Here is a 56,634-nt window from a genome sequence, read left to right as displayed (position 1 = left end):
TTGCACAGAGCTCTAGTCTTTTTCCAACACCACAGAGTTCACACTAGATAAAAGCCTTATGAGTGAAGTGAATGTGGGAGCCATTTTGGATAATTTTTTTTGATTGATCCTCACCCAAGGGTATTTTTCCATTCCTTTTCAGGGAGGGTAGGAGGGTGGGAGGGAGGGGAGGGAGGGGGAGAGAGAGAAACATCGACTGGTTGCCTCCTGCACATACTCCCACTGGATTGGTGGTGGGGATGAAACCCCTGGCTCTTTAGTGCGCAGATCGATGCTCTAATCACTGAGCAACACTGTACGAGACCGGACAATTTTTTAAATATATATTTTATTGATATTTTACAGAGAGGAAGGGAGAGGGATAGAGAGTTAGAAACATGGATGAGAGAGAAACATCGATCAGCTGCCTCCTGCACACCCCCTACTGGGGATGTGCCCGCAACCAAGGTACATGCCCTTGACCGGAATCGAACCCGGGACCCTTCAGTCCGCAGGCCGACGCTCTGTCCACTGAGCCAAACCGGTTTTGGCAAGGACAATTTTTTAAATTACGGTTTTACAAAGGAAGTACAGAGAGACATTGACTTATTGTTACCCTTATTTTCTCATTCATTATTTGACCCTTTTATGTGCCCAGATTGAAGATCAAAATCACAACTTTGGTGGATCGAAATAACATTTTAATCAACTGAACTACGCAGCCAGGGCTGGACAGATCTTTTTTTTTTTTTTTTCCTTTTAATCCTCACCTAAGCATATTTTTCCATTAATTAAAATTTAAAAATTAAAGTAAAAATATATGTTATTGATTTCGGAGAGGGAGGGAGAGAGAGGTGTAAACATCATCATAATAAAGAGCTAATATGCTGGTGGTCGGGACGCCGTAACGTGTAAGGACCGATCGCAGGAGGCTGCCTGCTTGTGTGCAGAGGGGCATTGCTCCAGAGACGGGGCGGAAGCGGGGAGGCACCCAGAGAAGGTGGGATCAGCCCCAGGCGACTCGAGGGACTGAGGGCGGGTCTTGGAGTGGCCAGAGAAGGCTAGAGGTGTCGGAGGCTGGGCCAGGCGCAGGGCGGCGGGTGGGTGGGCGGGGCCGCGTGATTTTGCACCTGGTCAATAATGAGAGAGAATCATTGATGGGCTGTCTCCTGCACGCCCCACACGGGATGGGACGGCCTCTTTCAGGCACATGGTGGTTCTCCCGGTGCCCCGGTGAGTCTCCGTAACTTCTTCGTCGCCATCCTGGAGTCCGCTCGCTGCCCGCTGCTGCGATTTGTAATCTTTCTGTGAAGGTCGTCTGCTTTCGTACCTTAACGTTGGTGCTTCTGTTCACCGCCCGGGATGCTTTCACAGCGGGATTATGACCTGTCAGCATGTAGAGGTGAACAGGTTTTGTTGGGGACCCCAACTTTCTGTGCTTTGAGAGGGATGATAGGATGTCAGAAGACTGGTTTTTGTTGAATGTTGCCCTTTTTTTTTTTTTTTTTTTTTAATATATTTTATTGATTTTTTAAAAAATATTTTTATTGATTTCAGAGAGGAAAGGAGAGGGAGAGAGAGATAGAAACATCAATGATGAGAGAGATTCATTGACTGGCTGCCTCCTGCACGCCCCCCACTGGGGATTGAGCCCGCAACCTGGGCATGTGCCCTAACCGTGAATCGAACCAGTGACCTCTTGGTTCCTGGGTCGACGCTCAACCACTGAACTACACCCAGCTGGCATATTTTATTGATTTTTTACAGAGAGGAAGAGAGAGTTAGAAACATTGATGAGAGAGAAACATCGATCAGCTGCCTCATGCACACCTCCTACTGCGGATGTGCCCGCAACCAAGGTACATGCCCTTGACTGGAATCGAACCCAGGACCCTTCAGTCCGCAGGCCGACGCTCTATCCACTGAGCCACACCGGTCGGGGCTGAATGTTGTCTTCTTATTGCATCGCTGCCCTAAGCCTTCCACGTACGACTGCGTGACAGTGTGCCCTTAAGTAGCAACCCGGTGCCACGAGTTTTGGTGAGGTGAATGGCCATCCTGAAGAAGGGGCCTTTGTCTTGCTTCTGTGAACAATATGAGTGTAATTGCCTTGTTCACTGGACATCTATCTACATAAAAGCCTAACTGACTTGACGACCGGCCGGTCGCTATGACATGCACTGACCACCAGGGGGTACATGCTCAATGTAGGAGCTGCCCCCTGGTGGTCAGTACGCTCCCACAGCAAACCTCCCGCACCCGGCCAACCTCCCACAGTCCCTCTCCCTGGCCGGCTGGCCCGACCTGCCCGAATCGGGACTGGGCGAGATGGCCCCGATCGGCCAGGAGGGACCCCAGCCGTGCAGGAATTTGTGCACCGGGCCTCTAGTATTATATACTCCCCATCGACGCTGAGGGGACATCCTTCTCAGGTTCTGCAAAGGAGCCACGTGCCATGATGTACAAAATTTCATATGCGGTGTCATTTGTTGTCAACTCTGAGTGTTACGTGGAACCACATTGGGGCAGGATCACTGTTAATAGTGAGTGGAAAAGACTACCATAAGTTAAATAAATGGTGCCTCTCCTGAAAGTTCATCCACAAATGTCCCAGGGATCTGTGTCTCGTGTGATCTGCGGTTACAGATATTCTCGTGACCTGCACAGCTGTTTCCTGCGGCCGAAGCCATTGGCTGGAAAAAATGAAGGAACGGCTTTGTGGATTCCCCTGGTATCTCTGGCGTGTTCACCTCAAGGTTGTTGCTCTAGAGCAGCCTTGGGCAAACTACGGCCCGCGGGCCGGATCCAGCTGTTCTATCCGGTTCTCTTGCTCTCCCCTCCGCTCCTTTACTTTGAATTTATATGAGTTCACACACACACTCCATCCATGCTTTTGTTCCGGCCCTCCGGTCCAGTTTAAGAACCCATTGTGGCCCTCGAGTCACAAAGTTTGCCCACCCCTGGCCTCGAGGCAGGAAAACAAAGCCGGAGAGAAGGAGGATCCTGCAGGCATTCCCGGGATGTGTCTGGTGACCCATTCGTCATCCCTGTTGACTCCGATGACAGTCTTCCCTGTGTGCCAACATTCGCTGCCACTGAGGCAAGGCTGGCCCTCAGGGCATGAGGAGAGAGGTGGTCGAGCCCACATGGGCCTGCCAGCCTTAATTTCAGAAAAAGACGGATGTGTAGGCCTTTATTTGGAGCCAGGCTTCAAAGCTTTATTCACGTATGTGTGAGATGGACCTGCAAGAAAGTGCACTTAGCCGAAACCGGTTTGGCTCAGTGGGTAGAGCATCGGCCTGCAGACTGAAGGGTCCCAGGTTCGATTCCGGTCAAGGGCATGTGCCTTGGTTGCGGGCACATCCCCAGTGGGAGGTGTGCAGGAGGCAGCTGATCGCTGTTTCTCTCTCATCGATGTTTCTAGCTCTCTATCCCTCTCCCTTCCTCTCTGTAAAATATCAATAAAATATTAAAAAAAAAAAAAAAGTGCACTTAGATCTGACGCGTATTGTTTGTTGAGCTTGGACATACATGATAGGAACTTGTCTGCCACATATACAAGGTGGGGTAAAAATAGGCGTACAGCCCTAGCTGGTTTGGCTCAGTGGGTAGAGCATCAGCCTGGACTGAAGGGGCCCAGATTCGATTCCAGTCGGAGGCACATGCAGGTTGCGGGTTCGATCCCCAGTGGGGAGCATGCAGGAGTCAGCTGATCAGTATTTCTCATCATTGATGTTTCTGTCCCTCTCTCCCTCTTCCTCTCTGAAATCAATAAAAAAAAAGCAATGAAAAAAATAGGCTTACAGTTGTGAGTTTGCAAAACAGTACTCTTGTTTTTTTTAAAAAATATATATATTTCATTGATTTTTTACAGAGCAGAAGGGAGAGGGGTAGAGAGTTAGCAGCTGCCTGCTGCAGATGTGCCCACAATCAAGGTACATGCCCTTGACCAGAATCGAACCTGGGACCCTTCAGTCCGCAGGCCGACGCTCTATCCACTGGGCCAAGCCGGTTAGGGCATTGTATTGTTTTTTATTAATTATTATTTTCTATACAAACAACTATAAACCTACTTTGTCTTACCCTGTATTTACTTCCTGCCTTTTTATTATCTCCCTTCTCTGGCCCTCCATGCAGTCTTTGATTCAACTTCCTTTGTAATAGATTAGTTCATATTTTATATGCATCAAAAAGTATATATACTTTAAAAAATAACTTTTATTTCATGGTGCAGTTATTTTGAAAGTCGATAATAATACTTTCGTGAGTAATTCTTATTGCTAAGTAGTATTCTGGTTTTTGGATAACCACTCTGTTTAACTATTGATCTATGTATGATCTGAGTTATTTCCAGGTTTGGGATATTACAAATAAACCTGAATATTGACTTTAGTTTTTTTATATACTGTTTTATATATCAGTTTTCTAAAACTGTTCCAGTGTCTTTGAATGTTTTACATTTTAATAAATGAACTATGATCTAAATGACCCTCCTTTTTACTTTACATCCACCCACAGTAATGAAAATTCCAGTTCTTCTGCCACCCTGCCAGCACATGGAATATCTCATCTTTATTTGTTTATTTGCTTTTAAATCACTTTTATTGATTTGAGAGAGAAAGGGGGAGAGAGAGAGAAACATCAGTGCTGAGAGAGAATCATTGATCAGCTGCCTCCTGCACACACCCTACTGGGAATCCTCCAATTTGGCATGTGCCCTGACTCTGACTGGGAATCACACCTTGACCTCCTGGTTCATAGGTCGACACTGACCCACACTGCCAGGCTATTTATTTTTAATTGACTTTTAGAGAGAGAAAAAGAAACAATGTGAGAGAGAAACAGATCAGCTGTTTCCTATACATGCCCGGAACGGAACGATCACATAACCTTTGGTGTACCAGACAATGCTCCAAGCAACGCAGCCCCCGGGGCAATGCTTAATCTTTATTTATTTAATATATTTTTATTGATTTCAGAGGAAGGGAAAGGGAGAAAGAGATAGAAACATCTATGATGAGAGAATTATTGATCGGCTGCCTCTTGCACGCCCCCCCACTGGGGATTGAACACCCAACCTGGGCATGTGCCCTTGACTGGGATCGAACCCGGGACCCTTCAGTCCACAGGCCGTGACCTCCTGGTTCATAGGTCCATGCTCAACCACTGAGCCAAGCCGGCCGGGCTTTTGGTTTTTTTTAATTATTGTTTTGCCCTAGCTGGTTTGGCTCAGTGGCTAGAGCGTCAGCCTGTGAACTGAAAGGTCCCAGGTTCGATTCCAGCCAAGGGCACATGCCTGGGTTGCGGGCTAGATTCCCAGTAGGGGGCGTGCAGGAGGCAGCCAATCAATGATTCTCATCATTGATGTTTCTATCTCTCTATCCCTCTCCCTTCCTCTCTGAAATCAATAAAAATAAATATTAAAAAAAAAAAGGTAGCCGAAACCGGTTTTGCTCAGTGGATAGAGCGTCGGCCTGCGGACTGAAGGGTCCCAGGTTCGATTCCGGTCAAGGGCATGTACCTTGGTGGCAGGCTCATCCCCAGTAGGAGGTGTGCAGGAGGCGGCTGATCGATGTTTCTCTCTCATCGATGTTTCTGACTCTCTGTCCCTCTCCCTTCCTCTCTGTGAAATATCAATAAAATATATTTTTTTAAAAAAGGTAGCTCTTGACCTTTTAAAAAAAATAAAAATAAAAAATAAATTATTAATTATTTTGAGAGCGAGAGGAAGAGAGTAAGGGAGGGAAACATCAATGTGTTGTTCCATTTAATTATGCGTTCATTGGTTGATTCTCGCATGTGCCCTGACGGAGGCTCGAACCCATAACCTTACTGTTTCCGGAGGACACTGGCTGCTACGTGACCGGGACACTCAGTCTCCTATTCGGCCGAGGAAACTACATTACCCAGCGGGCAATGCGCCCAAAGATGGCGGGTTTAGCCAATGAGAGGCTGGGGTCAGGGCGGGACTTCCGGCATCGACTCTCTCTCGCGGTCATTTTGACTTCCCCACGTGGCTCCCGGAGGCTGAACCCCGAGCTGCCGAGCGCCAGGTCGTCCGGAGGGGCGTCCCCGCTGCGCGGCGGGTCCAGGCGCCGCCGTCCCGGTTCGGGGCCTCCCTCCCAGGCCCGTTCCCTCCCGCCCGCTCCGCCGCCGAGGCGCCCGGCTGAGGTGAGCGCGTCCCCCGGCCTCCCCGCCCTCCTGCCGCCCAGGCCCCGGTCAGGACCGCGAGGCGCTGCGGGTGACCCCAGGTGGGAGGGGGTGGGAGGCAGCGTGGCCGGCCCCAGGAAGGCCCGGAGGGGAAGGAACAAAGAAAAAAGGGGAGAAAAGACCTGGAGGAGCGTCACCTTTGACCCAGGAGGTCCCGGGTTCGAGTCCCGGTCAGGGCAGGTGCCCCGCGTGGGGCGTGCAGGAGGCAGCCGGCCCGTGGTTCTCGCTCATCACTGATGTTTCTCCCTCCCTCTCCCTTCCTCCCCGGAATCAATAACAACATTAAAAACCATGTGGAGGTTGCCCTGACCGGTGTGGCTCAGTGGACAGAGCGTCGGCCTGCGGACTAAGGGTCCCGGGTTCGATTCCGGTCAAGGGCACGTACCTTGGTTGCGGGCACATCCCCAGTGGGGGGTGTGCAGGAGGCAGCTGATCGATGTTTCTCTCTCATCGATGTTTCTGACTATCTATCCCTCTCCCTTCCTCTCTATAAAAAATCAATAAAAAATATATTTAAAAACCATGTGGAGGGGCCACCGAGGGGGGGGGGGTGCGGCAGTTTCCTGTCTAAGGAAGAAGGCCAGGCAAAGTCGTGCGTGAATTTTACTTTTTAAAAAAAATATATTTTATTGATTTTTTACAGAGAGGAAGGGAGAGGGAGAGAGAGAAACATCGATGAGAGAGCTGATGAAAGAAGACCTTAAGCCCTCACCGCTGCGGCTCAGTGGATACGAGAAGGAAAACCCCTATTTTGTAAAAACCGCTGTTTCGAATTCTCTGCTGTTTTTCTTAGACGGCCTCTTATTCTAAAAATATAACTTTGCTTTCTAGCCTGCTTTAGCCTGCTTGAATCATGAGGAAGATAAACTTAGCTGTCTGACCTTGTAGGCCAGAGACTAGATATGCCCATACTCCCAAAGCCATGCCAGGTGCATTTTTTTATTTTATTTTTTTTTTAAATATATTTTATTGATATTTTACAGAGAGGAAGGGAGAGGGATAGAGAGCTAGAAACATCGATGAGAGAGAAACATCCATCAGCTGCCTCCTGCACACCTCCCACTGGGGATGTGCCCGCAACCAAGGTACATGCCCTTGACCGGAATCGAACCCGGGACCCTTCAGTCCGCAGGCCGACGCTCTATCCACTGAGCCAAACCGGTTTTGGCCAGGTGCATTTTTTTTAATTGGATAGAACTGTGTTGTTTTCAAGGCCAGCAGCGAGAGAACCACTAATTGCACGTAGGACTGGCTCCTTCATAAAAAGGGAAGTCCTGCTTGTAGCTGAAAGAATGCACTCTCAGAGCGGGCGCCCCGGAGGCTGTTCTGGGAGACAGGAATAGATAAGAGTAAGCAGGCACAGCTCTGTTCCCAGAGAAGAGCATGCTGACCTCCCCTCAGCGCTTATCGGTAAACATCCTAGCTTCTGGTTTCTGTTAAAGTTCCTGTTCTCACAAAGTTTTCTGTTGAGATAAAACATACCATTCCCGTGAGAATAAGTCAACAACCTATCTTGCCTCCCACCTGCGTGTGGTTTTTGCCTTTAAAAGTCTGTAGCCCACCCTGGCTCGGGGCTCCAGTCAGCAGCCTCTTGTGAGAGTTGTTGCCTGTGAGTCCCTGCGCCGCGCTTGAATAAAGAAACCTCTTGCTTTTGCATCGAGACTCGAGTTCGGCATTTGATTTGGGGTCGTCGCTCTGCCAAAGGACCCACCGGGGGTCTTCACGGCCCTATATTTGGTGCATTGGCCGGGAAAGAGCGACCACCCCTCAAACGTCAGAACCGACCTTGGAGGTAAGGGGGCCCCCCCGAGAAGATTTCGTCTTGTTGTCTGTTGTCTGGTTCATCTGTTAACTGTTTCAGGATTTCTGGTTCTGGTTCTGGTAAAGACAGGTTGTTCCCTCCGTGAGGAGAGGGCTCCTCTGGCCGATTAGGGTTCGGTCAGAAAAACTGTCAAACTGGGGGACGCCCCAGATTCAGGAGACGACCGAGTAAACTTGGTCGTCGTCGGGTGTCCGGCGACGGGCGAGTCAAAGTCCGGCCGGGCAACCTGGAGGACGGGTGTCCGTCCGTCTGGTTATATCAGGTTATTGTTTCAGTCTCGTTGGGCCCGTTGTCTAAGTGTCTTGTTCATTATCGTCTCCTTTTGTTTGCTTCTCTCTTTTCATCCTGACACGGACGGAATGGGACAGGGAAAGAGTACACCTCTGTCTCTGACTCTCACTAACTGGAAGGACGTGCGGGGACGGGGTTTTGATCTTTCTGTGAATGTTAAAAAAGGACCTTGGCAGACTTTCTGGTCCTCTGAATGGCCTCGGCTCAACGTCGGGTGGCCACCAGAGGGCACTTTTGATCTTTCTGTCATTTTTGCAATAAAAGACACTGTTTTTCAGCCCGGACCCGGGTCGCACCCCGACCAGCAGCCCTACATCGTCGTCTGGCAGGATCTCGTGCAAAATCCTCCCCCGTGGGTCCGACCCTGGTTGCCCCGGAACGCCTCACGGGTTCTAACTGTCCAGTCTCCCCCACAGGAGCCGACCAAGAGGCCACTGGTCGACCCTCAGGCCGACCTCCTCCTTCTCGATTCTCCGCCGCCCTATCCTCCCTCCCTCCAGCCGTCTCTGCGAAGGGACCCAGGGCCGGCGGTCCCCTCTGCTCCCGCTCCTCCCCCTGCTGAGGGACCGGCTCAGGGCACCCGAAGCCGAAGGGGACTGCCCCCTTCCCCGGATTCCACCGTCGCGTGTCCCCTCCGAGCATACGGACCTCCGCCTCCCCCGTCGGACGATGGGGGACCGGCACCGCTTCAGCCCCTTCAGTATTGGCCTTTCTCCTCTGCTGACCTCTATAACTGGAAAACTAACCATCCTCCTTTTTCAGAGGATCCCCAGAAGTTGACGGGGCTGGTGGAGTCCCTTATGTTCTCTCACCAGCCCACCTGGGACGATTGTCAACAGCTGCTCCAGACCCTCTTCACTACTGAGGAGAGGGAAAGAATTCTTCTAGAAGCCCGGAAGAACGCACCTGGTCCCGACGGGCGACCTACCCAACTCCCCCACCTGATGGATGCTGCCTTTCCCCTTACCCGACCAGACTGGGATTTCAACACGGCAGAAGGTAGGGAGCGACTGACAGTCTACCGCCAGACTCTAGTGGCTGGCCTCCGGGGGCAGCGCGCCGGCCCACCAATTTGGCTAAGGTAAGAGAGGTCCTTCAGGGACCAGCTGAACCCCCCTCTGTCTTCCTCGAGCGGTTAATGGAGGCGTTCAGGAGATATACCCCGTTTGACCCCGCATCGGAAGGACAGAGGGCTTCAGTGGCTATGGCTTTTATAGGTCAGTCCGCTCTAGACATAAAAAGGAAACTTCAGCGGATTGAAGGGTTACAGGATTACACCCTCCAGGATCTAGTTAAAGAGGCAGAAAAGGTTTATCATAAGAGGGAAACAGAAGAGGAGAAAGAACAAAGGAAAGAGAGAGAGAGGATAAAAGGGAAAAGAGACAGGAGAAGAACTTAACACGTATCCTGGCCGCAGTGGTAGGAGAAAGCAGACCACTGACGAGAGAAAAGAGGAGGCAGTCAGGAAACCTGGGCAACAGACCGCCGTTGGACAAGGATCAGTGTGCCCACTGCAAGGAGAAGGGGCACTGGAAGCGGGAATGCCCTAAGAAACCAGATAAGGCAGCAAAGCAAGTGCTGGCACTTCATGAGGACAGTGACTGAAGGGGACGGGGCTCGGAACCCCTCCCTGAGCCCAGGGTAACTATTCGAGTGGAGGGGAAACCAGTAGACTTCCTGGTAGATACTGGAGCTCAATATTCAGTTTTAAAGGGGCCGCTGGGGCCGATTTCTAAGAAGACATCCTGGGTAATCGGGGCCACCGGTAATAAGCAGTACCCTTGGACTACTGCCCGGACCTTAGACTTAGGATCCGGGAAAGTCACCCACTCTTTCCTCGTGATACCTGAGTGCCCTGCTCCTCTGTTGGGAAGAGACTTATTGACCAAAATGGGGGCCCAAATCACCTTCACTCCCCGAGGCCCTGTTGTAACCCAGGGCGAGACAGAAGCTGCCACCCTCTTAACCCTCCGCCTAGAGGATGAACATCGGCTCTTTGAAACAGGGTTACAAACGGGGGGGGGGGGGGGGGGGTGGCAACCGAATGGCTTCATCAGTATCCAGGAGCATGGGCAGAGACAGCTGGGATGGGCCTAGCTGATAGGCAGCCTCCAGTGGTAGTAGAGCTCAAGTCCTCCGCTACCCCGATAGCAGTAAGGCAATACCCCATGGCAAGGACAGCCTGGGAAGGGATTAAGCCCCATATCCAGCGCCTCTTAAAACTGGGAATCCTGGTCAAGTGCCGTTCGCCATGGAACACTCCACTCCTCCCGGTGAAGAAACCAGGTACTAATGACTATCGACCAGTTCAGGATCTGAGGGAGGTCAATAAGAGGGTACAGGACATTCACCCTACAGTCCCCAACCCCTACAACCTCCTGAGTTCAATACCACCGTCCCATACCTGGTACACAGTCCTGGATTTGAAAGACGCTTGCTTCTGCCTCCGGTTACACCCTGCTAGCCAGGGTATCTTCGCGTTCGAGTGGAGGGACCCAGACACGGGGACCACAGGACAGTTAACTTGGACTCGCCTCCCACAGGGGTTCAAAAATTCTCCCACCATTTTTTTTTTTTTTTTTTTTTAAATATATTTTATTGGTTTTTTACAGAGAGGAAGGAAGAGGGATAGAGAGTTAGAAACATCGATGAGAGAGAAACATCGATCAGCTGCCTCCTGCACACCTCCCACTGGGGATGTGCCCGCAACCAAGGCACATGCCCTTGACCGGAATCGAACCCGGGACCCTTCAGTCCGCAGGCCGACGCTCTATCCACTGAGCCAAACCGGTTAGGGCGATCTCCCACCATTTTTGATGAGGCTCTTCACCAGGACTTGGCGCCCTTCCGTGCCAAGCACCCTCAGATCACCCTCCTCCAGTACGTGGATGACCTCCTCCTGGCCGGAGCCACGGAAGAAGACTGCCAAACAGGTACCGGGGCCCTACTCTCAGAACTCTCTCGCTTGGGGTACCGGGCATCGGCAAAGAAAGCTCAGATCTGTGAGCGCAGGGTGACTTATCTAGGGTACGCCCTAGAAGGAGGACAGAGGTGGCTCACAGAGGCACGCAAGAGTACGGTCACCCAGATCCCAAGGCCTCAGACCCCCCGGCAAGTGCGCGAGTTCCTAGGGACCGCTGGGTTTTGCCACCTCTGGATTCCTGGTTTCGCAACAATGGCCGAACCACTCTACCCCCTAACCAAACAGGGGAGCCCCTTTGAATGGGGAGAGGCCCAACAGAAGGCCTTTGACAGTATTAAAAGAGCCCTCCTCTCAGCCCCAGCCCTGGCCCTGCCGGACGTTTCCAAACCCTTCACCCTCTACATAGACGAGAGGAAAGGGATTGCCCGGGGGGTCCTGACTCAGGCTTTAGGGCCATGGAAGAGACCGGTAGCTTACCTATCAAAAAGACTAGACGCGGTGGCAAGGGGATGGCCAGCCTGCCTGAGGGCCATAGCGGCCACAGCTCTACTAGTGAAGGATGCAGACAAGCTCACCTTGGGGCAGAAGCTGACTATAGTGCCGCCTCACACCCTGGAGAGCATCATCCGACAACCACCAGACCGGTGGATGTCCAACGCAAGGATGGCCCACTACCAGAGCCTCCTCCTGAATGAAGATCGGGTCCTCTTTGGGGCACCAGTGACTCTAAACCCAGCGACTCTACTGCCTGAGATGAGCCCTGACGGGGAGGAAGTGCTCCACTCGTGTCACGAGGTACTGGCAGAGGAAACTGGGCCCCGGAGGGACCTCCGGGACTCACCTTTACCCAGTGCCCAGCTCACCTGGTTCACGGACGGCAGCAGCTACATCCTCGAAGGTAAAAGGGTGGCGGGAGCAGCCGTGGTCAGTAAAGATCAGATAGTATGGGCTAGGAGCTTACCGGAAGGGACCTCGGCCCAAAGGCTGAATTGATAGCTCTAACTCAGGCCCTCAGACTGGCAGAAGGAAAAAGAATCAACATTTACACTGACAGCAGGTATGCCTTTGCCACTGCCCATGTTCATGGGGCCATCTACCGCCAGAGAGGCCTCCTTACCTCAGCAGGCAAGGAAATTAAGAATAAGCAAGAAATCCTTTCCCTTCTGGAGGCCATACACGCCCCCCAGGAAGTAGCTATTATCCACTGCCCTGGCCACCAAAGAGGGACCTCAGATGTAGCAGAAGGAAACCGGAGGGCGGATACGGAGGCTAAACGAGCGGCTCTAGGACTGAATATTCTAGCTCTAGCTGAGGCCCCAATGAGCCTGCCGGAACTTCCCAAATATTCCCAGAAAGAGGAGGAAGAACTGGTCAAAAGGCCAGAGAAATATATAAGGGACGAGCAAGGAATTTGGAGGACGGTAGAAGGGAAGATAGTAATACCTGAGGAAGCCGCCAGAGCCTATCTTAAGCAGCTACACCGGCTCACACATCTGGGAGCAAAGCACCTCCGCACTACCTGTCAGGCCTCCGGGTACTTCGTCAAAGGACTCACTCGTCTCGCGGAAAGGGTGGTCAGCCGGTGCAAAGCGTGCCAACTGGTGAACTCACACCCTTCCCGACTCCCACCTGGGCAGAGACTCAGGGGCGACCGCCCAGGAAGCTACTGGGAAGTGGACTTCACGGAGGTAAAGGTGGCCCGATATGGCTATAAATACCTCCTAGTCTTTGTAGATACCTTTTCAGGCTGGGTAGAGGCCTTCCCCACTAAGAAGGAGACCGCAACCCTGGTGGCCAAGAAGATCCTAGAGGACATCTTCCCCCGGTTTGGAGTACCAAAGGTAATTGGGTCAGACAACGGACCAGCCTTCGTTGCCCAGGTAAGTCAGGGAATGGCCAGGATACTGGGGGCGGATTGGAAATTACATTGTTCGTACAGGCCCCAGAGCTCAGGTCAGGTAGAAAGGATAAATAGAACATTAAAAGAGGCCATGACAAAATTATCCATGGAGACTGGCGTGGCAGACTGGACAGTCCTCCTTCCCTTTGCCCTTTTTCGCGGGCGGAATACTCCTGGCCCCCTAGGAGTAACTCCGAGATCTTGTTTGGGGCCCCTCCGCCCCTGGCTGCAGACCCCTGGTCGGTTAAAACTGGTACTCATACCCCCCAATCCCTACTTGCCAGGTTGAAGGCGCTAGAGACTGTCCAGAAGGAAGTGTGGACCCCCTTGGCCTGCCCTCTATCAACCAGGGGAGCTTCAGGTGCCACACCAGTTCCAGGTTGGGGACTTTGTCTACGCCCGACGCCACCGCGCTGCCAATCTCGAGCCAAGGTGGAAGGGACCCTACCTGGTACCACTGACGACTCCAACGGCTGTTAAAGTAGATGGCATCGCCGCCTGGATCCACGCTTCGCACGCTAAACGAGCGCCCCCGCAGGACCATGAGTGGACAGTGGAAAGGACTGACAACCCCCTCAAGCTCCGTGTTCGCCGTCGTTCTCCTTCTCCTGCTGGACCTGCCGATAAGTAGTAGTAGCAACCCCCATGCCCCGAAGAGACTAACCTGGCGAGTTATCTCCTCCCAAACGCATCAGATAGTTTGGGAGACGACCAAGATAGCACCTCTCTGGACCTGGTGGCCGCAGCTAACCCCTGACATCTGTGCCCTGGCCGCCGGAGTCCGGGAATGGGATCTTCCCGACACCTCAGTAGAAGCCTCCAAAACGGGGTTGGAAATTAGAGAAAACACAGGAAAACCCCATTTGCCTATACATTGCAGTTATCGGGGGGCACGAGAAAGGCTAAGAGGGACTCCTTTCTATGTTTGCCCTAAAGATAGGAGGGGACATAAAGGAAATTGTGGAAGTAGACGGGAATATTTCTGTGCCGAATGGGGATGCGAAACTACTGGAACCGGGGAATGGTTAGGCAATGGCCCCCCCGTGTGGGACTACATCCAGGTACAAAGAAATGCCACTCAGCAGTCAGGTCACCGGGGATGGACCAACCCTTTGAACATCTCTTTCACGCAAGCCGGGAGAAGGTACAAAGGTTGGCGAGCGGGACAAGAGTGGGGGCTCCGGTTGTACAAGGAGCAACATGATGATGGCCTTATTTTTAAATTAAGGTTAGACGCAGAGGAAATAGAGCGCCCGGTCCCCCTAGGGCCTAATTCTGTCCTATCCGAACAGCGCGCTCCTGGGGTGAATTCTCCCCCGCAGGAGCACAAGCGCACCACCCCAAAGCCGTCAGAAGTGGGGTCGGCGCGCCCCACACTCCCAACACTGAGTACTAGCCAAAGGCTCCTGGGGCTAGTACAAGGGGCCTTCAGTATCCTGAACTCCTCCAGTCCCGATTTAACTGACTCTTGTTGGCTGTGCCTGGTCTCTGGACCCCCTTACTATGAGGGAATTGCTTTCTCAGGTACCACCAACAACATTACCTCCCATACTACTTGCAGCTGGGGGGCCCATGGCAAACTGACCCTGACGGAAGTCTCCGGGCAAGGTATATGCCTAGGAAAGATCCCGGAAGACCGAAAGCAGCTCTGCAACCAGACCCTAGAGAGCCCTCAGACTACTACTAACTTCTTCTTAATTCCCCCTCCAGGGGGATGGTGGGCCTGTAACACAGGGCTGACTCCCTGTATATCTACTTTGGTCTTCAACAGCTCTCAGGATTATTGTATACTAGTCCAACTGATTCCCAGAGTCCTGTACCACCAGGCTGCCTCCTTCGAGGATGAGTTTGACTTACAGCCTCGCCGGTATAGGAGAGAACCGATCTCACTTACTCTGGCAGTAATGTTAGGCTTAAGGGTGGCCGCGGGGGTCGGGACAGGGGCAACAGCCCTCGTCCAAGCTCCCCTCTACACTGAGGAACTACGTATGGCCATAGATGAGGATCTCAGGGCTATAGAACAGTCCATCACCAAGCTCGAAGAATCCCTGACTTCTCTATCTGAGGTAATTTTACAAAATAGGAGGGGACTAGACCTCCTGTTCCTGAAGGAGGGGGGACTCTGTGCCGCCTTGAGGGAACAGTGTTGTTTCTATGCAGACCATTCTGGGATTGTAAAAGACTCAATGTCCAAACTTAGAGAGAGACTTGAGACCCGGCGGCGAGAACGGGAGGCTAGCCAGGGATGGTTTGAAGGCTGGTATAATCGTTCCCCCTGGCTCACCACCCTGATTTCCACCCTAGTGGGGCCCCTAGTAATTCTTTTGATGCTCCTGACTTTTGGCCCCTGCATTCTTAACAGATTGGTGGCTTTTATCCGGGACAGAATAAGTGCAGTCCAGGTAATGGTACTCCAACAGAGATACCAACCGCTTTCCCAAAGTGAGGGTCTGTAGTCCCAGGATTGGAACTCCCCAAAACAAAAAGGGGGGAATGAAAGAATGCACTCTCAGAGCGGGCGCCCCGGAGGCTGTTCTGGGAGACAGGAATAGATAAGAGTAAGCAGGCACAGCTCTGTTCCCAGAGAAGAGCATGCTGACCTCCCCCTCAGCGCTTATCGGTAAACGTCCTAGCTTCTGGTTTCTGTTAAAGTTCCTGTTCTCACAAAGTTTTCTGTTGAGATAAAACATACCATTCCCGTGAGAATGAGTCAACAACCTATCTTGCCTCCCACCTGCGTGTGGTTTTTGCCTTTAAAAGTCTGTAGCCCACCCTGGCTCGGGGCTCCAGTCAGCAGCCTCTTGTGAGAGTTGTTGCCTGTGAGTCCCTGCGCCGCGCTTGAATAAAGAAACCTCTTGCTTTTGCATCGAGACTCGAGTTCGGCGTTTGATTTGGGGTCGTCGCTCTGCCAAAGGACCCACCGGGGGTCTTCACGACCTTACACATCGATCAGCTGCCTCCTGCACACCTCCCACTGGGGATGTGCCTGCCACCAAGGCACATGCCCTTGACCGGAATCGAACCCGGGACCCTTCAGTCCGCAGGCTGACGCTCTATCCACTGAGCCACAGTGGTCAGGGCACGGCGTTTTAGTTACATAGTTGATTACTCGGTAATGCATGCCTGAGGATTTGAGTGTGTCCCTGGACCTGCCCTGACTTCATGAGACCCTCACGGAATTCTCCCATAGGCCCCTGGAGAGCTGCAAGCCACCAAGAGGGTGTCTGTGGGCAGAAAGCCCTGAGCCACTGTCCCCCAGGGAGAGACCGCCCACCGCCCAGGACACAGGGACAGAAGCACTCGGTCAGCAGGTGGGAGGACGGGAAGGACGCTGGGAAAACCACTGGACTCAGCTTTCATCTCCTCAGCCTTTCCCCCTGAGTTCCAGTCCTCTTACCTACTTCCTCCTGAGTTCCAAACCCTCTACCTGTTCTCCTCTCCTAAAAAAGGTCAGTTTGAGATGAGCTGTAAGACGGTCCGCAGGGCACGCACCCGCCGTTGGCTCAGATTGCCAGCCATCCGAATAAAGCGCCCATAAAGATTTCATCCTGTCTCTACCCACTGACTTAGAAACTGACTGGTGCCCTAGCCCCGTGGTCGGCAAACTGCGGCTCGCGAGCCACGTGTGGCTCTTTGGCCCCTTGAGTGTGGCTCTTCCACAAAATACCACGGCCTGGGCGAGTCTCTTTGGAAGAAGTGGCGTTAGAAGAAGTTTAAGTTTAAACAATTTGGCTCTCAAAAGAAATGTCCATCGTTGTACTGTTGATATTTGGCTCTGCTGACTAATGAGTTTGCCAACCACTACTCTAGCTGGTTTGGCTCAGTGGATAGAGCCTTGGCCTGCGGACTGAAGGGTCCCAGGTTTGAGTCCAGTCAAGGGCATGTACCTTGGTTGCGGGTACATCCCCAGTAGGAGGTGTGCAGGAGGCAGCTGATTGATGTTTCTCTCTCATCGATGTTTCTAACTCTCTATCCCTCTCCCTTCTTCTCTGTAAAAAATCAATAAAATAAATTAAAAATAAAAAGAAAGTGGTAACACAAATGCTATAATATTTGTGCATCCAGGATAATATGCCTTTGGAAAATCAGGGTAACTTCCCTTTTCCCAGGCCCCTCAGTGCTCAATCGATGCACTAGGGTGGAGACCACAAATTCTCCTTTATTATTATTATTTTTAAATACGTTTTATTGATTTGTTACAGAGAGGAAGGGAGAGGGACATAGAGTTAGAAACATCGGTGAGAGAGAAACATCGATCAGCTGCCTCCTGCACACCTCCTACTGGGGATGTGCCCGCAACCAAGGTACATGCCCTTGACCAGAATCGAACCCGGGACCCTTCGGTCCCCAGGCCAACGTTCTATCCACTGAGCCACACCGGTTAGGGCACCTTTTTGTTATTAAATTAGTTGTTTACTGTTCATTATCCTGGCCCGCCTATGTGAAAGAACTATGTGTCTATCATTTTACTTTTTATTCAATCCTCGAGGGTCCTGCACGTTGCTTTTCCTCACCTCCCTAGTCAGTCACCAATGTATTTAATGTAATTCCCTTATGTCTTCTTTTATGTAATCCTCACCCAGGGACATTTAATGTAATTCCCTTATGTCTTCTTTTATTTAATCCTCACCCAGGGACATTTTTTTTTAAATATATTTTATTGGTTTTTTACAGAGAGGAAGGGAGAGGGATAGAGAGTTAGAAACATCGATGAAAGAGAAACATCGATCAGCTGCCTCCTGCACACCTCCTACTGGGGATGTGCCCGAAACCAAGGTACATGCCCTTGACCGGAATCGAACCCGGGACCCTTCAGTCCGCAGGCCGACGCTCTATCCACCGAGCCAAACCGGTTAGGGCGCACCCAGGGACATTTAATGTAATTCCCTTATGTCTTCTTTTATGTAATCCTCACCCAGGGACATTTAATGTAATTCCCTTATGTCTTCTTTTATGTAATCCTCACCCAGGGACATTTAATGTAATTCCCTTATGTCTTCTTTTATGTAATCCTCACCCAGGGACATTTAATGTAATTCCCTTATGTCTTCTTTTATGTAATCCTCACCCAGGGACATTTAATGTAATTCCCTTATGTCTTATTTAATCCTCACCCAGGGACATTTTTCCCATTGATTTTTCAGAGAGAGCAGAATGTACAGGGAGAGAGAAACATCAGTGGCAGAGGAACTCATGGATTGATTGCCTTCCCCACGCACCGAGATGGGGCAGGGTGTGAACCCACAACCCAGTTACATGCCCCTGGCCGGGAATCGAACCCGTGGCCCTGGGGAGCAAAGGCCAACGCCTTAACCGCTGACCCACACCAGCCAGGGCGGCCGCTCCCTGTGGATTTACCTGGATTGAGAACCTGAAATAATGCTGTTATACATGGGCCCCCACGCTAAGCTTGCGTCTCAGCGTCTCTAAGCATTGGGTGGCGTGTGGCCCTTTTGGACGGAGAGAATTCCCTCCCTCCCTCCCTCCCAGGTGGGACACTCGGCTCCCCAGCATCTCTGGGGGTTCAGGTGAGGGTCAGCCTTGGTCCTGGGCCTTTGCAGCCGGGAGAACTACATTCCCCAGAAGACACTGCGCCAGTCGCACCCCCAGGGAGCCAATGAAGGCTCAGCATGGGTCGATGACGCAGGACGTCGGGGCGGGGGTTTGGCGTCCTCCGCTTCCTGGTTTCGGCTGCCGCTGGGTTCCTCCGTCTCCCCGTTCTGGGGACACTGCGTCCGGCCTGTGAGGACGGGGGTGCGGGACGGGGTGTCCCCGGGGCCCGGCCCGGCCTGAGGCGCTGGGCTCGGCCGCTGGGCGTTCAGGCCCGCGCTGCTCAGCCCGCGGATGCGATGGCGGCGGCCGCGGGGCGCCCGGCTGAGGTGGTGGGGTGGGCGGTGCCGGGCCTCCCCGCCTCCCCGCCTCCCCGCCTCCCCCACCCAACCCTGCAGCCCAGGCCCCGCGTCAGGACCCCGAGGCGCTCGGGGGAGACCAGGGGGTGACGGGAGGGGGAGGGGGAGGAGGAAGGGGAGGGGGAGCAGCAGGGGCGGCTGAGCCGGGCGGACGCGGGAATCTGCGAATGGGAATGGGAATCGCGTGTTCGGGACGCTCGGATCCACAGAATTGTGAACGGAGCTGCATTAGGCTTTTACCGTTATTTTTTAAAAATATATTTTATTTATTTATTTATTTATTTTTTAAAAATATATTTTATTGATTTTTTATAGACAGGAAGGGACAGGGATAGAGAGAAACATCCATCAGCTGCCTCCTGCACACTCTCCACTGGGGATGTGCCCGCAACCAAGGTCCATGCCCTTGACCGGAATCGAACCCGGGACCCTTCAGTCCGCAGGCTGACGCTCTATTCACTGAGCCACACCGGTCAGGGCTGTCTATTTTTTCTAATATATATTTTTATTAATTTTCAGAGGAAAGAGAAGGAGAGAGGGAGAGAAACATCAAGGACGATAAGGAATCGTGGATCGGCTGCCTCCGGCGCGCGCCCCACACTGGGCATGGAGCCCGAAGCCCCGGCACGTGCCCTGACGGGGAATCGAACCCACGGCCGCCTGGTTCATGGGTGACGCTCAGCCACTGGAGCCAGGCGGGCGGGGCCGTGTTGTGTTTTGAGGCGGGAGATGGAGGGCCCCAAGGCAGTGCCTGGCAGGAGTGCGTGGGGCCCTGCAGGCCAGTCCTGACCTCAGGTGACCTCTATTGGCCGACCAACCCCACGGCTGGACTCCTGAGGGGCCGTGAGGAGAGAGGGCTCCAGTTGCTTCAGGCCGTGGGTCTAAGGTGGGGAGCTGGGGAGGAGGATGGGCCTGGGGCAGGGAGGTGGAGGGTGGGGGGTGTGTCCCCACTGTGACCGGGCAATGGGACTTGGGAGGACGTGGCTTGGTACTTCTCCCTGGAGGAACGGGGTCTCCTCCATGAGGCTCAGAGACCTCGTACCAGCGCTGTGAAGCCAGAGCACTTGGCACTTCTGTCCTCGCCTTTCTGCTTTTTCTTTCTTTCTTAAAAATATGTTTTATTGATTTTTTTTACAGAGAGGAAGGGAGAGGGACAGAGAGCTAGAAACATCGATGAGAGAGAAACATCCATCAGCTGCCTCCTGCACACCTCCCACTGGGGATGTGCCCGCCACCAAGGTACATGCCCTTGACCGGAATCGAACCGGGGACCCTTCAGTCCGCAGGCCGACGCTCTATCCACTGAGCCACACGGGTGAGGGCTCTGCTTTTTCTGAGGGGCTGCTCTGCCTTCTTACCCCCAGACCACGGACACTACCTCCTTGCCTGGTCCCCTGGGGAGCAGAGGGCAGTGCAGGAACCCCGGGTGGGTGCTGTCCCTGCGAGGGCTGGGTTGTTCCCCACCGTCTCCTCTCTGCTTTCCGCCCCAGTCCTGCTGCCCCGGAGCCTGGCAGGAGGGGATTCTGGTAACTACGCTTGGAATCAGCCCCGTGGGTCCTTCCTTGCTTTCCCTCTCCCTGGCTGGGTGACTTTTCCGACCCGTGGGACCTGTGTAGCCCAGGCTGGTTTGTTTTTATTTATTGATCTTTATTATTGTTGAAAGTTTACAGATGTTCCTTTTGGGGTTTTTGTGGGGATTTTGTGTGTGTGTGTGTGTGTGTGTGTTTTAAATATATATTTTTATTGATTTCAGAGGGGAAGGGAGAGGGAGAGAGAGATAGAAATATCAATGAAGCCCTAACCGGTTTGGCTCAGTGGCTAGAGCATCGGCCTGGGGACTGAGGGGTCCCGGGTTCGATTCCGGTCAAGGGCATGGACCTTGGTTGCGGGCACATCCCCAGTGGGAGGTGTGCAGGAGGCAGCTGATCGATGTTTCTCTCTCATCGATGTTTCTAGCTCTCTATCCCTCTCCCTTCCTCACTGTAAAATATCAATAAAATATATTTTAAAAAAAAAAAAAGAAACATCAATGATGAGAGAGAATTATTGATCGGCTGTCTCCTGCACGCCCCCCACCCGGGATCGAGCCCGCAACCCAGGCACGTGCCCTTGACTGGAATTGAACCTGGGACCCTTCAGTCCATAGGCCAATGCTCTATCCACTGAGCCACACCAGCCAGGGCCCCCTTTGGTCTTTTTTTCCCCCATTGAACCCCCTCCACCCTGCATCGCCCCTCCCAGGCCTTCACTACCCTATTGTCTGTGTCCATGGGCTTATTTATTTTTAAAATACTTTTTATTGATTTCAGAGAGGAAGGGAGAGAAAGAGAGAAACATCAATGCTGAGAGAGAATCATTGATGGGCCGCCTCCTGCACGCCCCCTACGGGGGGTCCAGCCTGAAACCTGGGGCATGTGCCCTGACCTCCCGGTTCAGAGGTTAGCACTCAACCACTGAGCCACACTGGCCGGGCTACAATATTTTTTATTAAAAAAAAAAAAAAGCGCCCTAACCGGTTTGGCTCAGTGGATAGAGCGTCGGCCTGCAGACTGAGGGGTCCCGGGTTCGATTCCGGTCAAGGGCATGTACCTTGGTGGCGGGCACATCCCCAGTGGGAGGTGTGCAGGAGGCAGCTGATCGATGTTTCTCTCTCCTCGATGTTTCTAACTCTCTATCCCTCTCCCTTCCTCTCTGTAAAAACATCAATAAAATATATTTTAAATAAAAAGAAAATTAGTAAAATGTATATGAAAACCTTCCTCCTGTCAGAGTCTGGGGCGCACCACAGGACCCAGAGTCAAGTCCCCGTCCACCCACATGCACCTCAAAATCCTGTGAGACCCAGACCCGGCCGGTCCCACCCTTGTCAAGCCCTGCCGGGCAGTGGGCGTAGCCTCAGATCCCCTGGCCTGGCACCAGGATGGGGGGCATGGCCTGAGGTCCCCCAGCCCAGACCAGGGCGGGGGGTGTGCCTTGAGGTCCCCCGTCAAGCTCTGCCAGGTGCGGGGGCGGGCGCAGCCTCAGGTCTCCCATCAAGCCCCACTGGGCGGGGAGCGCAGCCTGAGTTCCCACGACCCAGCACTGGGGGTGCACCTTGAGGTCCCCCATCAAGCCCTGCTGGGGTGGGGGGAGCAGCCTGAGGTCCTCCGTCAAGCCCCACAGGGGCGGGGGAGGGCGTAGCCTCAGGTCCCTGCTGATTGCTCCTTAAGGCTCCTGATGGGAACTTGGCCTCAGCTGTGGGTGCAGCCATCTTTGTGACGGAGTGATGGCCAATTAGCATATTCCCTCTTTATTAGATAGGATATTTTTATTTTTAATGTTTTTATTGACTTCAGAGAAGAAGGGAGAGAGAGAGATAGAAACATCAGTGATGAGGGAGAATCATCGATTGGCTGCCTCCCGCACCCCCTACACTGGGGATTAAGCCTGCCCCCCCCACAAGGTAAGCTCCTGGACCAGGAATCGAATTGTAACCTCCTGGTTCATAGGTCGACGCTCAACCACTGAACAACACTGGCCAGGCTATTTCCCATCTGTACTAATAATAGCCTAGGTGGTCATCACGCCCTCACACATCATGCCCTATGCATCATGCCCTCATGTCGTCACAAGATGGCCACATGCACAGCGGAGGCGGGAGCCGGCAGAGGTGGTGGGTCGCTGCAGGGGAGTGCAGTTTGGGGCCATCAGGCCGGCAGGGGAGTGCAGTTGGGGGCCATCAGGGGAGGGCAGTTGGGGACAATCAGGCCAGAAGGGGAGGGCAGTTGGGGCCATCAGGCCAGCAGGGGAGGGCAGTTGGGGGCCATCAGGCCAGAAGGGGAGGGCAGTTGGGGCCATCAGGCCGGCAGGGGAGCAGTTAGGTGTTGATCAGGCCGGCAGGGGAGTGGTTAGGGGGCAATCAGGCTGGCAGGCAGAAGCAGTTAGGGACTGATCAAGCAGGCAGGCAGGCGAGTGGTTAGGTGCCAGTGGTCCTGGATTGTGAGAGGGATGTCCCAGATTGGAGAGGGTGCAGGCCGGGCTGAGGGAAACCCCCCCCCCATCGTGCACTGGGCCTATAGTCTTTAAATAATCATTTGACTTTATTACCTCCAATTTCATAAACAATACTTGGTCATTATAAATTAGTAATCTTATAAGTTATTAAATGTACAACTCTGCATTTCTATGATGGATGCTTAAAATTATATTTAAAAATTAATTGTATTGGTTATATTTTTAAGTGACTTGTGTAAAATAGTTTAATATATCCTGTATTACAAAGATGTAATATGCAAATTAACCCTCATGCCCTCACAAGATGGCTGCCTACGACTAGGCCGGCAGGGGGGTTAGTAAGGGGTGACCAAATGACTGAACAGCAGGCTACGTGGGGCGACCAGGCTGGCGGGTGGGGGGCTTGTGAGGGGCAACCAAGCCGGCGGGGGGGGGGGGGCAGTTGGGGGCGACCAGGCCAGCAGGGGGTCCAGTTGGGGGCAACCAGGCTGGTGGGGGGGGCAGTAAGGGGTGACCAGGCCGGCGGTGGGGGAGCAGTATGGGGTGACCAGGCCGGCAGGGAGGGTGCAGTTGGGGATGACCTGGCCACCAGGGGGGGCAGTAAGGGGCGAACAGGCCAGCAGGGGGGCAGTTGGGGGCGACCAGGCAGGCAGGCAGATGAGCAATTAGGGGCCAGCAGTCCAGGATTGTGAGAGGGATGTCTGACTGCTGGTTTAGGCCCGATCCCCAGCAGTTGGACATGCTCCAAAGGGTCCCGGATTGGAGAGGGTGCAGGCCGGGCTGAGGGGCCCCCCCCGCCCCGTGCATGAATTTTGTGCACCAGGTCTCTAGTATCAATATAAAACCTATACCTAAAGTGTCTAAATATTTCGAAATCCAATATATCTAGGTAATATGGTTCTGAATGACCAATCATGATGAAATAGATTTCTCACCTCTAATAAACTCAAGGGCACAATTGTGTCTTATAGAAAGAGACGTCTCTTCGTTAGCCTACTGCCCTCTAATCAATGAAAAATCTACACATTTTCTCTCTCTGTTTTAAATATGGAAGGCTTCACAGATTTGCATGTCATCCCTGTGCAGCGGCCACGCTGATCTTCTCTGTATCATTCCAGTTTTAGTGTACGTGCTGCGAAGCTCGCACAAAGTTTACACCAGGGGTCCTCAAACTACGGCCCATGGGCCACATGCGGCCCGCCGAGGACATTGATCCGGCCTGCCAGGTGCCGCTGCCTGTCCTGCTTAGCAGCCGACGCGTCCCGGGCCCGCAGTGCGCATAGGAATTTGTTCATAGTTTTTTTTTTAATCTATAGTCTGGCCCTCCAACGGTCTGAGGGACAGTGAACTGGCCCCTTGTTTAAAAGTTTGAGGACCCCTGGTCTACACATTTTCCTTAAGGACTTTACGTTAGTACTGGAGGTCCGGTGCACGGAATCTGTGCATGGCTAGGGACCCTAGGCCTGGCCGGCAAGCAGGGCCAATCTGTGGGGCAACTGGTGGGGCGATCAGGGCCCCCCCCCCCCCCCCCGTTGGCACCTGCCTTGGCTGGTGGTCTGGCCGCAGGCCCTGCCTGCCGCCCGCCACCACCAGTTGGAGCCTGCAGGCTTGGGGCAGATCCCACATTGAGCATCTGCCCCTGGTGGTCAGTGCGCATCATAGCGGACGGTCGTTCGCCGTTCAGTGGATTTGCATATTGGGGTTTTATTGTATAGGATTTTCATGGCTTGTGGTTTTATTTTATTTATTTTTAAAATATATTTTATTGATTATTTTACAGAGAGGAAGGGAGAAGGAGAGGGATAGAGAGTTAGAAACATCGATGAGAGAGAAACATCGATCAGTTGCTTCCTGCACAGCCCCCACTGGGGATGTGTCCGCAACCAAGGTACATGCCCTTGACCGGAATCGAACCCGGGACCCTTGAGTCCGCAGGCCGACGCTCTATCCACTGAGCCAAACTGGTCAGGGCGGCTTGTGGTTTTACATAAGCACTCAGTGGCCTACCTCTGTACCCTAAGTCCTCCGCGGGCCAGGTACCGGGCAAGGAGACACGACGCCTACAGCCTCAATCCACTGGAATTGTTCGCTGTAGCCAGTCCTCAGCTGTGGACTCTGCCCTGCCCTGCCTTTCCCTCAGAAGACACAGTAAAGGCTCTGGCCTGGGTTTTCACCGGCTCCTGCTTCTGCCCGACTAACCAGCACCTACCTGGCTGCTTCTGTGCCTCTCATTCCCCGGGGAACTGTGAGTCACAGGCAACGTCCCTTTCCATGGTGTTGACCTCTCTGTGTTGTCTCACACTCACCTTTATCCATGAAGACCTGGGGACAAACCAGCCTCCTTTGCCTGGATCACATTACATTTCATGCCCCCTCCCCCTTTTTCACCTTCTCTCTCTTTTTTTTTTAAAATATATTTTATTGATTTTTACAGAGAGGAAGGGAGAGGGAGAGAGAGTTAGAAACATCGATGAGAGAGAAACATCGATCAGCTGCCTCCTGCACGCCCCCTACTGGGGATGTGCCTGCAACCAAGGTACATGCCCTTGACCGGAATCGAACCTGGGACCCTTCAGTCCACAGGCCGACGCTCTATCCACTGAGCACACCGGTTAGGGCCCAAATAATTTATTTTTACTACTTTTTGTTAATCCTCACCCGAGGATCTTTTTTCCATTGACTTTCCCCACCCCCCCCTTGGAGAGAGAACGGATGGGAGGGAGAGAGACACAGAGAGAAGCATCAATGTGAGTCTCACATCAACTGGTTAGCCTCCCCCACATGCCCTGACCCTGGCCTGGGACTGAGCCCGCAACTGAGGTATGAGCCCTTGAGCACAATCAAACCCTTGACCCTTCCGTCAACAGGCCGATGCTTTAACCGCTGAGCCAATTGTTATTTTTCAAAATGTATTGGTTTTAGAGAGAGGGAGGGAGGGAGAAAAACATCGATTTGTGGTTCCACTTACCTATGCATGCATCGGTTGCTCCTTTTCTCTTTCTTTTTTTTAAATATATTTTATTGGTTTTTTACAGAGAGGAAGGGAGAGGGATAGAGAGTTAGAAACATCGATGAGAGAGAAACAGCCATCAGCTGCCTTCTGCAAACCTACTGGGGATGTGCCCGCAACCAAGGTACATGCCCTTGACCGGAATTGAACCTGGGACCCTTCAGTCCGCAGGCCGTTGCTCTATCCACTGAACCACACCGGCCAGGGCTAAATGGAGTCACTTTAAAATGGACCTGGAGGAAGTCTGGCCGGCGTGGCTCCGTGGTTGAGTGTACACCTATGAACCAGGAGGTCATGGTTCGATCCCTGGCCAGGGCCCACGCCCTAGTTGCAGGCTCGATCCCCAGTGTGGGGCACACAGGAGGCATCTGATCAAAGATCCTGTCATCACTGAAGTTTCTCTCTCTCCTTCTCTGAAATCGATACAAATATATTTTTAAAAATAAGAATAGCCCTAGCCGGTTTGGCTCAGTGGATACAGCGTTGGCCTGCGGACTGAAGGGTCCCAGGTTCGATTCCAGCCAAGGGCATATGCCCAGGTTGCAGGCACATCCCCAATAGGCGGCGTGCAGGAAGCAGCCAATCTGATTCTCTCATCATTCATGTTTCTATCTCTCTCTTCTCCCTTCCTTTCTGAAATCAATAAAAATATACATTAAAAAAAATAAGAATAAAAAAATAAAATAGATGCCCTGACCGGTGTGGCTCCGTGGATAGAGCATCGGCCTGCGGACTGAAGGGTCCCGGGTTCGAGTCCGGTCAAGGGCATGTACCTTGGTTGCGGGCACATCCCCAGGTGGAGGTGTGCAGGAGGCGGCTGATCGATGTTTCTCTCTCATCGATGTTTCTGACTCTCCCTCTCCCTTCCTCTGTAAAAAATCAATATAAAATAAATAAAAATAAATAAAAAACAAAGAAATCAGCCTGGCCCGAGTGGCTCAGTGGTTGAGCCCAAACTATGAACCAGGAGGTCACGGTTTGATTCCGGGTCAGGGCATATGCCCGGGTTGCAGGCTGGATCGAACCCCAGCGTAGGGCGTGCAGGAGACGACAGCCAATCCATGAATCTCTCTCATCATTGATGTTTCTATCTCTCTCTCTGTCTTTCCTCTCTGAAATCAATAAAAAAGTATATTAAAAAAAAATAAAAATCTCAGTTTCTAAAATAGTGGCCTCATAAACAAACAAACAAAAAAAAACAAAGAAATCGGAGAGGACTCTGGCATTTCCCGTGGCTCTGTTTCGTTCTGCAGCTTTGGGGAAGAGCTGAGAGAACAGATCTCCAAATGTTTCTTCCATCCCCGGAGGTCACCCCTGGAAGACCCGCCGCCCCGCCGCCGCCTCTGGGCCTCCAGGATCCACGTCCCAGAGCCCCTGTGGTGCCACAGTGTCTGCTCCCAGCTAGAGCCCCGGGCGGACTACATTACCCAGAGGCCTCCGCGCCGCGCGGTGGTGGCGCGGGAGGTGCCTGGGCGGGACTTCCGGCGCCTTCCTCGCGGCGGACATCTTGTCGCCTTTTGGCAGGGCCGTGTGGGCAGAGGTTGGCGAGCCCTGGTCGGGCTCTGAGGTGGCAGGAGCGGGAAGGCGCGCGGGAGGGGACCCCCCCCCCCCTCTGGGAAGAGCCTGGGCGGCGGAAGCGCCCGCGAAGACCTGGGTCCGGGCCGGGACCCTCACGGCTCCGCGCAGTCCAGAGCGGGATGGCAAGGGCCGCAGGGACGAGCCCGGGCGAGGTAGGTGCTGCGTCCCCCGCACCTGGAGGCGGCCGGACCCTCCCCTTCCCTCCCGTCCCCTCCCGTCCCCTCCCGTCCGCATCCTAAGGCCCGCGAAGCGCGGCGGCTCCCGGTCACTGCAGCCCAGGCCCCAGGCGTCTGTGGGCGGAGCCTCCATTTGCAACAGCCAATGAGATGGGGCGTGGGCGGAGCGACGGAGCCGCGAGCGTTTGGCGGGGGGGGGGTGGGGGGGGGTCTCGGGTCCTGGGACCACGGGGAGCAGCGGGGGGCACTGTCCGGCCTGGACCGACAGGGGGAGGCGAGGCCTTGTTACAGGTTTTCCTCACCCAGTGGGAGACGCCTGTCCTCAACCCAGTCCTGGTCTTGTCACGTGTATGAATTTCTATGAGAGACCTTGACTGCGTTGTGAAAAGCCAGCTTATTAAAGCAAGTAAAGTATGTATCTTTCTTAAAAATATATATTTTTTTTATTTTTATTTTTTAAATATTTTATTGATATTTTACAGAGGGGAAGGGAGAGGGATAGAGAGCCAGAAACATCGATGAGAGAGAAACATCCATCAGCTGCCTCCTGCACACCTCCCACTGGGGATGTGCCCGCAACCAAGGTACATGCCCTTGACCGGAATCGAACCCGGGACCCTTCAGTCCGCAGGCCGATGCTCTATCCACTGAGCCACACCGGTCACGGCAGTATGCATTTTTATTGAAAAAGTAAAGCAAGCAAACCTATACATCCGACTTATGAGGTGCAGACGGGCTCTGGGCTAACCCGAAGAGCACGTTGGGTGGGGGATCTGAGGCGTTATACGCTTTCCTATAGGTCTGTAGATCTCAGAATTCCTCTGTTGACTATTTGGTGCAGATTAATTCTTAAGGTCCCTTCTTTTACTTTCAGGAGAATTCATGAGAAGCACCTGGCAACTTTCTCTTGCCCGGCCTTCAGGCTGCTGGCTTCTCTGCTTAGGGAATAAAACTGCCCTTTTTTCCCTTTCCTCTTCCTCCCTTTCTGTATTCTCTCATTAGGGAGGGTTTGTTCTTTGTTTTTGTTTTTGTTTTTTTACCATTTTGCTCTGTGTCCTTGGCTGGGGAAGATAACGGCTTGTTAGTTCCTAGCCGGCTGCACATTGCTCATGTTTGGCCTTGTTTTAACCTTCCTGCCTCAGTTTCCCCGTTCCTCCGGCCCTGGAATCCTGTAACACCTTCACTGTGAGGAGGCAGGTGTCCCAGCGTTCACTCGGGGGAAGATGGACTAGGGTGGGATGGGGATGATGAGGATGGAGGCAGGGAGGCTGGTGAGGAGTCAGCAGACTCCAGGAGTGTGGTGGTGGTGGCCACAGCAGAGCAGGGGCAGGAGGGGCGGAGGGTGGAGAGGTCACTCAGTTCTGGAGAGAGGTCCAGGATAGAAGCGACAGGATTGGCTGCTGGGTCAGATACGGCTGCGAGCGAAAGTAGGGAATGAAAGGGCTCTCCCGCCCTGACCGGTGTGGCTCAGTGGATAGAGCGTCGGCCTGCGGACTCAAGGGTCCCAGGTTCAATTCCGGTCAAGGGCATGTACCTTGGTTGTGGGCACATCCCCAGTGGGAGGTGTGCAGGAGGCAGCTGACCGATGTTTCTCTCTCATCGATGTTTCTAACTCTCTATCCCTCTCCCTTCCTCTCTGTAAAAAAATCAAATATATTTTAAAAAAAAAAAAAAAAAGGGCTCTCCCAAGTCTGGTTTTGTTTTTTAAGAAATTTTACAATTTATTTTTTTATTTTAGAGAGAGAAACACCGATTTGTTTCTCCACTTACTTATGTGTTCATTGGTTGATTCTTGTATGCACCCTGACCAGGGACTGAACCCCGTGACCTTGGCACATCGGGAGGATGCTGTAACCAGCTGACCTACCCGACCAGGGCATCGTTTTGTTCTCCTTCCCCTGAACCTCTGAAAGAATGGGCGTTGGGACAGGGGTCGCCGTTAAGGGCGGTCGGGAGTTGGGTTTGGGACACAGCAAATCGAAGGGTATGCAGTGGAGGTCTCGCGTGGGTGTCTGGATATGAGGCCTCAGGCCAAACCCTGGAGGTCAGATTTAGGGGGAGAATATTACGGGTGTTATTTTTTGTGGCCCCGGAGGTGAGAGGTCGGAGGGCAGGGGCGAAAGGGTGAACATCCCTGAGATTTCCTCTGGAGAGGAGGGGTCCTGACATATAAGAGGGGTCTGGCTGCTGCCAGGAGCGCCCCCTGGATGGGGGAGAGCAAGGAGTGAGGTGCTGTAGGGCTGCCATGGTGTGGACTCAGCATGCACACGGGCACCGCCTGTGGAGCACAGAACACGGCCGCCGGGCTAGTGGAACAGCCCGGGACTAGTCCAGGGCCTCGGTACCTCAGTTCCCCAGCTCCTCAGGTGAGAAGAGGTGATAAACGCTTTTCTGGTGGTTGGTAATCTTCACCTGGGGATACGTTTTCCATTGCTTTTCAGAGAGAGATGAGAAAGGAGGGAGAGAGAGAGAAACATTGATGTGAGAGAGACACATCAATTGGCTGCCTCCTGCACACACCCCGACCAAAGGCAGGGAGTGAACCCACAACCCAGGTATCTGCCCTTGACTGGGAGTTGAACCCGTGACCCCCAGTGCATGGACTGACACTCTAACCACTGAGCCACTCCCAGCTCCCTCCTCCTCGGGATTGCTGTGGTGGCAGGAGCTCTTATGATCCCTGCATAGGTGACTGCAGAATGGACAGGTCCACCCTCACCCCATAAATTTGGCATCGCAGTATGGTGAACGGTGTCTGAGGGCTCTTAATCTACCTCCTATCTGCCATTGAGTTCGGGGATCCCTCTGTCTCCAAAGGTCTTGAGCCCTGACTTCTCGAATTATATGAAAGGGCTTCCGTTTCCAGCAAGCAGTGAGTTCAGTTTGAACAGTGTCCCAAACACACAGGAACCAGCATGTGCACATGCATGGCCTGAGGTTGCACTGGGCGTGTTCAGAAAACCGCGGGTCTCCATTACGCCTGGCGCGATCAGAGTGCAAGGAACAGGATTCAACTTGGCAGTGACAGTCTGTGGGGCTGGATTTCTATCCTGAGCGTGGTTGGAGCCATGGAAGGTTGGGAGCAGAGGAGGGAGTGATTTTCTGATGTGGAGGATGAGAGGAAGAAGGGAGGGGTTAGAGATGACCCCACAGTTTTTGGCCTGAGAAGGTGTAAGTATAACAAAACCCTCAATTGAGATGGCGAAGTTAGTGGAAATAGTATCACGGGTTAGGTTTTGACCATGTTGAATCCGTGATGTTCCAGACATCTGAGTAGAGTTGTCAGATGGACAGCAGGACACACAGGTTTTGAGTTCAGAGGAGGGATTCAAGTTGGAGACATCCATACAGTGGCAGCCTTAGAGTAGGGTAGAGTTGTGTATCAGACTTGGAGAGAGAACCTTTATGTTGTGGTGGCGGTGACATTATGAGTCCAGAAAAGGGGTGGACACAGTGGATTGCGAGTAGAAGTCACTGGAGAAACAAGAAAAGGGGGATCAGTGTTCATGGGGGAAGGGAGGCGAGAGGAATAGGATCTGACAGGTGGTAACATCCTCCAGAGAAAGGGTGACAGGCGGTGACTGTGGGGTGTGGCAGTAATAGAGATGACATGAAAGGGGGGCTGGAGCTGGTGCTCATTTCCCAGCTGTGCTTCCCAGCTTCTGTGGTGACATTTGGTGGGACATGGGGCGGGGCGGAGGGGGTAAATCAGGCTGACAAATTAGCTCAGGACCATGGAGTCAGTTGGCAGTCACCATACTTGGGGAAGAGGCCAGTGGGTGTGGCCTTGAATGAGAGTCTGGTGTTAAGCCTGTGACGGATGAGGATCTGGCCTCCTCGGTGTTCAGCCGCAAAGTGGGGCAGGGCTGGGTCTGCCTGTTATCTGTACGTGGTTGGGTTTGCCGAAGGTCAGCTGAGGAGGGGAGGATTGGAAAGCTGGGCTCACAGGTCCCGGTGGCCGTGGGGGCCTCTGACCGGGGCTGGAGTGGTCCTGGCTGCATGAACCAAGCATTCTCTGGGTGCTGTGTCATAGATGGAGGGAGATGTGATCTCAAGAGTGATGTGCACATGGGGATGGACTCTTACCTCTGACAGGGCTTTGGGGAGTGTGGGAGGTTCACACTGGTGTGTGAGAGGCAGCCCCTCTGACTGCAGGGAAGGGCTGTGCACGGCATTCCAGGCCCAAACTATAGGTCTGCCTACCCGTCCACCTGCCTGTTCTCGACTGGACAGAACGATTCACGGAAAATGGGCAGCTGGGAGGGAAGCATGTGATGGATAGACCAGGAGTCCTGGGGAGAGAGGCTGCCATGTTGTCTCCATGCGGGGTCATGTGACCTTTGAGGATGTTTGCTTTTCTCCTGGGAGGGTTGGGGACTACTTGATGAGGCTCAGACTCTTTCTGTGCTTTGCCTTTAAATCAAGTTTAAATCCTGGGTACGGTCCCGCCCTAAACCGTGTGGCTCAGTGGATAGAGCATCAGCCCACAGACTGAAGGGTCCGGGTTTGATGCCGGTCAAGAGCATGTACCTCGGTTGTGGACTCCATCACCAGTGGGGGGTGTGCAGGAGGCAGTGACAGGTGCTTCTCTCGCATGGATGTTTCTCTATCCCTCTCCCTTCCTCTCTGTAAGAAATCAATAAAACGTGTTGTTAAAGAAAGAAAGGAATCAGTCCTGGGTAAGGTCCGACCTGCTGGGTTAGCTTTTTGGTGTGTGCTCTGCTCTTCCTTGTTCTCCAGAGGGTGCCGTTCCCTCCTCGCTGGGCCGTGGGCGTTCCTGTTTCCTCATTCCCTCGCCTCGGTCCTCAGGGCCCCGCTGTGTGTGCTGTCTCCTCCGCTCCCTGCGCCTCCCAGCTCCTGCTGCCCAGAACGCTTGCCGGGAAGGTGTCAAGGTCAGGGGTTCTGTGGTCAGCCCATTGGATGCTACCCTGCTTGGCTTTTTGTTATTGTCGTTCGTCCTCACCAGAGGATATTTTTCCATTGATTTTTTTTTTTTTTTTTTTTTGAGAAACATAACACTTTAATAGATGAAATAAATACTCCAGTACAAGCAAGGTACAAACTTTACATTGGAGGGAGGAAAAATGACTCTAGTGTAAATCAGAAAATAAAACACACACTCACTAGCTTTTCGCCCCCATTTGCAAATCACCTGACAAGGTCAGACTCTCTCCACACCAAGTATACGCCTCATCCAACTGAAAAAATAAACAACATACAAAAAAGATGGCTGCATCCGTGTCTAAGGAGTGATCACTGCATCCGTGTCTAAGGAGTGAAAGCTGAGGTAACCTTTCTTTTAATTAGGAAAAAAAAAGTACCAAAAAAGAAATGAACCCATGACCTCCTTCCTGCCCAATTAATAAGGTTTGGGTGAGGGACTCCTGAAGAGGAGCTGGGGTGCAGGGTTGGGGGGGGGGGTAACCTGCCACAGCAGTTAGCATCCCCCATCTCCGGGTCCCTACCATGTGGGCTGCTGGGCTCAGGGCCCGGCGTGGGTGTGAAAATCAGATGCATGGCCCTGCCTTCTGGAAGATTCCTCTCGAGCACCTAACGTGGGGGGTAGGGTGTATGGGAGCTTCACCTTTGGTTGCTTTGGTATAAATTGAGGGGCAGACAGTGAACATCTCCCTTTATTCTGGGGTGGGGAAGGGGGCGGGGGTGCTAATTCACAGAATTGGAATTCACTGCAGTAAAGTCCTGGGCGGAGACCTCTCCCTTAAAGCCTGAGAGCGGGGTGCAGCCTTCAGACAGGGCGCAGGCCGAGTTCCTCAGCCTCTCCACGTTGTCCAGCATCTTGGCGCCCCGTCGGGGTGCTGCGCCAGATCCCTGAGGCACTGGGGCCGGAGCCCGCAGGCCGACACCACGCTCATGGCGCCGCCCAGGATGGCCGTCCGCACCGCCTTGCCCTCGGCGCTCAAGCCGCCGCTTGACCTGTTCCGGGGCGACCCGCAAGAGACGACCCACCGGGGACTGCGATCAGAATGTATGAGCCTTTACTGAGCTGGCCAGCGTGACAGCTGCAGCCCTTCACCGCGGCCAAGGCCGACCTGCAGTGCGGACCACGGGTGTCACAGCAGATTTATACTCGGGAACCACAGCGGGAGTCAGGACAGTTACACTGACAACCCAAAGGTTACAAAAGCCATTTCAGCCGTTTCCAAGAAGCTCAGGGCACAGGTGCGACGCCTGGGCACGCTGGGCCGGAGCGGGAACCGCCCCCTCCCTCCAAACTCCAACCGACCCATTGTTCGGTGACCTACCGCACTCCCTCTGTCCTAAGGCATCCCGCCCCCAGGCAGCGGAGGGGCTGTGCAGTGTTTGCGGCCCAGAACAGACCCAGGAACTGCGGCTCCACGGCCAAGCCCACCAGTGTGCTCACCGCCTGCGGCCCGCTGAACAGGGCGCAGCGGCCGCCCGCCACCTCGCTGGGCGCAGCCTTGACCTCCCGCACGCAGGCCAGCAGCGTCCGTGCGCTGGTGCTCATGCACTTGACGCCCATGCGAAGTGGGCTCGGGCCCCAGCGCATCTCCTGCTGGAGCGAAGCGGTCCTGGGACTTGCCGCTGGCCAGGGCGCACGCGTCCGTCAGGAACTTGAGGTTGCACGACAGGCCCTGCGACACCTCCAGCAGCAGCTGGGGGGGGGGGTCGTGTCGGACGAGGGGGGCGGTGCGCAGCGTGGCGCAGCCCTGCTCCACCTCGTGGCGGCAGGAAGTCACCCGGTAGCGGTCCACCAGCCCCGGCTGCGCGGGCTGGGCGCCCGGCGTGGCCACCGATGCCAGGTAGGCTGTGTGGGCGGAGCATTCGGTCAGTGACGCCACCAGGTCGCCCAGGTCCAGCAGGCTGTCCCCCGCCTCGCCGAAGCGGCCCATGCGCAGCTGGCTCTGCACATCGTGGGTCAGGATGGAGAGCCCCTTGGTGCGCGCGATGATGGTGTCCCGGCAGGGCTCGAAGGACTCGGCGCCGGCACCCGCGGAGGAGGCCGCGCCCTCGAAGAGCACAGGCCTGGCCTCGCTGGACAGCAGCAGCAGGTCGGCCACCAGCTGCATCTTGCCCTTGCACTGGTCACACGGGCACCAGCCTTTTCCGCAGCAGCCGGAGACGCCCCCTCGCCGGTGGGCTTCCCCGCGCTGCCGCTAGCCATCGCACCCGGGGGTGCTGGGGAGCCCGCTACCGCCGCCACTGCCCCTGCCCCCACCTGTGCGGCCATAGCGACTCAGCTGGCCAGGGCCGCGGTGCCTTCCCGCCACCATCACGCCATTCACCGCCAGGGCGCAGGGCGCAGGTGGTGTGGAAGGAGCTGCCGTGATGGGCCTCCGGCCTCCCAGAGGACTTGCAGGAACCATGAACCGGGCACAGCAAACTCACAGTGCGTGCTCCTCGTTGCCAGGAAAGTCCCTTCCGCGGGAGGGCTGGAGGGGAAGCTGGGAGTTGTCTTCCTTCCTTTCTTGGAAATCAAAATCCCTTCCTTGCGCGGGGCTGGGCGGGTCCTGCTGTCAGCCTCCTCGGCTCCGCGTGCACGTGGGCTTCAGGAGCTGGGACCCCTCCCAGGGGCACTTCCCCGCGACGGTGGCCCGGACTGGCTCTTGGGGACGCACGGCCTCCCCAGCGCATCTCCTGTCCCCAGAAGCAGCCGGTGGCGGGGCCGAGGGTGTGGCCAGTACCGGCTGGGCTGAGCCTCACAGTGTGCGGCACGCCCTCCGGCCCCGTGCCCTGCGGCCCTCAGCTGGCCATGGGCGTGAGTCCGTGCCCAGCGCCTCCTCACTGCAGGCCCTGCATGGACTTCCTGCGCGCATGTCCCCGGCAGCTGGGCCAACTCAGAAGGTACCCGCGGTGCTGCGGCCACCCGCCCGGGCCCTGGTTTCTGCCATTTCTGTCCACCTCCAACTTCCCAGTGAGCCTGAGAAACTGAAAGGAAGGGCAGGGCCGGAAGGCAGAGGGAGACAGCGCCTCCTCCCCGCTCTGCACTGCAGAGCGAGGCGCTGGAGGCTCTCCTTTCGTTGATGTTTAGAGCGGAAGGGAAAGGGAGCGACAGACAACATTGATGTGAAAGAGACCGTCAGTTGGTCGCCTGGAGCATGTGTCCTGACAGGGGCCGTGGACTGAGCCTGCAAACAAGGCACATGCCCGTGACTGGATTGAACCCAGGACCCTTCAGTCTGTGGGCCAACACTCCGTCCACTGAGCCACACTGGCTGGGGCCTGTCCCCTTCTTTAATTGGTATTTCCTTGGGCCTGCTTATCTTATGAATTACGGTCATGGTCATGGCTTGTGGGACCCATTGGATGTTTCTGCAAGACATGACTCTGTTATGGGTGGGGCAGTGCTTTCCTACTCACTGGCCCTCTTTCTTCCGTGACTTATATTTTCCAGGTCCTTCGTGGTTGCTGAATTATAACAGGAGAAAGTACTCTAAGTACCTGACTGAGAGGTAATGACTCTAGCCACAGCAGGAGGGGCTCGGACCGGCCCTGGTAAGTTAGAGCTTTGGGAGTGTGGGACTTAAGGGTTCGGTTCAAGTAACACCAGAAACCTGTCCTGTGCCCACTACTGTTTGGTGCCCAGGCTATAGGCCATACTTTATTTCTGTTTTTCCTCCCCATTCTGAACACTCTACACATAATTTGTCATTTCTATTCTGACCTCTGACCCAGGGCTGTCCACCCCAATTACCAGTGCCCTCTCCTGCTCCCTCTGCAGTGATCTCCCATATTGGATGATGCTAAAATATCGGAGACATACACATATCCTTAAATAGTTCTTCAATACCAGTTACTAATTCCAAGTCAGCGTTTCCTGGGCCTGGCATACATTCCTATGTAGCACTCACCTTTTACCAATAGCCAAGGCCTTTTTTAAAGTCATTTGCAAGGAGAAAGCTGGCCATCCTGCCTGTTTCTCCCCAAGCTACACCTTTGTCCTTTCTCAGGCCTTCCCCTTCCTGCGACCCTTAGAGGCTAGTCATGCACATCAGCTCTTTCTTTAACATGGACTCAGCCATGAGTGTGCTAGACACGCTTTTGTGATGGGGTTGTCCCCTCTCCCCAGAGTTAGTGTGTACTTCAGCAGCATTTTTCTGTCTTCAGGTTGTTGCCTTGGGGTGAAGGATGAAGAGGCATCTTCTGAGCAGAGCATTTCTGTGGAAGTGTCCCATGTGCGTCCTGCCAAGGGAGGTTCATCGACCCAGATGGCTCACCCTTGTGACATATGTGGCCCCGTCTTGAAAGATAATTTGCATCCGGATGACCACCAGGAAACACATTATGGACTAAAACCATACACATGTGAGGCATGTGGGAGACAATTCTCCTGTGGTGCAAACTTTTACCAGCACCAGAAGCAGTACAATGTAGAGAAACCCGTAAGGAGGGACAAAGGCAAGGCCACATTTGTGAAGAACTGTAGAGTCTGTGAAGGACCTCATCCATCAGAGAAGCCCTTTGTGTGTGAGGGGGATCAGAAGAACTTCCAGGCATGTGTGGACAGTCACCAGCAAAAGGCCACCCGCTGCAAGAGGAAGACCAGGAGCACTGAGCGTGGGGCGGCCTGTCACATCGGACAGATGCATTACAATTGCAACGAATGTGGGAAGGCCTTCAGCCGCAAAGACACGCTTGTTCAGCACGAGAAAATCCACTCTGGAGAAAGGCCTTATGAGTGCGGTGAATGTGGGAAGGCCTTCAGCCGCAAAGCCACACTTGTGCAGCACCAGAGAATCCACACTGGAGAGAGGCCTTACGAGTGCAGTGAATGTGGGAAGTCCTTTAGCCGCAAAGACAACCTTACACAGCACAAAAGAATTCACACTGGAGAAATGCCTTATAAGTGTGGTGAATGTGGAAAATACTTTAGCCATCACTCCAATTTAATTGTACACCAGAGAGTTCACAATGGAGCAAGGCCTTATAAGTGCAGTGATTGTGGGAAAGTTTTCAGACACAAATCCACACTTGTTCAGCATGAGAGCATCCATACTGGAGAAAATCCTTATGTTTGCAGTGATTGTGGGAAGTCCTTTGGCCACAAATACACCCTCATTAAACACCAGAGAATTCACACGGAGAGTAGACCTTTTGAATGCATTGAATGTGGGAAATTCTTTAGTCGAAGCTCTGACTTTATTGCCCACCAGAGAGTTCACACGGGTGAAAGGCCTTTTGTGTGTAGCAAATGTGGGAAAGATTTCATAAGAACCTCCCACCTTGTTCGGCATCAAAAAGTTCACACTGGAGAAAGGCCATATGAGTGCAATGAATGCGGGAAAGCCTATAGTTTAAGCTCCCACCTCATTCGGCATCAGAAAGTTCACACTGCAGGAAGGCTGTAGGAGTGCTTTCAACACGGACTCACATGGAGAGGAACTCTCTGATCTCCCTTTGAGAGGAAGACATCAATCAGATGTTGAACTTCATATATTTGAACATTAACACTGGGGAGACACCTTGTTAGGGCGGTTAGGGGTGATCAGGCTGGCGGGGGCGGGAGGCAGTTAGGCACATCAGGCCGGCAGGCAGAGGCAGTTAGGGGCAATCAGGCAGGTGACTGTTAGGAGCCAGCAGTCCCGGATTGGAGAGGGTGCAGGCTGGGCTGAGGGACTCTAGTAACATAAAAAATAATACTGTTTTTTACTCAAAATTGGGCTATTCAAAATTTAGATCTAATGAAGAAAACCAACGTAAAGAACTTTAATGCTAAGCTGCTTAGAAAACCATAGAAACACCTTGGATCTAAAGGGACAGTATGAAATCAAAGGGTATATACCTCCAATGTCTACACGTATGAGAAGGCTGAGCTGCAGCCACGAGTTACCTTTCATGGAAAAAGAAGCATGACTCAGCAGAGCAGAACCCCTAATGGGGAGCGTCCAGCCCAGTGGGCAGGGCCCTGAACCACAGATGATGTTTCCAGGGCTTGATCCACATGATTTTCAAAATGTCTTGAGACTGGTGCCTCTTTTTCTTTGCATTTTTCTCCCCTTTTGAAACAATATATACAGCTATCCTAGGTCTGCTCCAACAGTCTTTTTAAAAATATATATTTTACTGATTTTTTTACAGAGATGAAGGGAGAGGGATAGAGAGTTAGAAACATCGATCAGCTGCCTCCTGCACACCTCCTACTGGGGATGTGCCCGCAACCAAGGTACATGTCCTTGACCGGAATCGAACCTGGGACCCCTCAGTCCGCAGGCCAACGCTCTATCCACTGAGCCAAACCAGTTAGGGCTGCTGCAACATTCTTTAAAAAATTTTTTTGTTGATTTCAGAAAGGAAAGGAGAGGGACAAACATCAATAATGAGAGAAAATCCCTGATAGGCTGATTCCTGTACACCCCCCACTGGGATGGAGCCTACCACCTGAGGATGTGCCCTGACCAGGAAGCCAACTGTGACCACCTGGTTCATAGGTCAATGCTCAGCCACCGAGCCACACCTGCTGGGCTGTTCCACCATTTTATTTCAGGGACAGTTACTTTGTTTTCTAGCATCAGCTTACACCTGGTCTCCAACAGATCCCCCTTCTTTGTTTTTTAGGCGAAATTCATGTAGTCCTATTTGCAGGGATCGGATGCTGGATCCGATGGTTCGGAAGCAGACTGGAAGTAAACAGAATGAGAGCAAGGATAACAACAATTAAGAGACCAAATAAAAGACTGTAACCCATGAAAGGACATAAGGCTTTGAATTTCATTAAAAATATTCTGTGCTACTTCGCTAGGAGGCAACAGAGTGGAACCTGCATCATTAATAGCTTGAATCTCTCCATGTAATCTACTGATATCTAAAGTAAAGTTAGTCTGATCCCAAACTCCTAACAGGTGGTTGCGAACTCGATCCCAATGCCACATAGTACCATTATATATCTTAGGGGTGACAAATCCAATCAAACTCAGCATGACACTGAAGGGTAGAACACACTTTCAAGCTGTGCATTTGATCTCCTATAAGGAGCACAGCTTCTTCCAGTGCATTGAGCCTTTGTTCTATTTTCTTATCTATGAGCTCTTGAGCTCCTAAGGCATCTGAAACGTTCTTTGCCAAACCGTCCACAAAATGAGCTGTGTATTTCTTGGGTTAAAGCTATGGCTGCAGTAGTGGCAGTAGCAATGAGGGAGACTAGAGTCACGAGGCCAGTAATAAGCATTCCAATGAATCTCCTAGGGCGGCTTAGCAAATTATTCAATTCTCTTAATACCTGGGAACCTGTATCCCTATACCAAGGTCCAGTAATGTTAACTGGGAGCATGACGAAGGAAGGTTGATGTAATACAACCACCTCATAACCAAAGTTGTATCTAGATACACAAATTACAATGAGTACAAGAAATTGTATACAAGTTGCCCTTACGTACAATATCTACAATTCCAATGAGAACGTAAGGAGGAGGTACACAGGCGGTAAGACCTGTGATCACTAAGGTTATGATGCAAAGAAATGCTACCTAAAGTGGCCATAAGCTTAAATATTTCTAACTGTACTCCCCGCTTGGTGAGTATCTCTTCTACCCAGCCTCCAGGGGTCTCTCTAGCCTTAAAACTACTGGTAGATAGCGGGTTGGGATAGGACCAGTCAAGTAACTGAAAGGAATTGTTAGTGGGAGCATGTACCACAGTCAACTCATGACGGCAACGCCGCCAAGGTGGATGTTTCAGAAATAGCCTGTATTCATTATACAAACATGGAGGCAACTTGGGCGGGATACCCTGAGAGACAGTACGGGTGACGTCAGGCAGGCCATATATAGTAAGGAACCATTCTCCTCGGATCCACCCCTCATACTCTTCAGGATCTCCACCTCTGCTAATGCCATGGGTATACCTTGGTGAAGGTTCCACAGTAAGACAGTTATTCCAGTAGTTAATGGCTGTGAAACATATGGGGACCCTGGTTGACCTTCCCTCACATCTATAATCTCCCACCCATTGAGGAGTGAGATGATCTGCGCTTGGGTGGCCCATGATATCTGTATCATTAACAAAAACAGGAACGCTGGGGTCAACCCAAGTAATGGCCTTGAGAAAGGGCGGGTCTGGAATGTATGCCCAGGATGGAATCTGAGCATCACAGACCTGAACAGCCACGATTGACAGCATGGCAAGAAACAAAGTCTCAGCGGTTCGTTGTGCCCCTTGGCGAACGACCATGGCCTCGGCCTCCGTTGTCAGCTTCTTCAGCTGTCCCCAAGTTGGTGGAGATGCCCTCTGAGTCACCCATGATCTCCGTGGTGGCGGTGGCGGCACGGGCGCTAGTGGACCGACCCGTAGCCTCTTGAATGGTGGAATGAGTTCTTGTTCCACTTCGTCCTCCATCTTGACCTTGAAAGGGCCGGACAAAGCGGCTGGGGATCCAACGGGGCGCAGAGTCCCCTTCAGGAGATACACAAACAGACCCCTGAGCCCATATCAGGACAGGGTCGGGGCCAGGCCATTGTCCTGTAAGTAAGTCTTTCCACCGTACCCAAGGGTGGGATCTGGACAGTGAGGACCACGGTCGCTCCGCTGCGGTTTTGCTCTGAGCATCACCATTTAAAAAATTAAGGGAATAAACAGCTCTGTTGAGTATGTGAGCAGGGGTATCTACAGACTCCCCTTTCCTCATTTTTTCAATTTGCCTTTGCAAAGTCTGATGAGCTCGCTCAACTATTCCCTGTCCTTGAGGATGGTATGGGATGCCCGTTTCATGCTGGATTCGAAAAGCAGCACAAAACTTCTGGAATGCCGTACTTGTGTAGGCTGGACCATCGTCAGTTTTAATGGTATGGGGGATGCCTAGGAAAGTAAAACCTTGTAAACAGTGAGCAATAACATGTTTAGCGGCTTCTCCTGTACGAGGGGATGCAAAAATAAAACCAGAAAAAGTGTCAATAGAAACATGGACATAAGTTTGTTTCCCGAAAGATGGAATATGGGTTATGTCCATCTGCCACAGTTGGCCTGGTTTGTAGCCTCGCGGATTGACCCCTTCTGTGGGAGGAATGAATGTGGTTAATGGGCATTGAGGACAGAGTTTAACAATTTGCCGAGCCTGTTCCTTTGTGATTCGAAACTGCTGGCGCAGGCCAGCGGCATTTTGATGATGGAGAGAATGTGAGGCTTTGGCTGCCTCTAAAGGAGATAATGCTAGATAGGCAGTTTTAGTAAGTTGATCAGCGTATTTACTGCGGAGAGAGATCCAGGTAAATCTGTGTGAGCTCGTATATGGCCAAAGAAACAGGGTGAGAACGTTTCCTGAGTAAAGCTGGAACCTGTAGTAAGAGAATAATCACTTCGGATCGGTCAGTGTCATGTAAATTAGCAGTTTCTATGTGAATCATAATATTTACAATATAACGAGAGTCTGAGTAAAGGTTAAAAGATGGAGTGGAAAGTTTGTGTAACGCTTGATGTGCTGCTTCGAGCTCTACGCGTTGTGCTGAAGTGTGGTTAGTCTGAAAAACAAAGGGTTGATTATTGATAACTAGGGCAGCTGTGCCATTATTAGAACCATCAGTAAACACCAGAACTGCATGAGGAATTGGTTGAGTCTTGACTACATTGGCGAAAATGAAGGAATGTTCTGTAAAAAATTGTTTGAGTTTATTAGATGGGAAATGGGCGTCTACTGTACCGTGATAGCCTAGGAATGAAAGAGGCCATTTATCATCTATATGAAATAGCCATTGCCTTTGTTGAGCCTTATAGGGTACTACGATGGTATGGGGCTCTTGACCAAAAAGTTCCAGAGATCTGAGACGTCCTGCAAAAATAAGATCTGCTGCTGCTTCTGAGTAAGGATAAACCACCTTTGTCGGGGAGGAGTGCGGATGGATCCACTCCAAAGGCCCCTGTGCCATAAGAGGCCAGTAGGATATACCGGCGTAGCCAATACCAAATACAGTCATGGCTGTGAGTAATCAATTTCTTGTACAAATTGTTTCTTTAAGGCAGCTTCTATGTGGCAGATAGCCTTGCGAGCTGCAGGAGTAAGCTGACGAGGGGAGAGCGGGTCGCTATCCCCACGAAGAATATCAAATAAAGGTTTAAGGTCATTAGTGGTTATGCCTAAAGTTGGCCTAATCCAGTTGAAATCCCCTAAAAGTTTTTGAAAATCATTTAAAGTCTCTAGCTTGTCTATCCTGAGTTGAATCTTTTGAGGACGAATTTTTCTTCCTTCTATGATATGTCCAAGATATAGGTAAGGGTCTCGTCTTTGAACTTTTTTAGGTGCGATAATTAATCCAGATTTAAGAAGAGCCTGTTGTAAGTCATCATACACTTGTTCTAATTGACATTCCGTGTAGTGAGCTAAAAGGATGTCATCCATATAGCGTATGATATAAGCCTGCGGATGTTTCTCTCGAACTCCGCGAATTCCCAACAAACTTTTGACACAGGGTAGGGCTGTTAGCCATTCCCTGAGGCAATACCTTCCAATGATAGCTGTGTATGGGTTCCTGAGAATTAGTAGATGGGACACTGAATGCAAAGCATTTGCAATGAGCGGGGTCTAGAGGAAGAGTGAAGAAACAATCCTTTAAACCTAGTACTAATAGCTTCTTCCCATTAGGGATTGCTACAGAGGAAGGGAGACCAGGCTGTAAAGGTCCCATAATCTCCATAGTCTTGTTTATCGCCCTTAAATCTTGTAAAAGGCGCCAGTTTCCTGATTTCTTTTTTTTTTTTTTAATATTTCACCGATTTTTTACAGAGAGGAAGGGAGAGGGATAGAGAGTTAGAAACATCGATGAGAGAGAAACATCCATCCGCTGCCTCCTGCACACCTCCCACTGGGGATGTGCCCGCAAACAAGGTACATGCCCTTGACCGGAATTGAACCCGGGACCCTTGAGTCCGCAGGCTGACACTTTATCCACTGAGCCAAACCGGTTAGGGCTGATTTCTTTTTTATGATAAAAATAGGAGTATTCCAAGGACTGGTAGTCTCTTCTATATGTCCTGGCCGGAGTTGCTCCTGTACCAACTCATGAGCAGCTTGTAGTTTTTCTTTGGAGAGGGGCCACTGCTCTACACACACGAGCAGCTTGTTCCTTAGCCTTTTCCTCATATTCTGATTTCCACAAGAGGTAATCCCCTCCTGATAAACAGGCCTCGGCAGTAGCTCTCCGATCACTGGGTGGGAGAGCCTCCGAGGCGATAGTTTCCAAGGTGGTTAAAGTATAAGGCAGGGGTGGGCAAACTTTTTGACTCGAGGGCCACCATGGGTTCTTAAACTGGACCGGAGGGCCGGAACAAAAGCATGGATGGAGTGTTTGTGTGAACTAATATAAATTCAAAGTAAAGGAGCGGAGGGGAGAGCAAGAGAACCGGATAGAACAGCCGGATCCGGCCCGCGGGCCGTAGTTTGCCCACGGCTGGTATAAGGGGAAGTGGGCCCACAGTGAGCACAGGCTGTTTTGAACTCCTTCAGGGTTTTAAAAGGAAGCGGGTCACAAGCACGCTCACGCCGTCCTGTGTTAGGGCTCACCCGCTCCATAACGGGGAAGGCGTGAATGCCCAGGTCCTCACCACACTTCCGTGCCCCCTGCAAAGCCATCCGGAGCGGGGAAAGTGGACCCGGTGCTGCACCGGGCAGCGGAGAGCGGCGGGGACTGCCCCCGCGGCTCCTCTTTTTCTTGCCAAGAAGCTTTAATGCTTCTAAAAAGTGTCCTGACACATCCTCCATATCACCACCCTCTTCAGTTCCAGCAGAAAAAGATTCCTCCTCCTCTTTTGCCTGAACAACACCTGTATCGTCATCATGATAAAGGGCAGCAGCTTCCTCAAGATCCTCCTCATCTTGAGGATTTGATTTATCTTCAAAATTTACATTTTTCCTTTTTAATATACTGTCTTTTTTAGACCCCCCCCCCTTTTTAAATATATTTTATTGATTTTTTACAGAGAGGAAGGGAGAGGGATAGAGAGTTAGAAACATCGATGAGAGAGAAACATCCATCAGCTGCCTCCTGCACACCCCCCACTGGGGATGTGCCCGCAACCAAGGTACATGCCCTTGACCGGAATCGAACCCGGGACCCTTCAGTCCGCAGGCTGACGCTCTATCCACTGAGCCAAACCGGTCAGGGCTAGACCCCTTTTTTTATGCCATCACACTGCTTCTCCTTATCATTAGCTGGTAAAGAATTCTGGGAGGAAGAATCCTTCTCCTTTTTTCCTGGCCTAAGAGATGGCTGATGATGGTCACACCTGGGAGCTAAACAATCCCGGATCAAATCCCATAAGGAAAACGCATCAGCTGGGGTCTTACTTGGCCCAAGGGCTCTATAATGATTGTGCATGTGTTCTCCAACTTTCTGCCACGTTTCTAAGTTAACGGTCCCTTCCTCAGGAAACCAAGGGCGGACCTCCTGAATGAATTTAAAAAAATGTTCTACTTGCTCGTCACTAACCTCAGTTCCTTTACTGTTGAGCACATAGACTTTAACATTTGCCCATAAAGGGCATTTTCCCTAGATTCTAACTGTCCCATGCTTTACTCCCGACTATCAAAAAATTGCTCCTGCCCTAACCGGTTTGGCTCAGTGGATAGAGTGTCGGCCTGCGGACTGAAAGGTCCCAGGTTCGATTCCGGTCAAGGGCATGTACTTTGGTTGCGGGCACATCCCCAGTAGGAGGTGTGCAGGAGGCAGCTGATCGATGTTTCTCTCTCATCGATGTTTCTAACTCTCTCTCTCCCTTCCTCTCTGTAAAAAATCAATAAAATATATATATATTTTTTAAAAAAAGAACGCTTCCGAGTTCAGACAAAATGAAGAAAGTGACCGTGACTTGGCAGCTTAGAGACACTGCATCCCATAAGTACATGGAACTAGATTCTGCCAACAACCCAAATGAGCAGGAATCTGATCTCCCAGAGGCCCTGGGAAGGAACACAACCCACCACCGTTCCAGAACTACTGGAGTCCCCGGGCCTGGGCGAGCTGGGCGGGGCGGGACAGGGCTGCCTACAGAGGCTTTGGTCCGAGGTAAAGGAAGGCAGAGCTTTGATATCTGGCTTAAGGAGTGGGGTGACAAGTAGGTGGATGATCAGGCACAGAGCCAGGAAACAGCTCTGGTCTACCTGGCTTGCCCTGCCCCTCACCACTCCCAACGCTGGGTTCTCTGGCTTCCAGGTAACAGGTTCGGCGGCCTTCGACCCCTGCAGTCCTCAACAGCCTGGGGCTTCCTTCTCCTCCAATGTCCTCGAGCAGCAGTGTTGATCCCCTGGCCCTTCCGTGTGCTTCAGATGTACCTACCCCCATGGGTCTCTTGGCACCGCCTGTGTCCTGGCAGCCAGCTCTCTCCACAGCCCAGCCTCCACACTGGTTTTTTAAAAAATATATTTTATTGATTTTTTTTTACAGAAAGGAAGGGAGAGGGATAGAGAGAAACATCAATGAGAGAGAAAAATTGATCAGCTGCCTCCTGCACACCCCGTGCAGGGCATGTGCCTACAACCAAGGTACATGCCCTTGACCGGAATCAAGCCTGGGACCTTTCAGTCTGCAGGCCGACGCTCTATCCACTGAGCCAAACCCGTCAGGGCTCCACACCAGTTTCTTTCTTTCTTTCTTTTTTTTTTAATATTTTTATTGATTTTTTTACAGAGATGAAAGGAGAGCGATAGAGAGTCAGAAACAACGATGAGAGAGAAACATGGATCAGCTGCCTCCTGCACACCTCCTACTGGGGATGTGCCCGCAACCAAGGCACATGCCCTTGACCGGAACCGAACCCGGGACCCTCCAGTCCGCAGGCCGACGCTCTAGCCACCGAGCCAAACCAGCTAGGGCTCCACACGGGTTTCTGACCCAACATCCCCTCACTCTCCTCCCACATTTTCCACCTGTGTCCCCAAGGCTGCAAATCGCACCACTCCTGCACAGATGCTCACAGCATGTCTGGTCCCAGCGACCCACCTAGCACCTCCTGTTGCCTGGTGTCCAGACCCTCTGCCCTAGTCCCTGGCACCTCAAGGTTTTAGCTCTTCTCTGCCTCCCAGTCCTGCCGCAAAATCCCTTCTCACCCCCACAGACAGCACTGACACCGGAAGAGTGGTAACTGTTAGGTCTGCAGGGAGAGAATGTGATCCAAATGGAGCAGGAAATGGGAATGTTATCTAGGTGGGCATTTTGTGGGCAATCCTGGGGTGTGTACTACCAATGTGAAGAAGAGGGCTACTTCTCATTTAAGGGTTGCAGTTTTTTTCCAGCAAAGGTTCACCTAGTTCATTCAGGGTAAGCTCTAGGGTAGGTATTTTACTGAGTACTTTATTTTTTAATACGTATAGATATAATCTATATATATAAAAGGCCAATGACCAATCATTATGATGCCCACTGTGGCCAGCAAACCACCTGATCAAGGGGTGGGGCTGGCCGGTCAATCTCCTGTGGCCCCTCCCCCAGCCAGCCAGCTCCTGATCAGACTATCCCACCCCTATCAAAGGTGGGCCAGCTGGCCAAATGCCCCTCCCTCCAGCCATCCCCCTGGCCAGGCCCACCCCTGATTGACCCATCCCACCATGATAGGCCTGCAGCCCTTCCCCCTGGCTGGCCCTACCCCTGATAGCACCCCCTACTCCAACAGGGAGCAGGACCAGCTGGCCAACAACCCATGGCCCTTCCCCCAGGCTGCTGGCTCCCAATCGGCACTGCCCCCCCCCACGCCATTCAGGGGCATGACCAGCTGGCCCAGTACTCACAGCTCCTCCCCATAGCCAGCCCCGCCTCCCACCAGCCCCCAAACCTCAATGGGGATGGGGCCCTCTGAACAATCGACTGCACCCCTCCCCACAGCCTGCCCAGCCCTGATCAGGCCCAGATGGGGGCCGGATTGGCCGGAAACAAATTCATACACTGGGCCTCTAGTTAAAAAATATTCTTATTGATTTCAGAGAGACATGGAGAGGGAGAGAGATAGAAACATCAATGAGAGAAAATCATTCATTGGCTGCCTCCTACACACCCCCTATTGGAGTGCAAGCCTACAACCTGGGCATGTGCCCCTGACTGGTAATCAAACTATGACCTTTTGGTTCATAGGTCAATTCTCAACCACTGACCCACATCAGCTAGGCATTTTACTGGGAACTTTGAATGATCCCCTAGGAAAAAGTAAAGGCCACCCTTGGGCAAATGCCAAGGTCTTCCCATCAGCAAAAAAAGACTGCTCTCAGACTGAGAATTTCATTTTCTGGTGATCAGTTTTGTTTTTTTCTCTCTGGCAGAGATCCTAAAAACTATTTCATCTAGATACTGGGGCTTACTTATACTTCAACTTGCAGAGCTGATTTAACTTGTTCTGTACCCACCCTGAAAATAATTAAAAGCAAGCATCCAGCACAGCTGGCATGGCTGATTGAGCTTTGACCTTTGAACCAAGAGATTGAAATTTGCATTCCTGGACAGGGCACATGCCTGCATTGTGGGCTCCATCCCCAGGAAGGGGCGTGCAGGAGATGTTTCTCTCTCTCCCTTCCTCTCTTAAATAAAACAAACAAAAAAAAACATATTTGAAAAATAAAACGAAATAAATCAATAAATAAAATTAGAGCATGCTAACCACTTGTGGTCGTCTCCTGCACTCTCTCTGAATCCAGTGTTTCTGCAACAATGATCCTTCTTGTGGCCCCTGAAATCTTAAAACCAGTGATGGTACCTACAGAAGTCAGGACCTCACGGCCCACAGCTCCACTGGAGGACCTGCAGGGACAGACGTCCCCTCACCAGTGCTGAGCACGAGACAATAGGCCCTGTGAACGAGAACAAGTTCATGTTGGTCTCAGAAGCAGTGAAGGTTGTCTCAAGGACCCCCTTCTCAGGTTGAACTCAGAACCCCTAAGTCAGGGCATCCGAGCTACAATATAGGATCACAAAGCTCTGCAGTCTTACTAGGCCAAAACTGAAGACGTATTTTCTGCCATCACACTGTACCCGGAGGCACACAAACTTTGGGATCCCAACCAATGCTGTTCACCCCTTCATGCTAGCAAACCTGTCAACTTCAAAGAACCCAAAACAGTGACTAGAACCTCAAATAGTGGCTTGAAAAATAAGACCTGGAGGTGCCTGGAGTTGAAGATAAAATTATTTTCCACATTCATTATTCACAAGGCCTTTATACAGTGTGATCTTCAATTTTTTAAAAATATATTTTATTGATTTTTTACAGAGAGGAAGGGAGAGTGTGAGAGTTAGAAACATCGATGAGAGAAACATCAATCAGCTGCCTCCTGCACACTCCCTACTGGGGATGTGCCCGCAACCAACATACATGCCCTTGACCAGAATTGTACCTGGACCCTTCAGTCCACAGGCCAACGCTCTATCCACTGAGCCAAACTGGTTAGGGCTTTGATTTTTTTATATTGATTCCAGAGAGGGAGAGAAACATCAACGATGAGAATTATTTATTGGCTGCCTCCTGCAAACCCCCTATTAGGGATCATGCCTGCAACCCAGGCATGTACGCCTGAGCAGAATTAAACCTGGGACCCTTCAGTCTGCAGGCTAAGGCTCTATCCACTGAGCAAAACCAGCTGGGGAATATTCTTTGATGTTTAATGAGGCTTGAACTATGCCTAAAAGATTTCCCACATTCACCACACTCATAAGGCCTTTCTCTGGTGTGAACTCTGGTGTTTTAAGAGACTAGAGCTGTAAGTAAAGCATTTCCCACATTCACTGCACTCATAAGGCCTTTCTCCAGTGTGAACTCTCTGATGCTGAAAAAGTGCAGAGCTTTGGCTAAAATATTTCCCACACTGGCTACACTCATAAGGCCTTTCTCCAGTGTGAATTCTTATGTGTTTGATGAGACTAGAGCTGTAAGTAAAGAATTTCCCACATTCACTGCACTCATAAGGCCTTTCTCCGGTGTGAACTCTCCGATGCTGAAAAAGTGCAGAGCTTTGGCTAAAAGATTTCCCACACTGGCTACACTCATAAGGCCTTTCTCCAGTGTGAATTCTTTTGTGTTTGATGAGACTATAGCTGTAAGTAAAGAATTTCCCACATTCATTGCACTCATAAGGCCTTTCCCCTGTGTGAACTCTCTGGTGTTTTAAGAAACTAGAATTGTGAGTAAAGAATTTCCCACATTCACTGCACTCATAAGGCCTTTCTCCAGTGTGAATTCTCCAATGCTCAAGAAGCACAGAGCTTTGGCTAAAACATTTCCCACATTCACTGCACTTATAAGGCTTTTCTCCACTATGAACTCTGGAGTGATCAATCAGGCGGGACTTTAGAGTAAAGGATTTTCCACATTCACTGCAGGCATAGGGCCTGGACCCAGAGTGAACTCTCTGGTGTTTTAGGAGACTGGAGTTGTAGGTAAAGAACTTCCCACATTCACTGCACTCATATGGTTTTTCTCCTGTGTGAACACTCCGGTGTTGAAGGAGTGCAGAGCTTTGGCTAAAGGACTTCCCACATTCTCCACACTCATAAGGTCTTTCTCCAGTGTGGATTCTTCCATGTTTAATGAGGTTGGACTTGTTGCTAAATAATTTTCCACATAACTCACAATTGTGAGGCCGCACTCCAGTGTGGACTCTCCGGTGTTGAATGAGGCTAGAGCTTTGCTTAAAGGACCTCCCACATTCCTCACACTCATGAGGCCTTTCCCCAGTGTGAACTCTGCAATGGTCAACGAGGCTATAGCTTTTCCCATAAGATTTTCCACATTCATTGCTCACGTGGCAACTTTCTCGGGTGAGGACTCTCTGGTCTTGAACAAGCATGCGTTTGCAATTAAGATCTTTCATATATTCTGAGTCAGACAGGGTTTTTCCCTTTTGAGAGTCTGCGGCACACTCAGTTCCCCTGTTTGACTTCTCCCTGGTGTGTGTGGCCTGGTGCTGGAGAAATCTTGAGCTGGCCAAGAAGTCCCTCACAACCTCCTCACAGGAACCGGGCTTCCCCGAAACACAGAATTTGCAGTCCTTTACAAATGAGGCTCTGTCCATGTGGCCTCTGAAACACATCTCTCCCGTGAGCTGCTTCTGATGCTCAAGTTCCATGCTAATATCCAACTGTTTCTCACATGCCCCCATCTTGCACAGTTTCTGCCCATGATGTGTTCCCGGGTGCCCAGTGAAGTGCAAAATGTCTCTCATGTCCACACCACACAGCTCACAAGGATGGGCATCCAGGGCAGACACACCTGCCTTGGGAGTCCGGACCTGTGACACTCCTTGTAAAGAGCTGCTGAGCTCAGACGGGGCCTCCTCATTCTGGGCTCCATGCCAACAACCTGAAAACGGAAAGTGCTGGTTAAGTGCATGTTGACTCCGGTGGGAAGGGGAAGTCCACACACGTGTGTCTGACAAACCCAGGAACAAGTCCATGGCATTGTGTGCAGGACCAGGGAGTTAGTACACGTTGAGGACGGGGCTGCTCCGCAGTACTGGGCCATGAAGAGCACAGACTGGGCGAGGCCTCACGTGGTGAAGGACCCAACCATGCAGTGTACACAGAGAGTAGACACAGGGTCCACAATTCACTTCAACAACGACCTCCCAAAAGAACTTCGCTACTGGTGACACACAAAAGCTGTGTAGAAGGGTGTGTTAGGGCACAAGAAAATACAACTATAACATGACAGCTGGTATTCAGGACTTTTAGAAATATGCACACACCTCAGGACACAATGCATAGGGGCCAACGAGGAAAGCACCACAGATGGAGTGGTGAGAAAAACAGGCTACCAGCCGTGGGCAAACTACGGCCCGCGGGCCGGATCCGGCTGTTCTATCCAGTTCTCTTGCTCTCCCCTCCGCTCCTTTACTTTGAATTTATATGAGTTCACACAAACACTCCATCCATGCTTTTGTTCCGGCCCTCCGGTCCAGTTTAAGAACCCATTGTGGCCCTCGAGTCAAACAGTTTGCCCACCCCTGGGCTAGACACACAGTGTAGAGATGTGAGGCTGGAGGTGAGAGTAGAAGACATAAGCGACAGAGCTGAGAAATTGGTGAAGTGTCAGGGAACAGGATAGAAAGACAAAAATGAAGTGTGGCCCCAGGCATGGGATCAAAACACTAGTCCAGGGGTGGGTAAACTTTTTGGCTCGAGGGCCACAATGGGTTCTTAAACTGGACCGGAGGGCCGGAACAAAAGCATGGATGGAGTGTTTGTGTGAACTACTATAAAATCAAAGTAAAGGAGTGGAGGGGAGAGCAAGAGAACCCTCCGCTCTTTCAGCTCCGCGGGCCGGATAGAACAGCCGAACGGGCCGGATCCGGCCCGCGGGCCGTAGTTTGCCCACGGCTGCGACTAGTCCAACGCAGTAGGTGTCTGGTGGGAGTTCAACACGGAACTGGCATCACACCCTCCTCCAGGTGCCACTCCTGACATTTTGCTGAGCCTGGATTCATGTACATCCTATGAACCACCTCTTTCTAACCCAACCCAACTCCCTCAGTGAGCAAATGCATGGCACCTTATACAGGTACTAAGAGAGGACAGCACACATGAGTAACCAGCACTAGCCCAGAACAAGTCAGCACAACACAGCCTACAGAAAAGAAAACCAAATACTACACGGAGAACTTCGAAGGAGGGTCTTGCAAGAACAGCCCACAGTCCATGGGAGGAGGAACCATGTCAGTGATGGGGATTCCTGGCCCAGGCAGGCCTGAGGCAATGTCAGCTAGAAGGAGGCACAGAACCCAGGTACACAAGGGCCTGGGATCTGAACAAAGTCATTTCGTCAAGGAGAAGCAAGTCAGGTGTATCCAGTGGGTTCACTGTAAGACTTCTGACCCTGATTCCTTCCCTGCAAGTCTGGGGCTCCTCAAGGAAGGAGAGGGCCATGCACAGACCTCAACCCCACTTAGCACAACACCCATTCAGGGGACTAAGCACAGCACCCATCCAGGGGTCTAAGCACAGCACCCATCCAGGGGTCTAAGCACAGCACCCATCCAGGGGTCTAAGCACAGCACCCATCCAGGGGTCTAAGCACAGCACCCATCCAGGGGTCTAAGCACAGCTCCCATCCAGGGGTCTAAGCACAGCTCCCATCCAGGGGTCTAAGCACTGCTCCCATCCAGGGGTCTAAGCACAGCACCCATCCAGGGGTCTAAGCACAGCACCCATCCAGGGGTCTAAGCACAGCACCCATCCAGGGGTCTAAGCACAGCACCCATCCAGGGGTCTAGGCACAGCACCCACCCAGGGGTCTAAGCACAGCACCCATCCAGGGGTCTAAGCACAGCACCCATCCAGGGGTCTAAGCACCTCTCCAGGGGTCTAAGCACAGCACCCATCCAGGGGTCTAAGCACAGCACCCATCCAGGGGTCTGGGGAAGGAAGCAGTGCCAGGTCCTGGAGTGAGGACAGACCTGCTCCAGGGGAAAGGGAAGGGCAGACACTACTGCCCACGGCACAGGGGAGTCTGAAATCCTTACCCAAGGAGCTTATCAGGGCCAGGTTCTCCAGCATCACATCGTGGTACAGGCGTCTCTGAGCCTCATCCAGGATCTCCCATTCCTCCGAGGAGAAGTACAGGGCCACGTCCTCAAAGGTCACCCCGCCCTGCGAGATGGGCACAGCTGACACCAGAAAAAGCTCCTCTCTCTACCGGGAACCCACAATCCTCCCACAGGGCCCCCCACATCCACCCTGTGCCCGTCCTCCTCCCAATCGCCCCAACTCAAAGGACAACCCCCGTCCTGGTGCCCCTGTCTCCTCACGGGCTCCTAGAGGACAGGGTCCCCCCTGCGCCCTTTGCTCCCCGGAAGAGAGACCGGAAGCTCTAAAGGCTCAGCTCAGTGTTGCCTCGAGCACCCGCACGGCCTGCGACCAGCTCACGGCAGAGCCTTCCACGCGGGGTTCAGGGCGGAAGGCAGTACCGGCACCTTCAGGCGACCCTTGCGTGGGACTCGGGTCCTGTGCCCGGGGTGTCTCCAGGCCCCCGGGTGCCCCAGATTGGGGGGCCTGCTCTCCAAGTCCGAGGAGAGACATTCCGGAGACGGTGAGGGTGGGGGGGGGGGTCGGGGCCAGTGAGGGACGGGTCACCCTCCCTTCCCTGAGGTCCCACAGGCGCTTCCGCAGCCGCGGGGCCCGGGGAGGGGGCCGGCCCTGGAGACACGAGGTCCTGGGGGCTCCGCGGGCTCCGCCTCCCTGGACCCGGCCGGCCCCGCCCCCGCCCGTCACCCCGGGGTCACCCCCGAGCGCCTCGCCGTCCTGACACGGGGCCTGGGCTGCAGGAGGGACGGGCGCCCGCCCCCGGGCTGCGGGGTGGGGTCGGGGAGGCGGGGCAGCCTGGGGGCGCGCTCACCTCAGCCGGGCGCCTGGGCGCGGCCGCCGCCATTGGAACCGGCGGGCGGGGCGGGCGGCGGGCGAGGAGGCGGGACCCTCCCGCCCTGAAGCGGGTCCCTCGCGGGGTCGCCGAGCCTCACGCCCGCGTCTGTGCGGCGGGGAGAACGACTCCCGCCGCCTTCGGACCCGGCACCCGGACCCTGACCGAGCGCCCCAAAAAGTCCTACAAACAAATCCCAGAGCAGCTAACGCGGCCGCCTCTCCAGCAGCCGGAAGTACCGCCCTCTCGTATTGCGTCACCCGCAGGAGCCCCTCTTCCCTACGTTCTTATTGGATGGCGGTGCTACCAATCCACGCTCCGCATTCTGGGAAATGTAGTCCCCACAGCGATGCTGCCACTTCAGTGCGCATTCTGGGAAATGTAGTCCCTTCCCACAGTGGCAGGAAAAGTAGGGGGAAAAAGGGCTCATTGTGCAAAAAGATTCACGCTCAGCTGCCAGGTGCGTGGGAAATGGAATCGGTGGGTTTTTCCTCCTCTTTATTTTTTTAATTTTTTAAATATATTTTATTGATTTTTTTAAAAAATATTTTTATTGATTTAAGAGAGGAAGGGTGAGGGACAGAGAGAGAGAGACATCAACAATGAGAGAGAATCATTGATTGGCTGCCTCCTGCATGCCCCCCACTGGTGACCAAGCCTGGAACCCAGGCATGTGCCCTGACTGGAATCGAACCCTGACCTCCTGGTTCACAGGTCGTTGCTTAACCACTGAGCCACGCCGGCTGGGCTATTTTATTGATTTTTTACAGAGAGGAAGGGAGAGGGAGAAACATTGATCAGCTGCCTCCTGCACACCCCCCATTGGTGATGCGCCCCCAACCAAGGTACATGCCCTTGACTGGGATCAAACCTAGGACCCTTCAGTCCGCAGGCCGACACTCTATCCACTGAGCCACACGGGCTAGGGCCCTCCTCTTTATTTTTATTTTAAATATATCTTTATTCATTTCCGAGAGGAAGGGAGAGGGAGTGAGAGATAGAAACATTAATGATGAGAGAGAATCACTGATCCTTTGCCTCCTGCAGGCCCCATACTGGGGATCAAGCCTGCAACCAGGTCATGTGCCCCGTCCTGGAATCAAACCTGTTCATCCAGGTTCTTATATTGATGCTCACCCAATGAACCACACCGGCCAGGCTTCCCTGGCCTTTCAAGGGTCCCCACCCCACCTGCAGGCAGGACAGCACTGAGCAGCAGCAGCAGCAGCAGCAGCAGCAGCAGCAGCAACTCATCTGGGGCTGAGCCCCTGAACCTGCCCTCAGGGCCCCCTTTTCTCTGATTGTCCAGTGAGCTCACCGCAGCCCGGCTTTGGCTCACTTATTTCCTGTTCCTGGAGACACAGGAGCCCTGCCTAGTCTCTGCTGCTGCTGGTTCCATCCTAGGGCCTGCCTTTGTTTTCATCATCCCCAGCTTTAACAAATGTCCTTTCAAAATCTTCTGAGCTCATGTCTGAAATCTTTTCTGCAGGAAGCCAAGAACGCAAACACTACAGGCCACCCTGAGGCAGACCCGCTACAGGTTGTTTCTGCTAGAATAAAGAAATCAGCCGAAACCGGTTTGGCTCAGTGGATAGAGCGTCGGCCTGCGGACTGAAGGGTCCTGGGTTCGATTCCGGTCAAGGGCATGTAACTTGGTTGTGGGCACATCCCCAGTAGGAGGTGTGCAAGAGGCAGCTGATCGATGTTTCTCTCTCATCGATGTTTCTGACTATCTATCCTTCTTCCTTCCTCTCTGTAAAAAATCAATAAAATATATTTAAAAAAAAAAAAGAAATCATCTTTTCTGTCAAAGAACAGTTTAGACAGCCGCCATTTTGGACTGAGTGACTTGGCAGCCTCCATATTGGCTGCATGGCTCACAGGTCCCCTGGGGGCCGTCATCTTGAAACGCCAAAGGCCAACCCCTCCCTTTGAATTAGCCAATCGGGAAAGACTGGGCGCCTGAGCTCCATTCAAGAGCAAGACCAGGTCATGTGCATCAGGGATTATAAATCTGAGCAGACCGCCTGCTCAGTGTGTGGGTGCTTGCAGACCGTGTGTGTGTGTGTGTGTGTGTGTGTGTGTGTGTGTGTGTGTACCCTTCTATGTGGACATAAAGATACTTGACTGACTTTCTGGCTCCAGAGTATGCTGTGTGTTCTACCAGGACCCCTGACTTGCGGGGCCGGGGGCACCCCTTATTTCTAACAGTTCCTCTTCCCTAAAACTGTTATGCCTGGGACATCCTCTCTAAGGACAGACCAAGGCCTGATTTGTTTAGGAGAGTTGGGAGAACACGTGATGGCCCACACTCTGGTGTTGTTGAGTCAATTCAATTTTAACCCTGTTCTTTTATTTTCAATGTTTTTATTGATTTTTTAGAGGGATAGGGAGAGTGAGAAACATCAATGGTGAGAGAATCATGGATCAGCTGCCTCGTGCACACCCCCTACTGGGATCTAGTCCCCAACCTGTGCATGTGCCCTGACCAGGAATCGAACCAGTGATCTCGGTTCATGGGTCCTCGCCCAACCACAAAGTCACATAACCTGGG

At 52.4% G+C, this 56,634-nt stretch overlaps 2 protein-coding genes, 1 long non-coding RNA gene and 1 pseudogene across 5 annotated transcripts; 2 read left to right on the top strand and 2 right to left on the bottom strand.

Annotated features, from left to right (window-relative positions):
* Nucleotides 1–5,992: 5,992 nt before the first annotated feature.
* LOC308235507 lies at nt 5,993–15,995 on the top strand. Its single transcript, XR_013959185.1, has 2 exons — nt 5,993–6,150; nt 13,410–15,995. It is a non-coding gene; the product is annotated as an uncharacterized lncRNA (long non-coding RNA).
* Nucleotides 15,996–27,532: 11,537 nt separating this feature from the next.
* Nucleotides 27,533–39,604, top strand: LOC308235750 (uncharacterized protein). The gene is made up of 3 exons (XM_080644853.1): nt 27,533–27,767; nt 36,166–36,266; nt 36,879–39,604. Exons 2-3 carry the CDS (start codon nt 36,227–36,229, stop codon nt 38,117–38,119), a joined length of 1,281 nt encoding a protein of 426 aa, XP_080500979.1. The 5' UTR covers nt 27,533–27,767; nt 36,166–36,226; the 3' UTR covers nt 38,120–39,604.
* On the bottom strand, nt 33,456–34,935 carry LOC308235677 (talin rod domain-containing protein 1-like; annotated as a pseudogene). Its single transcript has 2 exons — nt 34,127–34,935; nt 33,456–33,725 (listed from the first exon to the last, which is right to left on the bottom strand). The product of its transcript is annotated as a talin rod domain-containing protein 1-like (transcript).
* Nucleotides 39,605–48,372: 8,768 nt separating the features above from the next.
* LOC308236107 (zinc finger protein 547-like) lies at nt 48,373–54,311 on the bottom strand. 2 transcript variants are annotated; one of them, XM_080645423.1, is made up of 4 exons: nt 54,060–54,279; nt 53,188–53,314; nt 50,940–51,029; nt 48,373–48,525 (listed from the first exon to the last, which is right to left on the bottom strand). In XM_080645423.1, the coding sequence occupies exons 1-4, from the start codon at nt 54,090–54,092 to the stop codon at nt 48,449–48,451; spliced, it is 327 nt and encodes a 108-aa protein (XP_080501549.1). In that variant the 5' UTR covers nt 54,093–54,279; the 3' UTR covers nt 48,373–48,448. The 2 variants fall into 2 exon arrangements, with proteins under 2 accessions (XP_080501549.1, XP_080501548.1); XM_080645422.1 differs by lacking the exon at nt 48,373–48,525 and having other exon boundaries at nt 48,798–51,029; nt 54,060–54,311.
* Nucleotides 54,312–56,634: the final 2,323 nt, after the last annotated feature.

This window comes from Plecotus auritus (assembly GCF_963455305.1).
Source record: "Plecotus auritus genome assembly, chromosome: 10".
Taxonomy (NCBI): domain Eukaryota; kingdom Metazoa; phylum Chordata; class Mammalia; order Chiroptera; family Vespertilionidae; genus Plecotus; species Plecotus auritus.
The sequence above is the reverse complement of the archived record's forward strand: the minus strand, read 5'-3'. Positions and strand labels throughout refer to the sequence as shown.

Coding starts and splice junctions, on each gene's coding strand:
- LOC308235750 (XM_080644853.1), top strand. CDS start 36,227: ATGACTCTAGCCACAGCAGGAGGGGCTCGGACCGGCCCTG. Junction 36,267..36,878: donor AGGGGCTCGGACCGGCCCTG/GTAAGTTAGAGC, acceptor TTCTGTCTTCAG/GTTGTTGCCTTGGGGTGAAG.
- LOC308236107 (XM_080645422.1), bottom strand. CDS start 54,092: ATGGCGGCGGCCGCGCCCAGGCGCCCGGCTGAG. Junction 53,315..54,059: donor CGCCCAGGCGCCCGGCTGAG/GTGAGCGCGCCC, acceptor CCCATCTCGCAG/GGCGGGGTGACCTTTGAGGA. Junction 51,030..53,187: donor GGCCCTGATAAGCTCCTTGG/GTAAGGATTTCA, acceptor TTCCGTTTTCAG/GTTGTTGGCATGGAGCCCAG.